At 45.5% G+C, this 72,089-nt stretch overlaps 1 protein-coding gene and 3 pseudogenes across 1 annotated transcript; all 4 read right to left on the reverse strand.

Annotated features, from left to right (window-relative positions):
* Window positions 1–3,151: 3,151 nt before the first annotated feature.
* LOC136552958 (protection of telomeres protein 1b-like) lies at window positions 3,152–25,964 on the reverse strand (annotated as a pseudogene).
* Window positions 25,965–38,435: 12,471 nt separating this feature from the next.
* Window positions 38,436–40,101, reverse strand: LOC136552959 (probable serine/threonine-protein kinase PBL18; annotated as a pseudogene).
* A 3,516-nt stretch (window positions 40,102–43,617) lies between these two features.
* LOC136552960 (RINT1-like protein MAG2L) lies at window positions 43,618–47,220 on the reverse strand (annotated as a pseudogene).
* An 18,517-nt stretch (window positions 47,221–65,737) lies between these two features.
* LOC136552962 (calmodulin-binding protein 25-like) lies at window positions 65,738–66,842 on the reverse strand. The gene has a single exon (XM_066544536.1). It carries the CDS (start codon window positions 66,547–66,549, stop codon window positions 65,896–65,898), a length of 654 nt encoding a protein of 217 aa, XP_066400633.1. The 5' UTR covers window positions 66,550–66,842; the 3' UTR covers window positions 65,738–65,895.
* Window positions 66,843–72,089: the final 5,247 nt, after the last annotated feature.

A 72,089-nucleotide genomic window follows, 5' to 3' on the forward strand; every position in this document is an offset into this window, starting at 1 on the left:
GATCAAGGGTGGTAAAGTTCGGGGTCAAAAGGAGAAGTTTTGTATTTACCAAACTCTGCCTTGGGCAGCGACCGAACTCTGACCCTACGTCCAGTCAGTGGTGCACAGTGAAGGCCACCCTCAGTTCCTTGACCAGACGCTGAAGTGAAAAAGGGACTGGGCACGTAGGGGGTGCTTTCGGTCACCTAGTGACGTACACTGACGCAAGCAATAGAGAGAGACTGTGTTGACCGAACGCTGGCCCAAGTCTGGTCATATGCCACCAGACACGTCCGGTCATGAAAAATTGTCTCTAGAACCTTACTGGAAACAACCGGACGCTAGTGATGGTGCGTCCGGTCACTTTGAATAGCGCGTCCGGTCGTGAATGAAACCTTACTAGAATCGACTAGACTCTAGTGTTGGAGCGTCTGGTCACAACTTAAGTGCACTAATGACTATTGAGATCGGATGATCAGCATTTGAAGTCAGAGACACATGGCAAATATCTAAGGACCGGACGCTGAGGTCCTATGCCCGGTCAAACCGATCGGTGCGTCCGGTCGCCCTGATTTTTTAGGGAACAGAGAGCCAACGGCTCTATTCGTGGGGGCTCTCTATTTAAGCCCCATGGCCAACTCAAGCTCACTCTCTTGGCCATTTGCATTGACATAGAAACCTTGTGAGCTTAGCCAAAGCCCTCCCACTCATCTCCATCATTGATTCAACATCTTTGTGAGATTGAGAGAGAATCTAAGTGCATTGCTTGAGTGATTGCATCTAGAAGCACTTGGTGTTCGTGTTTCGCTGTGGGATTCACTTGTTACTCTTGGTGGATGCTGCCACCTAGATGGCTTAGAGCAGCAAGGATCGTCGAGCGGAGGTCAGTGATTGTCTCTAGCTCCGATAGTGATGATTGTGAGGGGTCTTATGCCTTCCCCGGTGGAGCGCTGAAAGGTAACTCTAGTGGAGTGCTCGTGTCATTGAGTTACCTCACTTGTGGGTAGGTTCTTGCAGTGTCCAATTGTGTGGATGAGGTTCGTGCAACACCTCTTAGACGCAAAACCACCAAGTGTTGGTCGACACAACATGGACTACCGTGCCGGCAAGTACATGAACCTCGGGAGAAAAATTGGTTGTCTATTACCTATTGGTATTCTCCTAGTGATTGATTTAGTATTCATCTTATGATTGGTTCACTCCTCTACATGGCAGTATAATCACCTTACTTACTCATTTACATACCCGCAAACTAGTCATAGTAAGCTCTTTAGTGTAGCTAGAATTAAGAGCTTGCTTTGTAGCTTAAGTTTATTTAGTGGAGCTCTTTAGTGTAGCAAGTGTGAGAGCTCTTAGTGAGTAGTGACTTTGTAAATTGTGTGTCTAGTGATGATAGTAACTAGAATTATTGAATAGGTGACTTGCAACCCTTGTAGAGCTAGAGCAAGTTTGTATTTCGCTATTTGTCATACTAATCAAATTGCTCTAGTTGGTTTATATATTTTTAAATAGGCTATTCACCTTCCCTCTAGCCATATTAGGACCTTTCAATGAGGCTACAACGATGAAGCGAGATCAAGAAGAGGGTATACATGGTCGTGCCGTGTGCCAGTGCCAGCCAGCGGTGGCTCAAGAGGCCACCGGAGGGCAAGAAGAAGAGAGGAGGTCAGAGGCGAGAGAGGAGCAGAGAGTCGTCGTCGTTGCATCACAGTCGTAGAGGAGAGAGCCAGAGAGGAGCGCGACACAAGAGAGAGAGCGTCGGTGAAAATGAATTAGGGTTTGGGTGGATACAGGGCGATGGGGTGAGGCCGGTTATATACCCTCCCCTCCAACGGGTAGATCCAACGGTGGACAGGAGCGGGGGAGGGGCATCAACGGCTCGAAGGCAGCCGTGCCGTGCCTGGGCCGGCACTATGAGCCGACATTGTGGCCCAGGCATAGCACTACAACCGGGCCATGCCAGGCATGGACACGATTGGAGTGGGCTGAGCCATGCCTGGGCCATGCTTCTTAGTGTCGTGCCTGGGCCAGTCCGTAGTGCCCGTGCCAGATGACCATCTATAGCTTCTACTAGAGCAATTTTTTTACATTTTTAACCCTTTTGTAATACAATTTTTAAGAATAACACTATTGTGTTTTTTTTTCAAATCTAAGCTGTTTGGCCACGCCTAATGCCCATACACGGCCAAACTACGCTGACGCACCATGTATGGTGATGTGGCTAGCTTGCCACTATGGTAAGCACTAACCGGTGATGTGGCACCCTCTGCCGCACCATCAACACCGGTGCAGCATTGCGGCGCCAACTGGCTTGGCACGGCTGCGGCAACTTACAGAGCCACGGGCAGCTTCCCCTCTCTCTCTCTCTAAAGAGTCTCTCTCTCTCTCGGCTCACAGCGGCCGCACCAATGCCACCGGCCTCCTCCCAGCCAGATAGGCTTATTGGGTTCATATATTTCCTATAGAATTTGATAGATTTTAAGAACAGAATTGGATGGTCATGGGCCACTACACAGATGGTTGATGGTCACCTGGCCCAACAACAATAGGTCTCTTTTACTTGAGATCCACAAGTACTCATCTTTTTTTAGAAACCATAAGTACACATCTGTTATGCTAAAAACGAATGATACAGGCCAAGGGGGCATGACAATCGCGATAATCGAGATACTATGACTAGAGAAGTCCATCGCAAGCTTCTTCTAAAACTGAAAACAGCAACATAGCAATATCAAAGCGTAGAAAATTCACAAGAAATATATCCATATAGAAACACAAAGAACTATAAGACACCAAACAATAAAATAAGGGGTTCTTGAGATTAAGATAATCTAGAGTGCAGGTTTACAATTGGCACATATAGACTTGTATAGAATGCCACGTGTTCTGGATAGAATAATTTGCTGACTGTACAAAAGCATATAGCCACGGATCGACGGCAATGCAATGACATTATGTCAAGGCAATAACACTGGCAGTAGTAGGCTACAACTATAGCATGTTGTCCTGCATCCTTGCAAGATGTTGTATAGCTATAATGCCCTCCTCCAAGATACTACAAAATACTACTACATAAGCAGGCTGGCAGCACATACAAAATAACAAAATACTACACAACATCTGTTTGATTCATTTGCAAGGTTGTTCCTGCATATTCGAGCAGCATCCCTACTCAATCCCTAATCGTTGTGGCATAGATTTGGTACCTTCTGCTGCCCCAACGATCATTTTTGTCCAGATAGTATGATATCAAGCAACACCATATCCAAGGTGGATTCCTCATCAAGGGGGCAACTTCCTCGCTGTCCTCTGGTTCTAGGACGCCCAGTAGCTTGTTCATCTTTTTTATGACCACTTCTTCTGTCAGAAAACCATCGAAGAATTTGACCTACCAAGGATTTAGTTGAAGACATGATCACCTAATTCAGCAAGACTTTTAAGCATCCATAACTATTTTACCACCAACACTGATTTTTTTCACTAGTGATGAATGTGGACACCTGGGATGGTCTCTAGGCAAGGAAATCAAGCATAAGGGTTATTTAGTAACATATTACCACATTATCCTTATGGACATACGCATGAATTCTCGCTGTAGGATCCTCAAGAGTCAACCGAATACAATTTTTATGAGTCGAAAGCAAACGGAGTTCACTAGCTTGACAGGGATATGCTGCCACAACATGGACCAAGGTTTTCAATTTGTGTGTCACCTACCACAAAAAAGAGGAGATATTGAAGCTGGTTAGCTTTAGAGTCAGAGTTCAGAACACTCATGGTTCTGTGTTACTAACTAAAGAAGCAAAAATATATAGTTTTCTCATGAAAATGGAGAGATAAATCACTGGGATACAACTAAAAGTAAACATGCTCGCATGTTCTCAGGGATGTTGGATAATATTAGACCAAATCAAAAACAAAAATAAAACTAATAAATAACTGGAGAAAAATGGGAAAGAAGTAATACCTCATGATGAGTTAAAGACTCCATTAACGTTGAGTAACCTGCTTTCTCATATTCTACATCTGACAGAATTGATAACAAATTGTCATGAGGCAAGCCTTTGTGGGCAACAGATGGCAGCCAAAATGCATTACAACTATATGCAGCGGTTCATCAATACAACACATGTAAACAAGCACTTTAACAAGATCATCATGTGCTTCATTTAGATCTCTATATATACATAAAAATATTGAGGTTTGTTTTTATGCACAACAACCTTCATACGCAAATAGAATGGATGGATGCTATAGTATACACTTATTCAGGTAGCAATGAAGATAAGGCCTAATTAACTATTTTAATTAATCAGTTAAATGCTGAATCCGAAGCTAAATTCATGATCTGAACGATGAAACAGAATATGTTCATCAGTGATTCAGAGGAGCAATGCAAACTATCAGACTACTAGGCTCTATACTAGCAACATTAGAGGGGAAGCTTGCCATCGGCTGGAAGTGAACTTTGTTGGCGTTGCGGCTGTCATACATCCTAGAGGTGTTCATGTAATTGGTAAAGTTTACTTATATGATGTTCAAAGAACAGTAAAATTCATCAGAAAAGAAGATTACTTCATATGATCAACAATGCTACCATCTTTATGAGATAAAAGGCGAACTCTACTAGAGTACAAGAAAACACCTTTCCAAATGCCAAACTCTTGCTTGCAAGTAATATTGCAGAACCTGGCCCAATAAATACCCTTTTGCATGTGTAATACTTTATTGACAGACCTATCTGAAAAAAATCCTCAGAACAGTTCCGACACATGGCATTATGCATAAAACCTCCCTAAGTAGAGGTAGTCCTTCAAGTAGAAGGGGTGATTCAACTGCCTCAGCATCCGAACTATACGTTCATCAATCAATAGCATAGAGGCACACAAAAAATAGGTCAATTAAGTGAAAATAATGACGTGACTGATGTCAGCAAATGTTTTTTGAAGATAAAACTAATTTTCTTTTCATTGATGATGCTTAAGTTCAGTGCACCTTATAAGAACAACCAAATAAAGATTAAAGCTGCAACAATATTTCAAAAACACTAGAGCACCATCCTTATTGCATAGATTTTTTCTATGTTATTGCTGAAAAATTAGAAACAATAAATAAACATAGACAAACCTACATTGCCTGAAACTCAGCTACAGGGGTATCAGTTCCATCCCAAACATAAAATATCCATTTGCCGCTATTTTCACGGACATGCAAAACCTACAAGAAGGCAGAGAGAATTTTTGGAGCACTCCCTATACCAAAATAAGTCTTGAGTTTCAATATGATTGAATAAAGAACTAACCTTGCATACTAGATCAAAAGTAGAACCAGACTTTAAACTCCTTAACTGCAATTTGAGATCTTTTAGGCCTACGGTGCAAAGTAGTTAGATAGCAACAGAAGTTAGAAAATTTGCTTGTAAAGCATTGTTAAGGACGTACTAGTTAAGTATTTCATGAATCTCTGCAAGGAGACAAAGATAGACACAGAATACATGCTATAGTGAAAGGTATATATCCTAAAGAAACAGAATATCATATATCAACCACTTATCGAGAGAGCAGGTTGTTAAAAAGTAATATGAGATCACTGCAAGAAGCTGACAATCTAAAAAAATAGGAATAATTCTAGACAACAAAATTCAAACTATTGTTGTGTTTGATTGAAAGGCAGCAGAGACCGACCTTAACTAAGGGCTAAAATGAGATAATGCAAGTTCTGTTGCACTCATAATTTATAAAATATGTAACTCCTTTGGGTAAGAAGAGTTCATAAATAGAATGGCTACACTATACTATTTGATCCTACATATAATTATCGATTAGGAGTCACCTAGAGGATTATTGGGTAGCCACGTTCTCATCTGGGTTAATAGTTCTTTGTCATGTTTCCTGCCATGATATTTCATAGAAGTCTGATATGGGCTGCACTCAGCAGATACATTGCTTTCAAACAGCGTAAATGAAGAAAACTTTTTGTTAAATGTAACATAGAACTCCCCATGATGCTGTATCTGCAGATCAAAGTAGGCATGAACTAGGTGCTGCAGAATGTGTCACTAAAATTTCAAAAATGATGAGAAAAGAAAATAGGCTTAAATAACAACACATATAAAAAGGTATGTGGAAATTTTATAACTCCGAGAAATACCCAGTGACAAATGGCATAATTAAATAGAGTTTTATGTTGTACCTCAACATTATGGAGACTGGTCACATCTCCACTTGACTTAACATAGGGCAATAGGGCAGTTTCTTCAGTAAAAAATGTTGCAAATATTCCAGCCTTGCGTGATTCATCCACAATCCTCAATGTAACAGTGAAATCTGCAAAAACTATAGCCATGATCAAGGGTTCTAGCATTGATTTGAGGATCAAAAGCAAGACTTAGCAATGAACACGGCAACAGAAGGTCCCTCTCAAGTCTCAACGCATAATGCTTCATACAAAAAGTTGTGAAAGAGGCGATCCAAGGACAAGCGGACAAGCTAAAGCATGTGTCCCCCACAATAAGCAAGTAGCATTTGAGTAGAGAACTAATCCTAATCAACACTATTCAACAAATCTTTACAAATATATATACTTATCTAATTTCACAGCAAAAATCACAATGGAACCCCACAAATTTCCTGTCAGTAGCGCTAGCCAAGCACCTAAAGAAGCTGCTACTTCTAGCTTGCTTACCGGCCCACCACTGATTCAGCCCAAGAGAGTCATGAAGCCCAGCTCGTGGGTGATTGGTCCATCCTAGATCAACTAGGAGACATAGTATAAGTAGCAAAAAGGAATGGGGAGAGGGACATGAATAGGAAATTATAAAACCCTAAATTGAGTTTTAATCATTCATCGTAGCTCAATCGCTGTAATTGCTATTCTTCTTGCACTTCTTCTTTCCCAGGGTCGTCGGGTGCTAACACCTGGTATCGGATGTCTGGTCCCAATCCTAGCCATTCCGACACTGCCACCCCCTCCTCCACTGCCCCAACTCCGCACCACCACTACACCTGACTCGATCGCGCTCGCAGAGCCATGGAACCTTCCCTAAAGCAAATCCTCGACGCGCTCAACCCCTACTTCAACGAATTCGACCACCGTCTCGAAGACCGCAACCATGTCTTCACCGACCGCACTAGCTCCATCGACTCCTGCTTCGCCACGCTGGAAACCTCCATCTCTACCCAAGCTATCGGGGTCGAGCGGCGCTTGGTGGGGATCTATGGCAGAACCTCTCAAATTATAGGGCCCATATGCACCTGTCACTATCCAATGACCTCTGACAACTATGCATATGTTCCCGATAACTTAAGAAGATTGTCGGGTGTCCACGGGGAACCCCGAATCATCCACGATTTCTAAGCAGGATACCATTACAGAGTCAATGCAGTATTACAACAGTTTATTTAAATAGATACATCAGAGTAATATAGTGGAAATCTTACAATAACCTAGTTTATAAACTAGTTGTTTTAAACCTTACAAACTAAGTTTGATAAATATTACAAACCATAGTAGTGGAGTGGCATTAGTAACATAATACAAACACACAATATAAGTACCCTGCCCAAGGGTCACACATTTACTCGGCATCATCGATCGAAACAACAGTCATGCAGCATGGTCCAAGACAGACCTGCCCATGAGGCTCATCTACAACAAGGGTCAACGAACCCTGAGTACAAAAGACTCAACAAGACTTAACCAAAATAAAATTTATAGAACACAGGAATGCAGGCTCAGGGATTCAAGGTATGGCTTTAGCAATACTCAAAGTTCTTTTGCGAAAAAGCTCTTTAACAAAATTCTTTATTTCAACATTTAAAACTTTATAAGAAACATATATGAATCTGCCATGATCCGTAATGAGATCATGAACTTCATAACAAACTCTTCCTCAAATCCAGCTCAAGTTTCATTTATTAACTATGATGATGAACAGAGAGTTGAATCTCCATAATCGAGGAGCAACGACGATTCAAACCGATTAAATCTAGCTGGGGATTCCAGACCACATGACATATTAGGTCCCTAACCTACATATACCAACCTACCCTTAGGTCCTCTAAAACAAGAATAGGTCCGCGCCACCTGAGAATATAGTACTCCACCAATCCAGCCCATTGCCATGTGGGTACATGCTATTCCCGCCATCTCTCCACTCCCAGTACGCGAGTAGCCATTCTTATAATAGAATCGCCAAGTTAAGGCTTACCAGAGTATGTGGTTAGTACTATAAAGTCTCGTCTCACACAGTTTAATAACAGATGGTTCTTAATCGACACAGGCAGAAAGAACCCGCTCACAAGACCTCCATGTCTTGTGGCTCTCACACACCGAGTCCGCCTGGTCTTGATTTATTACTCCACATGCTCATATCTCATGATAACATAAGTAACTAAATGTAACCAAAGATCCATTTAAACCTCACAGGTGATAGGTCATCACCCGACTTTTATCGGTCTAAGCATGGCTAAGCATAAATAGACATTCTCGAATGTAAACGGTCAACAAGGTAGATATGGGAAAACAAGGTTGGTAATGCACCAATTAGGTTTTCACTTAACTCCTAATTACTTAATGTAGTACTAAAAAGCAAAAGCGATAAAAATTTGTAAAACACAAGGTAGTTTTAAATGCATTCGGGGCTTGCCTTAGTTGTCGGAAAAGTCTGGTTCCGGAGTCGTCCCACTGATATCAAAGCCAACCTCAATAGACGGATTAACCTCTTCAACCACTTGATTGACTACCACGTGCTCACTATCATTCACTACATGAAGTAACAATGCCATGTTTAAAATAATGCGAGATATTAAACATGATGCTTGATGATGGATACAAAAATTAATAACTTGAATACAACTTTCCTTCGCGGTACAGTTGCAAACCAACAACTAACTAAACCTTTTCATAAACTCAAACACTTACTTTAAGTACCAATAATTATTTTATACTAATGACCCAAGATCATCACTCAATCCAAAATTCAAACAAAACCTAAGTCATTAAGGTTTACTATTTGCTTTTATGAATTAATTATTTAATTCAAAATTATGAAATAAATCAACTTCTTCCAAATGAGCTCAAAATTTTTGTGAAGACTCATCATATGATAACTAAGTGTCAAAACAATTTTCATAATTTTTGGATAATTATTTAAGCATAGAAAAATCATGGAAACCCATTTATTAATTAATTTGAGCAATTTTTGTCATATTCAAAAAGTACTGAAAAGCAACATTTCATATTTTTCCTAAATATTATACATCACATAGAGGTCACATAAAAATTTTCATAATTTTTGGAGCTCTAAATAATTCTACACAAAAATAATAAAAACTCATACTATTCATTCATTTATGAAAAAGAAAAATTTCCATTTTCAAATCAAACCGCCACTGACAGAGTGACCCCACCTGTCAGCACCGATCCCCGTGTTGACCACGGCGACGATGCGTGCTGACCGGCGATTCCTTGCCGCCGGTGAGATCAACGGCGACGGCGAAGGCACCAACATGATCACCAAGACAAGGCGCACCTAGGGATAGCATTAATTGCATCGATTGCTGCACAAATAGAGCATGACGCCGACCATGGTGGACATGGCCGAGCGGCTACACTACGCCGGTGAAACAAGGCCGGTAGAGCTTAAACAAACAGTATGGGAAGGTTCAGCAGCTCACCCCGAACGCGATTGAGCAAAAAGCAAGACCGGAGGAGCAGCGGAGAGGTAGGTCGACGGTCACAGCAGCCACGACGACGTGAGCAACATCGACGGCGGTGTTCCGGTGACTGCGATGGACAAAAGGATCAATCAACCGGTCATAGAGCATCACAGGAATAAGGTGAAGCTAGAACAATACTTCGCAAGGACAAAGGCTCACCGTAGAGCGCTAGCCACGACGGCGCTCACTCGACGGTGGTGCTGCCGACCGTGAGGAAGAAAGGCGACGAGCGACGTTTCCCAGCGAAGTTAAGCGACTAGAGCTAGTTGGCTGGGTGCGCAAGGAACAAGTGGAGCTACGACGGCTTTACAGCAACTGGAAAGACACTACAGCGATGACACAGGCTCGACGGAGCAATGGCGATGGCGTCGAGAAAATAGAGAAGACGAACGGTGAAAAACAGCGACGGTGAAGGCCTTATAGCATGGCTCAGAAGCACAAGAAAGCCATGCAGGAGCCTTCTCTGCGCCAGCGCAAAGCCAAAGATGGCCACGAGCGCACCTGGAAACCAGAAGAAGGTCGTCGGCGGTGAGGTGTCTTCTGCGGTTACTGTTCACCAAAATTACAGAATTGCCACTCGATTTAAATTCCAAATTACTCCTAAATTTATGTGGCAACTCAAAAATCTCCAAAAATAAAAATTGTTCAAAATTCAAAGTTCTACAACTTTGCTTTTATAACCATACTCAAATTCGGTCTACATTTTGAAATGTAAGTTTGAATTCAAAAAGGGGACATTTCAAGAATTTACGCCTTTTCAAATTACTTCAAATTTTATAAAATAACTTAGAAAACTCCAAAAACCAACTTTGTACATCTGGACAAGCTCTACACTTTTGCTTTTAGGCTCAACCCTAAAATTTACTTAGATTTTGAAATGGGGTTTTCCAGGGTAAACTTAAACGCTGAAATTAGGGTTTTTAGAAATTCAAAATAAAACCAAGATTTCAAACTTGATTCAAACCATACAAATCAACACATACAACATAAATGTAAACTTGTTTTAGTGTATGCATATCAAAAATTTGTACTAAGACCAAATGATTTGCAATGCATATGATGATATGGTAGGTTTTAGTATTTAAAACACCAGGGGTGTTACAATCTTTCCCCCTAAAAAAATCTCATCCCGAGATTTAAAGTCCAAGGGTAAGTAATGGAAAAGGAAATATGTCGAGCGAACACATACAAAACCTATCCATAAAACAGCTAGGGTCCTTTTACAAAACACAATTTGTAACGACAGAGCACAACTAATATTATTCTATATTGACGCAAGAAACTCCGGAAACTTTTCTAGCAAGTAATCTTCGGATTCCCAAGTAGCTTCTTCTTTGGAATGTTGATTCCATTGTATCTTGTAGAACTTGATTGTTCTCCTTCATGTGACATGGTCTTTTTGATCCAAAACTCGGATAGGATATTCAGAATAGGTCAAATCAGGTTCAAGTTCCACTTCTTCAACCTCAACATTCTGCTCAGGCACTCGGAGACACTTCTTTAATTGAGAAACATGGAACACATCATACACAGCTGAGAGATGTTCTAGTAACTTCAAACGATATACCACCTTTCCATACCTCTCTAAAATTTGAAATGGTCCAATATAATGAGGTGCCAACTTGCCTTTAACACCGAAATGGTTAACCTCCTTCATTGGTGATACCTTCAGATATGCAAAATCTCCCTTGTAAAACACCGATGGTCTATGTCATTTATCTGCATAACTCTTTTGTTGGGACTGAGCTATCTTCAAATTACTTTGTATCTGCCTAACCTTTTCTTCTATTTCTTTCACCAGGTCAACTCCAAAGAACCATCTTTCCCCGGGTTTAGACCAATTTAGTGATGCTCTGCATCTACGACCATAGAGTGCTTCAAACGGAGCCATCCTAATACTCTCTTGATAACTATTGTTGTATGAGAACTCAGCCAAAGGTAAACATTCATTTCACTTATTGGAATAGTTAAGGACACAACATCTTAACATATCTTCAAGTACTTGATTGACCCTTTCAGTTTGACCATCAATCTATGGGTGATAGGTTGTACTATGCAGGAGTTTGGTACCCATCGAAGCATGCAATTGTTTCCAAAAGTTGGAGACAACCTATGTACCCCCATCTGACACTATAGTCTTTGGTACTCCATGTTGGCTCATGATTCGTGCTAAATACATCTTGGCATATCAGATAGTGGGATATGTACTCTGGACTAGAAGAAAATGTGCAGACTTGGTTAGTCGATCTACAATAACCCATATTGAGTCAAAGCCCTTTGATGTCTTGGGTAGACCAACAATAAAGTCCATACTAATATCCTCCCACTTCCAAGCTGGAATAGGTAATGGGTGTAATTCTCCAGCAGACCTCAAATGTATAGCCTTTATTTTTTGAAAAGTATCACACTTGGCTATATACCGGGCAATCTCTATCTTCATTTTGGGCCACCAAAATCTTTGTTTCAAGTCATGGTACATCTTATTACTTCCCGAATGAATAGATAACCTAGTAGCATGTGCCTCTTCAAGAATTGACTGTCGCAACTCAGGAACCATTGGTACCACAAGATGATTCTTGAACCAAAGCACACCTTCATCATCTATGCTGAAGCATTTCGCTTTTCCATTTCTGACTCTCTCCTTGATGTGGGCTATACCCTTGTTTTCTTTCTGAGCGGCAATAATCTGGTCTCGAATAGTTGATTCAACAGTTATATTAGTCAAACTACCTTGTTGAATTACCTCCACATTCAACTTCTCCATCTCTTGACATAAAGTCAGATCCATTGTTTTTATGGCCAGATAATTGCAATGACTCTTATGACTGAGAGCATCTGCAACCACATTTGCCTTACCAGGATGATAATGTACCTCCAAGTAATAATCTTTAATCAATTCCAACCATCTTCTTTGTCGCATATTCAATTCTGATTGAGTAAAGATATACTTTGAACTCTTGTAATCTGTATACATATGGCAAGTATTACCAAGCAGGTAATGCCGCCAAATCTTCAAAGCATGAACAACTGCTGCTAACTCTAGATCATGAGTTGGATAATGTTCTTCATGTTGCTTAAGTTGTTTGGAAGCATAGGCAATGACTCGGCCTTCTTGCATCAATACACATCCAATGCCAATACCAGAAGTATCACAATAAACGTCAAACGACTTCTTGATATCTGGTTATGCTAATACTGGTGTAGTGGTTAACAATCTCTTCAAAGTCTAGAAGGTTTCTTCGCAATCAGATGACTATACAAATGTGGCTTGGTTCTTCAGCAACCCAGTGATGGACTTGGATACTCTAGAGAAATCTAGAATAAAACAACGGTAATAACCTGCCATTCCAAGAAAACTCTGAACCTAATGAACAGTGGTTGGTGGTTTCCAATCTAGTACATCCTTAACTTTGCTCGGATCTACTGCAACTCCTTCAGCTGACAAGACATGTCCTAAAAACTGTACTTCCTTCAGCCAGAAGTCACACTTACTGAACTTAGCATACAACTGATGTTCTCTTAAATGTGTTAGGACTATTCTGAGATGTTCCTCATGTTCTTTCTTATTCTTGGAATATACTAAGATGTCATCAATAAAAACCACTATAAACTTGTCTAGCTCAGGTATGAATACCGAATTCATCAGATACATGAAATGAGCTAGGGCATTCGTCAAACCAAAAGACATTATTAGGTATTCATATAATCCATATCTTGTGGTAAATGCCGTTTTGGGAATATCTTCAGGCTTAATTTTGATTTGGTGGTAACCTGACCTCAAATCAATCTTGGAGAAAACTTTGGCTCTAGCCAGTTGATCAAAAAGTAAGTCGATCCAAGGTAAGGGATACTTATTCTTAATTGTCACTTCATTCAATGGACGATAGTCAACACACAACCTCAGGGTCTTATCTTTCATCTTCACAAAAATTGTAGGACATACCCAAGGTGAGGAACTAGGTTGGATAAACCCCTTATCAATCAACTCTTGCAACTGTGTCTTCAACTCGGCTAATTCCTTTGGAGGCATCCTATAAGCTCTCTGAGAGATCAGAGCTGTTCTAGGTTTAACTCTATGTTAAATGGAACATCCCTATCTGGTGGTAGACCAGGTAAATTTTCAGGAAAACATCAGGGAATTCACAAACTACCGGGATATCTATAACCTCCATGACAGAAATTGCACAAACCTTTTCCACTGATCTCCTTAAGGTTGAAAGTTGGATAAGAAGCTGAGAATTACTATCTGGTAAACTGAACCTTATTATTCTATTCAAAGCATCTATAATAGCCTTATGCTGATACATCCAATTCATTCCCAAGATCACATCTATATCCTGATCCTAGAGAATAATCATGGTAGAGGGAAAATATGCCTACCCAGGTTTATGGGTACCTGGTACACCATTTCCTTAGTACACAGACGTCCCCCGGGCGACTATATAAAGAAAAATTCCTTTGTTGCCTTAATTGGAATTTCATGCTTTATGACAAAGGTTCTATTGATGAATGTATGAGATGCACCAAAATCAAAAAGCATAACTGCAGGATGATCGGCGATAGGAAACATACCCAGCATCAGGGCTCCCCTTCTAGAATCTCCCTAGCCTGAATATAGAAAACCCACCCTATCTTATTTTCATCTTTGCCCTTCTGAGCATTTTGGTTGTTGTTCTTGTTCTGGGCTTGACCCTGTTGTTGATTTCCAGGAGCCTTCTAAAAATTTGGATTATACTGCTTAGGATACAGACACTCCCTGGAGAAATGACCTAACTTCCCACAATTGAAACATGGGTAATGGTGGCCTTAGGGTGTTGGAGCACGAACACTAGGACCATTTGACTATTGAGAGTTCTGGTTAGTTGTAGCAGGACTAACATTTTGTTGTTGATCGGCTTGGAACTACGGTGGATGATAAGGAGGATGATAGTGATTCACTGGATGATAGATTATTTTCTATCTCTTTTGATTACCACTGAAAGATCTAGATGGTACACTCTTTTTCTTCTTAATCTCCTTATGTTGCCGATATTTCTCCTCCGAAGCAATAGCAATGTTGAGTGACTCATGATAAGTGACATTGGTGCAGGTAGTCATCATTGTCTGAAGTTTGGTATTTAGACCCCGCATGAACCACTTCTTCTTCTTGGCATCTGTGTTAACATGCTTAGGTGCATACTATGAAAGGTGATTGAACTTGCCCACATACTGCATGACTGTTTGATCACCTTGCTTCAAAGCAAGAAACTCATCAAGCTTCATAGCCATAACTCCCTCTGGAATATAATGGGCACGGAAAGCAGTGCGGAACTTTGCCTAAGTTAACTGAACACCGGCTGGTTGCATAGCCACAAGATTTGCCCACCAAGCACCTGCTGCACCTCGAAGCTATTGAGCAGCAAAAACAGGCTTCTAGAACTCTGTGCATGGAATGAGGTCAAACTTCTGGTCCATGGTACAAAGCCAATCATCAGCTTCTAGTGGTTCATCAGCCTTAGTGAACATTGGTGGTCTTGTATCGGTGAAATCAACATACGTAACTTTTTGCCTGTGATGATTGCGACCACGGTTCCCTTGCATCATGTTCTGATTGCTTTAAGGTAACTCCCAAAGTAATTGGGCATTATCAACGGTCACATTGACTAGTGCTGCGATAGCATTAGGCAAATTTGGTGGAACTAGTGGCAAATTAGGAATACCATCCTCATCTTGTGAAGTACTAGGAATAGTCGAACCCCAAGTACGATGCATCTGTTCTTGACAAACCAAACTTTACTCACAAGCCTTTATTGAATTATTAAAAGAGCTGACTACAAACACATTACACTAGTTCCACTTATTTAAACACAAGTTCAAACTTAAGCAAGACTACCCAACTAAACTAGAACTCAATATTTTACAACTCTACTCTTCTCCTCGATCACCTCAAACCTCGTGATCGATATCCATTCTGGAAACAATTCTGCCTTCATTATCACTTTCATTGACCATCACTAATTCTTCTAGATCTTCTTCTTCCTCCTCTTCAAGTTCATCATCATCTACAATGATGACACCTGGGTCCATTGCATCTGCCTAAGGTTCATGATTTGGATCCAAAATATTGTTCAGCCTATGGACTTCTTCATGCAGATTGGGAGAATATTCTTCTCAGTCTTCTATATAGAACTCTAACTCATGAGCTTGGACTCTAGCTACATCTTCTCTATGCCAAGCTTCATTTCTTCCTTCCACCATACGAACTAACATACGCTTGTAGTTCTTATGAGTAGTGGTGAGACACCTTAATTTATCCCATAACTCACCCACATGGATGGCATCCACAACCCTATCTCTAGTAGCTTGTGCTAACTCTGCTAAAAGCCTCAGTATCTCTACCTGGGGATTAGGCCTAGAGCTGCTACTGCTAGCACCGTCACTCCTAGGGGCAAGCTGGTGACGAGGAACTCCTTTAGGTCCAACAGACTTATGGGGCGTTATCTTGGTACGAGCCATACTGTAGGAAGCAAGATTAATCCAAATAAGACAATCTGAAACAAGTCTCAATAGCAGCCAGGATGGATTACACTATTTAACCTAGACTCGCTACTTAACTCCAAACTAAGAGGGAAAGTAAGTAACAAGTGGATTAATCATGATGCATAAATCGTTCTTACAAACAAAAACATCAAAGCTTATAAAGTACAAAAACAACAGTTGTTATTATATAGGGCATAATAAGATTACTACTCCACCACATAAAGCCTTTTTAATCAAATAAGGAATGGTGAGAATGAAATAAGATAAGCTAGAAGCAATTTGGACCAAATTAACAAGTTATATTTATTTATCCCAAATCATTTTGAAGTTTTTGTAAAATAATACAACAAAGACTTTATAACGATCGCTCTGATACCACTCTATGGCAGAACCTCCTAAATTATAGAGCCCATATGTACCTGTCACTGTCCAATGACCTCTGAGACTATGCATATGTTCCCGGTAACTTAAGAAGACTATCGGGTGTCTATGGGGAACCCTGAATCATCCACAATTTTCGAGTAGGATCCCATTACAGAGTCAATGCAGTATTACAATAGTTTATTCAAATAGATACATTAGAGTAATATAGCAGAAATCTTACAATAACCTAGTTTACAAACCAGTTGTTTTAAACCTTACAAACTAAGTTCGATAAATATTACAAACCATAGTAGTGGAGTGGCATTAGTAACATAATACAAACACACAATATAAGTACCCTGCCCAAGGGTCACACATTTACTCGGCATCATCGATTGAAACAACAGTCATGCAGCATGATCCAAGATAGACCTGCCCATGAGGCTCACCTGCAACAAGGGTCAATGAACCCTAAGTACAAAAGTACTCAATAAGACTTAACCGAAATAAAATTTATAGAACACAGGAATGCATGCTCAAGGATTCAAGGTATGGCTTTAGCAATACTCAAAGTTCTTTTGCGAAAAAGCTCTTTAACAAAATTCTTTATTTCAACATTTAAAACTTTATAAGAACCATGTATGAATCTACCATGATCCGTAATGAGATCATGAACTTCATATCAAACTCTTCCTCAAATCTAGCTCAAGTTTCATTTATTAACTACGATGATGAACAGAGAGTTGAGTCTCCATAACCGAGGAGCAACGACGATTCGAACCGATTAAACCTAGCTGGGGATTCCAGACCACATGACATATGTAGGTCCCTGACCTACATATACCAACCTACCCTTAGGTCCTCTAAAACAAGAATGAGTCCGTGCCACCCGAGAATACAGTACTCCACCAATCCAGCCCATTGCCACGTGGGTACACGCTATTCTCGCTATCTCTCTACTCCTAGTGCATGAGTAGCCATTCTTATAATAGAATCACCAAGTTAAGGCTTACCGAAGTACGTGGTTAGTACTACAAAGTCTCATCTCACACAGTTCAACAACGGATGGTTCTTAATCGACATAGGCGGAAAGAACCCGCTCACAAGACCTCCATGTCTTGTGGCTCTCACACACTGAGTCCGCCCGGTCTAGATTTATTACTCCATATGCTCATATCTCATGATAACATAAGTAACCAAACGTAACCAAAGATCCATTTAAACCTCATAGGTGATAGGTCATCACCCGACTTTTATCGGTTTAAGCATGGCTAAGCATAAATAGGCATTCTCGAATGTAAACGGTCAACAAGGTAGATATGGGAAAACAAGGTTGGTAATACACCAATTAGGTTTTCACTTAACTCCTAATTACTTAATGTAGTACTAAAAAGCAAAAGCGATAAAAATTTGTAAAACACAAAGTAGGTTTAAATGCATCTGGGGCTTGCCTTGGTTGTCAGAAAAGTCTGGTTCTGGAGTCATCCCACTGAAATCAAAGTTGACCTCAACAGCCGGATTAACCTCTTCAACCACTTGATTGACTACCATGTGCTCACTATCGTTCACTACATGAAGTAACAATGCCATATTTAAAATGATGCGAGATACTAAACATGATGCTTGATGATGGATATAAAAATTAATAACTTGAATACAACTTTTCTTCGCGGTACAGTTGCAAACCAACAACTAACTAAACCTTTTTATAAACTCAAACGCTTACTTTAAGTACAAAGAATTATTTTATACTAATGACCCAAGGTCATCACTCAATCCAAAATTCAAACAAAACCTAAGTCATTAAGGTTTACTATTTGCTTTTATGAATTAATTATTTAATTCAAAATTATGAAATAAATCAACTTCTTCCAAATGAGCTCAAAATTTTTGTGAACACTCATCATATGATAACTAAGTGGCAAAACAATTTTCATAATTTTTGGATAATTATTTAAGCATAGAAAAATCATGGAAACCCATTTATTAATTAATTTGAGCAATTTATGTCACATGCAAAAAGTACTGAAAACAATATTTCATATTTTTCCTAAATATTATACATCACAGAGAGGTCACACAAAAAGTTTTATAATTTTTGGAGCTCTAAATAATTCTACACAAAAATAACAAAAACTCATACTATTCATTCATTTCTGAAAAAGAAAAATTTCCATTTTCAAATCAAACCGCCACTGACAGAGCGACCTCACCTGTCAGCACCAATCCCCGTGTTGACCACAGCGACGACACGCGCTAACTGGCGATTCCTCGCCGTCGATGAGATCAACGGCAACGGTGAAGGCACCAACATGATCACCAAGACAAGGCGCACCTAGGGGTAGCACTAATTGCATCGATCGCTGCACAAACAGAGCTTGACGCCGGCCATGGCGGACACGGCCGAGCGGCTGCACTATGCTGGTGAAACAAGGCCAATAGAGCTTAAACAAATAGCATGGGAAGGTTCAGCAGCTCACCCCGAACGCGATTGAGCAAAAAGCAGGACCGGAGGAGCAGCGGAGAGGTGGGTCGATGGTCACAGCAGCCACGACGGCACGAGCAACGTCGACGGCAGTGTTTCGGTGACTTCGGTGGACAAAAGGATCAATCAACCGGTCATAGAGCATCATAGGAACAAGGTGAAGCTGGAACAATACTTCGCAAGGACAAAGGCTCACCGCAAAGCGCTGGCCACGATGGCGCTCACTCGACGGTGGTGCTGCCGGCTGCGAGGAAGAAAGGCGACGAGCGGCGTTTCCTGGTGAAGTCAAGTGACCAGAGCTGGTTGGCTAGGTGTGCAAGGAACAAGCAGAGCTACGATGGCTTTGCAGTGACTAGAAAGACACTATGGCGACGACACAGGCTCGACGGAGCAATGGCGGTGGCGTCGGGAAAATAGAGAAGACGAACGGCGAAAAACGGCGACGGTGAAGGCCTTATAGCACGGCTCAGAAGCACAAGGAAGCCACGCAGGAGCCTTCTCCATGCCAGCGCGAAGCCATAGACGGCCACGAGCACACCTGGAAACCAGAAGAAGGTCGCCGGCGGTGAGGTGTCTTCCACGGTTACTGTTCACCAAAATTACAGAATTGCCACTCGATTTAAATTCCAAATTACTCCCAAATTTATGTGGCAACTCAAAAATCTCCAAAAATAAAAATTGTTCAAAATTCAAAGTTCTACAACTTTGCTTTTATAACCATACCCAAATTCAGTCTACATTTTGAAATGCAAGTTTGAATTCAAAAAGGGGACATTTCAAGAATTTATGCCTTTTCAAATTACTTCAAATTTTATAAAACAACTTAGAAAACTCCAAAAACCAACTTTGTACATCTAGACAAGCTCTACACTTTTGCTTTTAGGCTCAACCCCAAAATTTACTTAGATTTTGAAATGGGGTTTTCCAGGGTAAACTTAAACGCTGAAATTAGGGTTTTCGAAAATTCAAAATAAAACCAAGAGTTCAAACTTGATTCCAACCATACAAATCAACACATACAACATAAAGGTAAACTTGTTTTAGTATATGCATATCAAAATTTTTTACTAAGATGAAATGATTTGCAATGCATATGATGACATGGCATGTTTTAGTATTTAAAACACCAGGGGTGTTACAGGATCGAGTCGTGGCTTCCGGATCCAGTGTCTGCGTCCATCGAACAGCACCTCGCCTCCCTCAAAGCAACCTTCACCAATGGCCACGCCCACCGCCTCACCGATCTTGAGACCAGCAACGACATTACCGTCAAGCAGGAGTTCGATCCGTGGGTGGCCACGCTTAAGAAGGTCTCGGTGGATCTCGAAGCATGGCGCCCAGGCGTGGACGGCATCCTGGATGACATCCAAAAGGATGTCCAGAAGCTAGTGAAGAACCTCGACCACCAAGCGTTTGATGAATCGTCTCATCGCCCGATCACGCTTCATTCACCACCGGCGGCGACTACGTTGGTTTGGCGACCAGTCTACACGCCACATCACCCACTAGGCACCGCATCGACATAAGTACATGGGATGCTGGGTCCGGAGTCATCACGACTTGGACCCATGTCCTGGCCAATGATATGTCCCCTGACCATCACTCTCATCTTCTTGCATCTAAATTTTGTCTACCGCCCATCATCATTCCTCCATGCCCGACGCCTAAGCTAGTTCACGATCCACCCCCACATCTATTTCACCCCCCTCCACCACCCTAGCCCAATTTTCATTCCAGACCCCTTCATCTCCAAAATCACCCTCCTCTACCACTAGTTCACCCTCCCTACCCTGATCCCAACTATCCCAATCAACTGACTATCCGCAGGGGCGGATCCAACGGTGGGGCAGGGGGGGCTCGAGCCCTCCCTACCCAAACCAGAGTAGTGGAACCCCTATGAATTTTTAGGCAAAGTCGTATAGCATAGGTGGAGCTGAGACTTAAGATCGAGCAGCAGTCAGAGGTATGTGTTGTTCAGCCCCCCTAAAATTTTTCCTAGATCCACCACTGACTGGTCGGCTTCCTAAATTTCCCTTTCCAACGTTCGATGGGGTCAACCCAAAACGTTGGCGTTCCCTATGTGAGAAATATTTCAACACGTATGTTGTTGATCCTTCTATTTGGATTGGTTTAGTCGAACACTATGTGGAGGGTCCAACAGCGATTTGGTACCAATCTATTGCCCCCCAGCTGCCCTCAGCAACTTGGGATTACTTCCATCGTTTGCTTCACAAATGATTCGATTGTGATCAGCATGAGCATCTCCTCCGTCAAATGTTCAGTATCCATCAACAGACGTCTGTCTCAGCTTATGTCACTGCATTTTCACAGTTAGTCGATCAGCTCATTTCCTATTCTCCTAATGTCGACCCACTATTCTTCACTCAGCGTTTCATTGATGGACTTTGTTATGACATTAAAGCAATAGTTCTTGTTCAGCGTCCCCAAAATTTCGATGATGTTGTTTGTCTCGCTTTACTATAGAAAGAGGTGGGCACAACTCCTAATCCGCGAGCCCTGCGTGGAGGTGATTGGTAGGCTGCATTTCGCCCTCGACTGCCAGCGGCCGCAGCAGCACCCCTGCTGCTGCCCCCGCCTCCACCACATGCTGACAAGGTGGTGGCTCTAGCTGCTGCGGCTCTGACTGGGGCGGCTGCTCAGCCAACCCACCAAACCATGGCGGCTGTCAAGGCATATAGGTGGGCTCTTGGTCTGTGTTTCAAATGCAACACCAGGTGGAGTAAGGACCCTATCTGTGCTCCCGAGGTTCTTCATGCAGTTGATGCTCTATGGGATTCATTTTCTTCTGAGGATTAATTGGCTGATTCTATTGAGTTTCCGCCTACTGAACAATGTTGCTTAGCACTCTCCAAATCTACACTTTCTGGTGTGCCATCTTCTCGCTCTATTTGCTTCACAGGCTTGTTTGTAGATTTTGGTCGACTCAGGCAGCTCATCTTCCTTTGTGCATGAAGCCTTGGTCCCTCGCTTGACAAGTGTTGTTTCAGTCCTAGTGTCTAGCTCTATCTTGGTTGCTGGCGGAACTCAGCTCACCAGCTCGGCTATGCTGCTTCAAGTTCCTTGGTCAGTTGGTGATTGTTCTTTTTAGTCTGACTTTAGGGTGCTACCACTGGGCTCCTTTGATGTGGTGATTGGCATGGATTGGTTGGCAACATACAGTTCCATGCAGATCCATTGGCAGGAAAAGTGGATGGTGATTCCATACAATGGTCAGTTAACTATGTTGCAGGGGCTTCCAACTTCCTTCCCTCAGTAGTTGTTGCTTCACATTGATTCAGTGGATGCCGATGAGGCAGCTGAACCGGATTTGCTGCCATTGCCAGTTGAGCTATAGTCCCTGTTGGATGCTTATTCTAACTTGTTTGAGCCTCCTACTTCCTTACCGCCATCAAGGGCCTCTGATCATGAGATACCCCTGATACCAGGAGCGGCACCTGTCCTCATGAGACCTTATCGGTACCCACTGAAGCTCAAGGACGAGATTGACAAACAAGTGCAAGAGATGTTATCCCAGGGGTTGATTAGGCACAGCCATAGCTCCTTCTCTTCCCTGGTACTCCTGGTACACAAAAAGGATGGTGGCTACTGATTTTGTGTGGATTTCCATCACCTCAACGCCTTGACACTGAAGTCTAAGTTTCTTGTCCCGGTCTTTGACCAACTCATGGATGAGATAGCACATGCCTGCTGGTTTTCTACTCTAGATCTACGGGCTGGCTTTCATCAGATTTTGTTGCGCGAAGGTGAGGAATTCAAAACGGCATTCTAGACCCACTTAGGCTAATATGAGTTTCATGTGATGGCCTTTGGTCTCACAGGAGCACCAGGTACATTCTAGGGTGCGATGAACGTTACCCTAGCTCCCAGACTATGCAAATTTGTCATTGTCTTTTTTAACAACATACTGGTGTTTAGTCCTTCATTTGAGTCTCATGTCATGCATCTTCAACAAGTCTTTGCTTGGCTCCGGCGCGATCAGTGGATGTTGAAGAAATCCAAATGCAGTTTTGCTCGGTAGTCCATATCCTACCTAGGCCACATGATTAGTGCAGATGGCTTTGTCTACTGATCCTACGAAGGCATGCAGTTGCCGACTGGCCGATCCCATCTAATATCAGAGAACTCTATGGGTTTCTCAGTCTGGTAGGTTAGTATCGGAAATTCATCAGACATTTTGATATTCTTGCTAAGCCCCTATCTGAGTTGCTCAAGAAGGATCAAGTCTTTATGTGGACCCCTACTCATGCTGAAGCCTTTTCACTGCTCAAAGCTTCTCTCTGTTCGGCCCCAGTACTTGCTCTTCCCAATTTCAATCGGTCATTCTACATCGAGACAGATGCTTCTGGTTTAGGGATTGGAGCTGTTCTCCAGCAAGACAATCATCCTATTGCTTTTTTAGCAAGCCGCTTAGCAAAAGAAATTAGGGCCTAACTGTCTACAAGAAGGAATACTTGGCGATATTGTTGGCAGTGGATCATTGGCGACATTACCTTCTCCAAGCAGAGTTCTATATCCACAAGGATCATCAAAGTTTAACACACCTCAATGACCAACGCCTTCATATCGCATGGTAGAAAAAGGTGTTTGCTCGTCTAATGGGTCTCTAGTACAAGATTCTATACAAGAAGGGGAACGAGAATGGAGCCGCGGATGCCTTGTCTCGGCGTCGCCATCCTGAGCAAATTCTGGCTATCTCCTCTATCACACATCAGTGGTTGGATGTTGTGGTGCTTAGCTATCAGGCTGATTTAGAGGCTATAAAGCTGCTATCACAGTTGGCCACAAACCCAGAGTCTATTCCTCAGTATTCTCTGGTCTAGGGTGTGATTCGCTATCGGGGGAGCATTTGGTTGGGATCTAGTAAAGCCATCCAACAATAGGTCTTGGCAGCCTTTAATGCTAGGCCAATGGGGGGTCACTCAGGAGCACCAGCAACATACTCTAGACTGAAACATCTATTCTTCTAGACCGGCATGAAAGCCAATGTCTGGCACATGGTGCAATCCTATTTAGTGTGCTTACAGGCTAAACCTGACCACGCCCGTTACCTAGGTCTTCTACAACCTCTGTCGGTTCCTACAAGCTCCTGGGAGATCATTTCAATGGATTTTGTCGAAGGACTTCCAACATCAGGGTTTGCTAATGCCATTTTGGTTGTTGTCGATAAGTTCTCTAAATTTGCTCATTTCATCGTGTTGAAGCACCCATTCACGGCCAAGACTGTGGCTCAGCTGTTCCTAGACAATGTCTACCGCCTTCATGGTCTGCCCACATTCATCATCTCTGATCGCGACAAGATCTTCACAAGTCTATTTTGGCAAGCTCTATTTAAAGCAGCCAGTACTTCTCTCTGCCTCAGCTCTTTGTACCACCCGTAGACTGATGGACAAACTGAATGGGTAAATCAATGCCTTGAGACCTTTCTCCACTATTTTACTCACTCCTGCCTCTCCCAGTGGCATCACTGGTTGTCACTTGTGGAGTATTGGTACAATACATCCTTCCATTCTGCATTAGAAGTCGCCTTTTGAGGTCCTATATGGCTTTCCTCCTCGACACATGGGTCTAGATGTGGAATCGATTGCTCCTATCCTAGATCTGTAGTCCTGGCTTGCTGGTCGCGCACACATGTAGGAGCTTATCCATCAACACTTGTTGCGTGCTCAAGACCGCATGAAGCGTTAAGCAGACAAAGGTCGCTTAGAGCGAGTGTTTTCAGTGGGTGACAAGGTGTTCTTGAAGCTCCAACCATATGTGCAGTCTTCTTTGATGCGCCATGCAAATCACAAGCTGTCATTTTGCTTCTTTGGCCCTTACAAGATTCTTGAGAAGCTTGGGCCAGTGGCTTACAAATTGGAGTTGCCACCATCTTCATCTATTCACCTGGTTTTTCATGTTTTCCCAGCTGAAGCTATCTCCAGGTGCTCAACAGGTATCATCTGCATTGCCATCTGACTTACATGTTTTCCAAGTTCCACTTCGTATTCTACAGCGTCGCTGGACTTCGAGAGATCACCCCATGGAGCAGGGTCTCATCCAGTGGTCGCATACTCCACCTGAGTTGGCTACCTAGGAGCCGCTCGTCACTCTACGTCAGCAATTCCCGCGTGCGCCGGCCTGGGGACATGCCGGCTCTGAAGACCCAGGGAATGTCAGCAACGCTAGCCAAGCACCTGAAGAAGAAGCTGCTACTTCTAGCTTGCCTACCGGCCCACCACCAATTCGGCCCAAGAGAGTCACAAAGCCCAGCTCGCGGGCGATTGGTCCATCCTGGATCAACTAGGAGACATAGTATAAGTAGCAAAGAGGAATGGGGAGAGGGACATGAACAGAAAATTGTAAAACCCTAAATCGAGTTTTAATCATTCATCATAGCTCAATCGCTGTAATTCCTATTCTTCCCGCACTTATTCTTCCCCAGCGCCGTCGGGTGCTAACATTTCCCTGCCTCCGCAGCATTTGCAACCGATAACAAACACTAGGTGAATCAGACTGAAGAATAACTGAAGAAGGAAGCATACAGCCTGCAACAGCTTACGCACAAACCGCCAACTCTTATCCTGCTAAAATCTGGACTAAACCCTATGATGTGGCCGACGGTGGGTGCGCAGCGCGAAAGGAGAGGAGGGGAGGGGTTGAGAGTGAGGCTCACCCGTGCCACGGCTGTGGACGACGGCACTGATCTCAGCGACGACGACGAATAGGCAGACCCGGACGCCGGGAACCTTGAGGGTGTCGGTGATAGGCAGGTATGTGTACTGAGGCTTCCCAGCCACCGCCTCGAGCAGCCTCTTCCATACCTCGTGCATCCTCGCGTCACCCTTGCTCGCATCGCCCTCGCGCTGCCTCTTCCGCTCCCTCGCTGATGCCACCTCCATAGCCTAGGTGTGAGTGACTATAGCGTGCGGCAATCAACCCTGGCCCAGGCAGTTCAAATCGGCCTGTTTATTTAGGTGTCGTTTGGATCCTAATGCGTATAAGGCTTTCTTCAACAGCAACGTCCAGAATATAAGATCCATTTGTTCTTTATAGGCAAAAGGTTCAATACATATTCAGCATATTCTCCAACAACAAGACCCAAAAGAGAATATTTTCTGCAAATGGATTTTCAGGAGAGATGATGCCCATATTTAGGTTGTGCCTCTCAGGTAACCCAAAATAGATTTTCCGTATAGGTACTCTGTTGGAGGCTGATTTTAGATCTCTTGCTACCTATTTTGGGTTTAGATGCCTATATGGGTTTCTTGTTGGAGACAGTCTAATTGCGGATAAAAGGAATCCAACAGTTGTATTTGATTGCAAGTGGTTTTGAGTTAGGTGCTGTCTGAATTGCAAGTGGTTTTGTGAACCCAGATAAAAACTCCTAACAATTTTATTAGATTTCGAGATTCTAAAATTATGAGAGAATCTCTATAAAATATAGGGCTAATTGGATCTGTGCTATTATAACTTTACCATTTCTGAAACACACCATTGTTGTTCAAGAAACTATACCACTGACATTACAATTCTCGTCAAAGCTAAAATATGCCATTATATACGTATACAACGTCTTTGAGCCCATGTGCAAGTGTACGGATAATTTTGTATTTTCGTATAGACCCAAAAGCCCCTCTCAGTCTATCTCATTTACTGGCAGGCCCAATGTGTCATCCCCTTTCTCTGTCCTCTTCCTAGTTGAACACAGCACACGGACAGGCCTTCGTCGAGCAGCCGACTAGTTGCGCGGGGGCTGTTGTGCCGCCACCGCCGGGCCGGCAGCCAGTCGCTGCCTCCATGGCCTCCGTTGCTTTCCTGGGCAGCCCGTGTGGGGCCCGCCGCCGCCGCCGCTCGGTCCTACGCCACCCACGTGCTGCCCTACCCTAGCGCCACGCGCGGCCACACCGCCGCCTGCACCTCACCTCGTCGCCCTACCGCACGTCGCTAGCCGTCTCCGCCTACGCGCTGTAGAGCCAGCCGCCGCCACATCACCTGCCGACAGCGCCCCGCCGCCCCGTGCGCGCACCAACCCTTTGTCGTGGCTGCCTTGGGTGCCCATCGCGCAGCTGCGACTGGCTACCCTGGCTAGCCCCTGCACTGGAAGCCTTCACGGCAGCCATGGCCGATCCAAGGAAGAAGAAAGCCATTTTGCGGAAATCCCCTTCTAGTTCGTCCTTTTCGTTTTACTGGTCAATAGAGTGGGAGGGGTGTCCATACGCCTGCACTGTGGGCCCAAAGACGCCTGCAGATGTATATAATGGCATATTTTAGCTTTCATAAGAACTATCATGGCACTCGCACAGTTCCGTGAATAGTAATGGCATGCTTCTAAAAACAACAGAATTGTTATGACGTATATCTAACTAACCCTAAAATATAAATCGTTTGGATGAGAATCTAGGATGTGGGATTTTTTTCTATCCAGATTCTTAAAATCCGGAGGATCCAAACAGAATAGGGAGCAAAGGCCGTCACGTACAATTTGATACGGAGGAAAGAGGGAGGGCAGAACAAAAAGGTCGTTGTTTTGCGAAACAACCGTCTCATGAGCTAAAATTTAAGACAATGTGAAACAACGGTTGTACCATTATATTAGTTGTTGTCATGCAACTCATAACTTTATTTTAACTCTATGCATAAATTAAAAAATTATGAGTTACTACAAGATAACTTTAAAAACAATCATTGTACATATGTCAATTAAGTCGTCTTAAATTATGTGGCACTATGAAGGCAGCGTCAATATACTTGCCCTCGTGGTCGGATCGAGTCACGGCTTTCGGATCCGATGTCTATGTCCGTCGAACAGCGCCTCGCCTCCCTCAAAGCAACCTTCACCAATGGCCACGCCCACTGCCTCACCGATCTAGAGACTAGCAACAACGTTACCATCAAGCAGGAGTTCGATCCGTGAGTGGCCGCGCTTGAGAAGGTCTTAGCGGATCTCGAAGCGTGGCACCCAGACATGGATGACATCCTGGATGACATCCAAAAGGACGTCCAGAAGCTGGTGAAGAACCTTGACCGCCAAGCGTTCGATGAATCATCTCACCGCCCGGTCACGCTTCATTCACCACCGACAGCGACTGCGTTGGTTCGGCGACCAGTCTGCATGCCACATCACCCAATGGGCACCGCATCGACATAAGTACATGGGATGCTGGGTCCGGAGTCATCACGACTTGGACCCATGTCCTGGCCAATGATATGTCCCCTGACCATCACTCTCATCTTCTTGCATCTAAATTTTGTCTACCGCCCATCATCATTCCTCCATGCCCGACGCCTAAGCTAGTTCACGATCCACCCCCACATCTATTTCACCCCCCTCCACCACCCTAGCCCAATTTTCATTCCAGACCCCTTCATCTCCAAAATCACCCTCCTCTACCACTAGTTCACCCTCCCTACCCTGATCCCAACTATCCCAATCAACTGACTATCCGCAGGGGCGGATCCAACGGTGGGGCAGGGGGGGCTCGAGCCCTCCCTACCCAAACCAGAGTAGTGGAACCCCTATGAATTTTTAGGCAAAGTCGTATAGCATAGGTGGAGCTGAGACTTAAGATCGAGCAGCAGTCAGAGGTATGTGTTGTTCAGCCCCCCTAAAATTTTTCCTAGATCCACCACTGACTGGTCGGCTTCCTAAATTTCCCTTTCCAACGTTCGATGGGGTCAACCCAAAACGTTGGCGTTCCCTATGTGAGAAATATTTCAACACGTATGTTGTTGATCCTTCTATTTGGATTGGTTTAGTCGAACACTATGTGGAGGGTCCAACAGCGATTTGGTACCAATCTATTGCCCCCCAGCTGCCCTCAGCAACTTGGGATTACTTCCATCGTTTGCTTCACAAATGATTCGATTGTGATCAGCATGAGCATCTCCTCCGTCAAATGTTCAGTATCCATCAACAGACGTCTGTCTCAGCTTATGTCACTGCATTTTCACAGTTAGTCGATCAGCTCATTTCCTATTCTCCTAATGTCGACCCACTATTCTTCACTCAGCGTTTCATTGATGGACTTTGTTATGACATTAAAGCAATAGTTCTTGTTCAGCGTCCCCAAAATTTCGATGATGTTGTTTGTCTCGCTTTACTATAGAAAGAGGTGGGCACAACTCCTAATCCGCGAGCCCTGCGTGGAGGTGATTGGTAGGCTGCATTTCGCCCTCGACTGCCAGCGGCCGCAGCAGCACCCCTGCTGCTGCCCCCGCCTCCACCACATGCTGACAAGGTGGTGGCTCTAGCTGCTGCGGCTCTGACTGGGGCGGCTGCTCAGCCAACCCACCAAACCATGGCGGCTGTCAAGGCATATAGGTGGGCTCTTGGTCTGTGTTTCAAATGCAACACCAGGTGGAGTAAGGACCCTATCTGTGCTCCCGAGGTTCTTCATGCAGTTGATGCTCTATGGGATTCATTTTCTTCTGAGGATTAATTGGCTGATTCTATTGAGTTTCCGCCTACTGAACAATGTTGCTTAGCACTCTCCAAATCTACACTTTCTGGTGTGCCATCTTCTCGCTCTATTTGCTTCACAGGCTTGTTTGTAGATTTTGGTCGACTCAGGCAGCTCATCTTCCTTTGTGCATGAAGCCTTGGTCCCTCGCTTGACAAGTGTTGTTTCAGTCCTAGTGTCTAGCTCTATCTTGGTTGCTGGCGGAACTCAGCTCACCAGCTCGGCTATGCTGCTTCAAGTTCCTTGGTCAGTTGGTGATTGTTCTTTTTAGTCTGACTTTAGGGTGCTACCACTGGGCTCCTTTGATGTGGTGATTGGCATGGATTGGTTGGCAACATACAGTTCCATGCAGATCCATTGGCAGGAAAAGTGGATGGTGATTCCATACAATGGTCAGTTAACTATGTTGCAGGGGCTTCCAACTTCCTTCCCTCAGTAGTTGTTGCTTCACATTGATTCAGTGGATGCCGATGAGGCAGCTGAACCGGATTTGCTGCCATTGCCAGTTGAGCTATAGTCCCTGTTGGATGCTTATTCTAACTTGTTTGAGCCTCCTACTTCCTTACCGCCATCAAGGGCCTCTGATCATGAGATACCCCTGATACCAGGAGCGGCACCTGTCCTCATGAGACCTTATCGGTACCCACTGAAGCTCAAGGACGAGATTGACAAACAAGTGCAAGAGATGTTATCCCAGGGGTTGATTAGGCACAGCCATAGCTCCTTCTCTTCCCTGGTACTCCTGGTACACAAAAAGGATGGTGGCTACTGATTTTGTGTGGATTTCCATCACCTCAACGCCTTGACACTGAAGTCTAAGTTTCTTGTCCCGGTCTTTGACCAACTCATGGATGAGATAGCACATGCCTGCTGGTTTTCTACTCTAGATCTACGGGCTGGCTTTCATCAGATTTTGTTGCGCGAAGGTGAGGAATTCAAAACGGCATTCTAGACCCACTTAGGCTAATATGAGTTTCATGTGATGGCCTTTGGTCTCACAGGAGCACCAGGTACATTCTAGGGTGCGATGAACGTTACCCTAGCTCCCAGACTATGCAAATTTGTCATTGTCTTTTTTAACAACATACTGGTGTTTAGTCCTTCATTTGAGTCTCATGTCATGCATCTTCAACAAGTCTTTGCTTGGCTCCGGCGCGATCAGTGGATGTTGAAGAAATCCAAATGCAGTTTTGCTCGGTAGTCCATATCCTACCTAGGCCACATGATTAGTGCAGATGGCTTTGTCTACTGATCCTACGAAGGTGCATGCAGTTGCCGACTGGCCGATCCCATCTAATATCAGAGAACTCTATGGGTTTCTCAGTCTGGTAGGTTAGTATCGGAAATTCATCAGACATTTTGATATTCTTGCTAAGCCCCTATCTGAGTTGCTCAAGAAGGATCAAGTCTTTATGTGGACCCCTACTCATGCTGAAGCCTTTTCACTGCTCAAAGCTTCTCTCTGTTCGGCCCCAGTACTTGCTCTTCCCAATTTCAATCGGTCATTCTACATCGAGACAGATGCTTCTGGTTTAGGGATTGGAGCTGTTCTCCAGCAAGACAATCATCCTATTGCTTTTTTAGCAAGCCGCTTAGCAAAAGAAATTAGGGCCTAACTGTCTACAAGAAGGAATACTTGGCGATATTGTTGGCAGTGGATCATTGGCGACATTACCTTCTCCAAGCAGAGTTCTATATCCACAAGGATCATCAAAGTTTAACACACCTCAATGACCAACGCCTTCATATCGCATGGTAGAAAAAGGTGTTTGCTCGTCTAATGGGTCTCTAGTACAAGATTCTATACAAGAAGGGGAACGAGAATGGAGCCGCGGATGCCTTGTCTCGGCGTCGCCATCCTGAGCAAATTCTGGCTATCTCCTCTATCACACATCAGTGGTTGGATGTTGTGGTGCTTAGCTATCAGGCTGATTTAGAGGCTATAAAGCTGCTATCACAGTTGGCCACAAACCCAGAGTCTATTCCTCAGTATTCTCTGGTCTAGGGTGTGATTCGCTATCGGGGGAGCATTTGGTTGGGATCTAGTAAAGCCATCCAACAATAGGTCTTGGCAGCCTTTAATGCTAGGCCAATGGGGGGTCACTCAGGAGCACCAGCAACATACTCTAGACTGAAACATCTATTCTTCTAGACCGGCATGAAAGCCAATGTCTGGCACATGGTGCAATCCTATTTAGTGTGCTTACAGGCTAAACCTGACCACGCCCGTTACCTAGGTCTTCTACAACCTCTGTCGGTTCCTACAAGCTCCTGGGAGATCATTTCAATGGATTTTGTCGAAGGACTTCCAACATCAGGGTTTGCTAATGCCATTTTGGTTGTTGTCGATAAGTTCTCTAAATTTGCTCATTTCATCGTGTTGAAGCACCCATTCACGGCCAAGACTGTGGCTCAGCTGTTCCTAGACAATGTCTACCGCCTTCATGGTCTGCCCACATTCATCATCTCTGATCGCGACAAGATCTTCACAAGTCTATTTTGGCAAGCTCTATTTAAAGCAGCCAGTACTTCTCTCTGCCTCAGCTCTTTGTACCACCCGTAGACTGATGGACAAACTGAATGGGTAAATCAATGCCTTGAGACCTTTCTCCACTATTTTACTCACTCCTGCCTCTCCCAGTGGCATCACTGGTTGTCACTTGTGGAGTATTGGTACAATACATCCTTCCATTCTGCATTAGAAGTCGCCTTTTGAGGTCCTATATGGCTTTCCTCCTCGACACATGGGTCTAGATGTGGAATCGATTGCTCCTATCCTAGATCTGTAGTCCTGGCTTGCTGGTCGCGCACACATGTAGGAGCTTATCCATCAACACTTGTTGCGTGCTCAAGACCGCATGAAGCGTTAAGCAGACAAAGGTCGCTTAGAGCGAGTGTTTTCAGTGGGTGACAAGGTGTTCTTGAAGCTCCAACCATATGTGCAGTCTTCTTTGATGCGCCATGCAAATCACAAGCTGTCATTTTGCTTCTTTGGCCCTTACAAGATTCTTGAGAAGCTTGGGCCAGTGGCTTACAAATTGGAGTTGCCACCATCTTCATCTATTCACCTGGTTTTTCATGTTTTCCCAGCTGAAGCTATCTCCAGGTGCTCAACAGGTATCATCTGCATTGCCATCTGACTTACATGTTTTCCAAGTTCCACTTCGTATTCTACAGCGTCGCTGGACTTCGAGAGATCACCCCATGGAGCAGGGTCTCATCCAGTGGTCGCATACTCCACCTGAGTTGGCTACCTAGGAGCCGCTCGTCACTCTACGTCAGCAATTCCCGCGTGCGCCGGCCTGGGGACATGCCGGCTCTGAAGACCCAGGGAATGTCAGCAACGCTAGCCAAGCACCTGAAGAAGAAGCTGCTACTTCTAGCTTGCCTACCGGCCCACCACCAATTCGGCCCAAGAGAGTCACAAAGCCCAGCTCGCGGGCGATTGGTCCATCCTGGATCAACTAGGAGACATAGTATAAGTAGCAAAGAGGAATGGGGAGAGGGACATGAACAGAAAATTGTAAAACCCTAAATCGAGTTTTAATCATTCATCATAGCTCAATCGCTGTAATTCCTATTCTTCCCGCACTTATTCTTCCCCAGCGCCGTCGGGTGCTAACATTTCCCTGCCTCCGCAGCATTTGCAACCGATAACAAACACTAGGTGAATCAGACTGAAGAATAACTGAAGAAGGAAGCATACAGCCTGCAACAGCTTACGCACAAACCGCCAACTCTTATCCTGCTAAAATCTGGACTAAACCCTATGATGTGGCCGACGGTGGGTGCGCAGCGCGAAAGGAGAGGAGGGGAGGGGTTGAGAGTGAGGCTCACCCGTGCCACGGCTGTGGACGACGGCACTGATCTCAGCGACGACGACGAATAGGCAGACCCGGACGCCGGGAACCTTGAGGGTGTCGGTGATAGGCAGGTATGTGTACTGAGGCTTCCCAGCCACCGCCTCGAGCAGCCTCTTCCATACCTCGTGCATCCTCGCGTCACCCTTGCTCGCATCGCCCTCGCGCTGCCTCTTCCGCTCCCTCGCTGATGCCACCTCCATAGCCTAGGTGTGAGTGACTATAGCGTGCGGCAATCAACCCTGGCCCAGGCAGTTCAAATCGGCCTGTTTATTTAGGTGTCGTTTGGATCCTAATGCGTATAAGGCTTTCTTCAACAGCAACGTCCAGAATATAAGATCCATTTGTTCTTTATAGGCAAAAGGTTCAATACATATTCAGCATATTCTCCAACAACAAGACCCAAAAGAGAATATTTTCTGCAAATGGATTTTCAGGAGAGATGATGCCCATATTTAGGTTGTGCCTCTCAGGTAACCCAAAATAGATTTTCCGTATAGGTACTCTGTTGGAGGCTGATTTTAGATCTCTTGCTACCTATTTTGGGTTTAGATGCCTATATGGGTTTCTTGTTGGAGACAGTCTAATTGCGGATAAAAGGAATCCAACAGTTGTATTTGATTGCAAGTGGTTTTGAGTTAGGTGCTGTCTGAATTGCAAGTGGTTTTGTGAACCCAGATAAAAACTCCTAACAATTTTATTAGATTTCGAGATTCTAAAATTATGAGAGAATCTCTATAAAATATAGGGCTAATTGGATCTGTGCTATTATAACTTTACCATTTCTGAAACACACCATTGTTGTTCAAGAAACTATACCACTGACATTACAATTCTCGTCAAAGCTAAAATATGCCATTATATACGTATACAACGTCTTTGAGCCCATGTGCAAGTGTACGGATAATTTTGTATTTTCGTATAGACCCAAAAGCCCCTCTCAGTCTATCTCATTTACTGGCAGGCCCAATGTGTCATCCCCTTTCTCTGTCCTCTTCCTAGTTGAACACAGCACACGGACAGGCCTTCGTCGAGCAGCCGACTAGTTGCGCGGGGGCTGTTGTGCCGCCACCGCCGGGCCGGCAGCCAGTCGCGCCTCCATGGCCTCCGTTGCTTTCCTGGGCAGCCCGTGTGGGGCCCGCCGCCGCCGCCGCTCGGTCCTACGCCACCCACGTGCTGCCCTACCCTAGCGCCACGCGCGGCCACACCGCCGCCTGCACCTCACCTCGTCGCCCTACCGCACGTCGCTAGCCGTCTCCGCCTACGCGCTGTAGAGCCGCCGCCGCCACATCACCTGCCGACAGCGCCCCGCCGCCCCGTGCGCGCACCAACCCTTTGTCGTGGCTGCCTTGGGTGCCCATCGCGCAGCTGCGACTGGCTACCCGGCTAGCCCCTGCACTGGAAGCTTCACGGCAGCCATGGCCGATCCAAGGAAGAAGAAAGCCATTTTGCGGAAATCCCCTTCTAGTTCGTCCTTTTCGTTTTACTGGTCAATAGAGTGGGAGGGGTGTCCATACGCCTGCACGTGGGCCCAAAGACGCCGCAGATGTATATAATGGCATATTTTAGCTTTCATAAGAACTATCATGGCACTCGCACAGTTCGTGAATAGTAATGGCATGCTTCTAAAACAACAGAATTGTTATGACGTATATCTAACTAACCCTAAAATATAAATCGTTTGGATGAGAATCTAGGATGTGGGATTTTTTCTATCCAGATTCTTAAAATCCGGAGGATCCAAACAGAATAGGGAGCAAAGGCCGTCACGTACAATTTGATACGGAGGAAAGAGGGAGGGCAGAACAAAAAGGTCGTTGTTTTGCGAAACAACCGTCTCATGAGCTAAAATTTAAGACAATGTGAAACAACGGTTGTACCATTATATTAGTTGTTGTCATGCAACTCATAACTTTATTTTAACTCTATGCATAAATTAAAAAATTATGAGTTACTACAAGATAACTTTAAAAACAATCATTGTACATATGTCAATTAAGTCGTCTTAAATTATGTGGCACTATGAAGGCAGCGTCAATATACTTGCCCTCGTGGTCCTAGGTAGTTGAAATTAACATGTTTGATTTAAGCTCGGGTAGGGCAGAGCTGTCTGGCTGACCTAGGCATAAATCCCAGGCAGTCAAAAGCATGTTTTGATGACGTCCTAACATGGGGGCTCTCGCCCAGACAGGTGCATTCATCCCATAGTCGCTCGAAATCGAACATCTTGGAGCCATGTTTGGCCTAGGCAAGGTTCCTAAATCAGAGACCAAATAGCCCCTTAGGGCGTGTTTGGTTGGAGCATGCGTTGAATTTTGGAGGCTTGAAGTTGGGATAGATGACTGGCCAAGTTGTCTCGCAATAGGGCTACAACCAAACCACCCCTTGATTTTAGAGGTCTGAAGTAAAAATTGTTGCATGGACTAAAAGTTGTCTGGGAGGTCTCCAAACAAACATGTGGGTTGTAGCTCCTGATAGACAAGGTTGCCTAGAGGCCAGCCAAACAACCCCTCGCATAAATAGGATGTGTGACTATTTAGTTCTAAGGACAAACAAGGATAGGATAGGATAGGATAGGGAGACCCTCCATCCACCCAGTGCTTGGCCATGGATGGAGTAGAACGCGGCGATACCATTAGTTGGAATATTCAATGAAGATTCAAAGCGAGTATGTTCCAGCAAAAATGAGAGAATGGACTCATCCCCAATTGACATGACGTCTTTTGTCTTTGGGTAGCCGTGGGCGGAGCATCGGTGTGGTTGCGCAGGGTGACATGGGGAGGCCTCATCAGCGAACTCAAGGGTGGTGGAGATAGGGCTATAGCTCGGAGCGATGACAATAACCCAAGTCACCCGATCTAGGGTGTGTGGCCGATTCTTTGGCGGATGGCACCAGTTGTGTGGCATGGACAGTTTCGGGAGCGAGGAGTGAAAGTGGGTGATAGAGTGGCCATTTGGGTAGGCAACACATGATTGGTGGAAGGGCGAAGGCCGGGAGTACGGGGGCTCAATCCCCCCTCACTCCTCCCTGCCAAATCGGCCTCCCGGCCATATCAGCGCCACCGGTCTCTTTGTCACACCTCCAAAAGTTTGATATAGTTTACTTACTAAACTAATAGATCTAGCAAATTAATAGAAAAAAATAACAACTTTAAGTTATGTTCTTGCTCAACAGTATGCTATAATAATGTTCTAAAAGATTTTGTGTTAGGAACCCAAAACTATTTCTAACTAACTACACTCTTTTTTATTTTTTTATCTCTTACTACTTTCTCATCTAGAACCATTTATTTTATTAATTTACTCATACGTCTACTTACGAGTTGAAGTGTTTGACAACTTTTTATTTTTAATTAAGGAGCCTTTTTACTGAACTGTTGGGGGTACCTTTTTATTCTAAAAAATCAAAATACGGATTTTTTTAATAAAACTTCTGGAGATGCTCCTGTTTAGATTAGATGCAAAATATTATTTGAGTATTAGAGAAATACTTTGATTTTTATTAAAATCTGCCGGATCTCTGATTCAATAATTTTTATAGTTTCTAAAACCATAATTTTGCCAAAAGTGCAATCTTTTTTAAGTTCTAACAACTCTCCTCAGAACTATTTTTTCTAAATTATTTTTAATCTCTTTAATTTATAACACTACAGTTATAGTTCTCGAAAACTATCACCCCAAACAGATAATTTAGTAAAGCAGCCAGTGTTGTTCATTACCGCGACAAATTGATCAACTGGTCATAGCTAAAACGTGTATAGTATAAACGCGGTTCTTTTTTTCTAAAAGGAAAAGGAAAAGAAAATCAGTCCTGATGCAATGAAAATTTAAATCTCGTTTCTCCTTCCAATTCCAACCATTTTTAATTACATGCTTTGATGCAACAACAACAAAAATATATAAAATCATGTTCAGGTAAAGTAGTCTCGTCAACAAGGAATAGAAAAAATAGAAGAGTTTGCGTGCACGTCCGGGTGCTGGAACGCTGACTGAACAAAAGCTGCTCTGTATTGTTTATTTCGGTCAGTTGAGTTCTATCCAATCGAGTCATCAGACAGACCAAAGTTAAAACCTCCTAATTCACCCACGTGTATCCATAGTGTCTTCTGCCCTCCTGTTTAGGCTGCATACAATGCGATTAAAAACAGTAAGGGCATGTACACGGCTTGCTGTCTGTAAGTTTTTTTTTTCCAGAGGACTCAAGAGACAGCTTGTACAATGGTTATATATTTCACTGTCTATAAATTATTTAATGCTTATATAGCTTAAGTTCAAGCATGAATATGATTCATGCATCATATTGTGTTGCTTGTCGATATAAAATAACCTATTCAAGCGCTAGTTAATTGTTACAAATAAGAGAAACTAATTATTATTATCTGGAAATAATATCAAATTAACCATGACAATGAGCAGGGAGTACATGTTAGGGGTGAATCGCAAGATCTAGCCATGGAGCCACTGTTGGTTCCTCGCTCGTGCTAGACATATGAAGGGTGCCGGAGACCGGCGCACTCCATCTGGAGGAGAAGTTGCAGGGCGGACCTGCTGCTGCTTGCGCGGGACGGTCAAGCCCGGCAGCGCCCGCGGCTGGAGGGTGGAGGCCCGGCGACTGGCCGCGCGTGAAGGTCCGACAGTGGCTGCTGCCCACCGAATATGCCTGCGAGCAGGAGAAGAGGCACGATTTTGGCGCAATCTTTCTCTCGCCCGCGTGTATAGCTGATCCGCGCGTCGGCCACTGCGCCTCATAGCACGAGCGCTTGCCTGTCGTCTCGCGAAGAGACGGCTCCATTCTCTTCCTTCATTTACTGCTGCGAACTGGGGGTGTTTTTTTTTTTTTTTTTTTTGCAATTTTCACATCAGGGCATCCGAAGGCCCGTTGTACGTGCCCTAAGAGCAGCAATTCCAACAATGACCTCTAAATCATGACAGTCGTATAGAAGCGATGGTCGCTGCTACAATGTGAATAGTCGTATAGCAAAAGGTCGTCGCTGCTGACAGTGCTACCTGTGTGTACGGAAAACAACAGATGATCAATTCACGGCAATCTCAATCTTTTTGAACGCAATACAGCAATCTCAATCTGCACAGAAAAGAGAAAACAAACCACTATCTACGATCCTTAGCTACATACAATCTGTATCATCTACATTGAACACATGAAACAAAGGCAAGCATAAAGTGCAACAAAATCTAGCTCCAGCTAGCTCTTAGACTTGGAGTGGGGGCGTCCTGGTCGTCCGTGCACCGGCGGCGGCGGCGTGGACGAGGTGTAGGAGGAGGACTTGGGGCTGTTGTGCTGCTGCAGCTGCTCGAGCTCCGGCAGGACGGCGTCGACCATGGCGGGGCGTTTCTTGGGGTCGTTCTGGAGGCAGCGCAGCGCGAGCGCGGCCATCTCCTGCGCCTGCTTTCTTGGGGTACTGCCCGCCTAGCCTGGTGTCCATGATCCGGATCACCTTCCGGCGATCCCCGAGCTGCGGGTACACCCAGTCCACCAGCGTCGCCGCCGACCCGCCGCGGGCGTCGTCCACGGCGTGCCGCCCCGTCATGAGCTCCAGCATCACCACGCCGAAGCTGTACACGTCGCTCTTCGTCGACAGGTGGCCCGTCGCGATGTACTCCGGCGCGGCGTATCCGCGGGTGCCCACGACGCGCGTGGTGACGTGGCTCTTGTCCCCCGTGGGCCCGTTCCTGGCCAGCCCGAAGTCCGACAGCTTGGCCCGGTAGTCGGAGTCGAGGAGGACGTTGGAGGACTTGAGGTCGCGGAAGATGACGGGGCTGTCGTCGCGGGAGTGCAGGAACGCCAGGCCGCGCGCGACGTCGATGGCGATGGAGACGCGCATGGGCCATGACAGCGGCTGCGTGGCGCGGCGGAAGAGGTGGTTCTCCAGGCTGCCGCGCAGCATGTACTCGTACACCAGCAGCTTGTTGGCGCCGGAGTCGGAGCAGTAGCCGACGAGGGTGACGAGGTTGGCGTGGTGGAGCTGGCCCAGGTAGGTGACCTCGGCCAGCCACTCCCGGTGGCCCTGGAAGCTCTCCTCCTTGAGCTTCTTGATGGCCACCATCCGGCCGACGCCGGGTCTCGTCGGCGCCAGCGTCGCCTCGTCGATCCACCCCTTGTACACGCACCCGAACCCGCCCTCGCCCAGGTACGACGTGGACCCGAAGTTCTTGGTCGCCGCCCGCAGCTCGCTCATGCTGAACGACTTGAGCCCAACCCCGGCCCCGGCCCCGGCCCCGGTCCCGGCGCTCGCCGCCTGCACCTGCACGTCGGAGCCCGCTAGCTGCCCGGACAAGGCCGACGAGCTGCCGATGCTGCGGCGCGACGCTAGCTTATTGGCGGTCGTCGTCGAGTTACTGTTATTGGACGCGGTGCTCCTGCTTGTGACCTCTGAAAGAAATCGATGATCAAGATTGCAATCAGGACAGTTGCTTGCATCATCTTTCACGACTCCACCCCGATCGACTCAGAGGATGAAAAATATGAGAAATTAGAGAAAGCGGCAAAGAAATTGCCTGCGTCTTACTTGATTCAAATGGAGTGGAGGCATTGGCGCACTTTGCAGAGCCTGTGCAGCAGTTCCCCATTCACGCTGGCTGGCTGGGCTGGTGCTGGCAAAGAAATTGTCTGCGTCATACTTGATTCAAATTGTCTGCATAGCGCCTGTTCGGCTGGCTGGCTGGCTGGGTTGGTGCTGGCTAGCCCACTCACGCGGACATTGTTCACATGAACAGTGTCCTTTCAGTTAGAACAATATTTTTCTCTCACAATAATTCAGCTGGAACAGTATTTTGGCTTATTTTTCATGTCACCCGAACAGCCTGATGATACTAGTAGCTGCTACAATTTCCTCCGGTCCTGTCTGTACTTGTCAGTGCTCTAAATAGATCAACGAAACGCAGCCGGTTCGGCAGGCCGTAAACGATCGTGGATTATTTACTGCTGGTTGGTTTGGTGTGAGAGAAAAATACTTATTCTAGCTTATAATCTATGATCGTGTATATGAGCAAGCGAACTGACGACCAGCAGCTGATGTAAAGAACTCCAAATGGAGCAATTTAAGTTCTAGGATGTGAAAGGGAGTGGAAGAATATAAGGCAGTCAGGCAGGCGAGGTGCAAGGAATTCCAGTCAAGGGAGGGAGGGAGATGCTGACGGTGCGTCCGTTGACTGACCTGATTTGCATCTGCATTTGCATTGCATGGAGATGGAGGCTTCCCATCCGGCTTGTCAGTCAAGCAAACCAAGCACACAAAGGCTAATTCCCTGCCACTACTTACTTACTTACAGCTTCCAAGATACTTCTCCCAGAGCCAGAAGTTAAACGACACACCATATATTACTTCGTTATTATCTCATCAATAAACCACCATAAACACGCCCATGGAAAGGAAGCATTTGACAGCTAGCTTCAACTTTTGCAGTAGTAAACTAGTGGTCTGTTCGTTTCGGCTTATACTGATCGTGGATTATAAGCTACAACAGTGTTTTTTCTCTCACACCAAACCAGTCAACAGTACTTCTGACTTATAATCCACGATCGTTTCAGCCGAAACGAACAGGCTGTATGGAGGGAGGGGCAGGTTGTTTCTATGATGGAAACACCTTTGGAAGGACAAATAGAACTTTATCCCAACACGTCTGAGTCAGTCTTCAGCTAGTACTTTTTGAGACGTTCGGCTGATGGTTTCTGTGGTTTATAAGTCGGCTGAAGCTATTTTATTGTGAGATAAATGACGTAAATAAAAAGGAATAAAAATTGCATACAGTGAGCCGCAAGAGTGGGCGTGGTCAGATTGGAGTAGCATGGAAACTTTCATAAAGTGCTGTTGGCGCTTTCAAGCTGATGGAAGATGAGAAACTTACGGCGATTGTATCCTTTCTATCACGAGTAATTTAGAACATGGAAGATAAGAAATTTGCCAAATTTAGTGCATATGTGGTGAATACACTCTGTTTGCTTGAACTACTTTTCAGCAAATAAATAGTATTTTTCTCTCACAACAAATCAGCACAGCATCAGCATAAGTCAAATTTCAGCATAAGCGAAGAGGATGATAAGATGTTGCAACACCGCCTGTTCAGTAATGCACAGCACGGAGAACATTTGACTGATGCTTACGAATCCGCATTCATTTAAATATTACGTACTATATTAAGGGAGTGTTTGGTTCTTTAGTCGCTCCTAAAATTCATGTTACATCGAATGTTTAGATACTAATAAAGAGCATTAAATATAGATTAATTATAAAACCAATTATATAGATGGAGGCTAATTGGCGAGACGATTTTTTAAGCCTAATTAATCTGTCATTAGCACATGTTTACTGTAGCACAACGCTGTCCAATCATAGACTAGTTAGGCTTAAAAGATTCGTCTCGCAAATTAGTCGCAAGTTGTGTAATTAGTTTCGTAATTAGTCTATATTTAATACTTTATATATGTGTCTAAACATTCGATGTGACAGGAATTTTAGGAGGGCATGTAGAAACAAAACAGGGCCTAGCTCCGTTGACAGTGTTCATATCATGAGGTGAGGTCCGTCAAATAATTGATATTTGGAGTTGGAGATTATATTGGGGCTCTCGTGCGGCTCACACGTGCATTGGTCGACCAAGTAAAAGTCAAGACCAAGTAAAAGTCAAGGGCTAAGAATTCCAAACAAGATCATAGGCTAGATTGGAATTTGCAACCAGTTTTTTATCAATTCCAAACAAGCAAGTTAGACATTACTGTGGAGCACCTTATCCATGTCGGTCCATGGGTGCCAATTCTTATGCACACTTGGTCCTCTGTTTGTTTTTTTTACATGTCGTATATGTTTTGTTTAAGTCGGACATTTGTGTCTTTGATCATCAATTTTTTCTTTAAAAAATATAAGTTTATGATATAAGATGTTTTTAACGAGAAATATTTTCATAATATATAATTCATACGTAGTGAAACTATATTCTTTTTAATGGGTAATCAAAGATAATAATGTTTGCTGTTAATTTTTTTTTATTTTTTTTGCGCTAATGTGACATGTAAAAGAACAGAGAGAGAAACTGGCCTGGCGCCAATCTAACACGATGAGAAAGAAGCCTTCATCCCTTTATGTTTTGTTTCTTCTAATTTCTGCTATATTAATTAATCCTTTAGTCCCGCTGTGTGCACTTATACACTCTTGACCTTCCACCTGGATTCAGTGGTGAAAGACAGGGATGGGTTGGAGGAGCTAGGCATGGTCACCTCTAACTTTTTTTTTCCATTGCGTCTTTTAGTGACCTAGCTAATCTATCATGTAATAGCTAGCCCACATGGACCACCCGGATCCATTGGACTAGGGAAAGTGGCCGGGCATGGAGTTAGGCCAGGATGCAGAAGAGAACTAAGAGCAAATACAACAATTGGCTTATAACCAAATTAATCAATATTTTGATAATATGGAAGAGAGAAGAGAGCTTGGCTCTCACGCAAGCAATAAGTTGGGCACAGAAACATATGCGTTGGTGAGCCTAGATAGAAGGTATGTGAGGATTTATAAGAAAAGAATATAAGACATGGTACTACGTAATAATAAAAAATTATAGACCAATAGAAGATAACTATGATACAACTTGACTTATAGTCAAGCAATTGGCTTTATTATTGACCTTGCTCTAATGAGTTAGGTTTCACTATTGCATGCAACTTCGGCCTAGCAAATTAGAATCTTCCTTTCCATCTCTAAATATGGCCCTGTTCGCTGGGAGGAATTTAGATGAATCTGGAGGAATTTGTGAGAGCATGAACAGTGAAAAACCGGCCATGAACAGCAAATTCCGGCTGGTTTTCTTACCAGCCAAACGGCACCTATATCAAAATAGCTGTCATACAATATCCCAAGGGTATAAATGGTTATTCCCCTAAAACCTATAAATACCAGAGCTTGAGCAAAGTTACATGACAAATATATGCATCTGCTCCATAGAGGAAGACTAACTCTATAGTGAAGCTTTTTTTTTAAGGGAACTCTATAGTGAAGCTGCTTCGTGGTAGAATTGGTAGAACGGGGTTGGTTTTATTGGAGGTGAGATAAGAGCGAAAAGAAACAAGCACTTCTCCCCCCAAAAAGTCACGTGGCATCTCGATAGACTAAACAGCTTGAGTAAGCTATGAAATGCGACCATGCGGGGAAATCTTTCTCTACGAGATCCAGCTCTGAAATAGGTCGTGTGGATTAATTAGAAAGCACGAGGCAGCTGAATGATTCTGCACAAGGGCGACTAGACTAAGTTAATCAAACAATTTAAACTGATTACATGGCAGCTTCGTGCTTGCAGATGAAGTAAAACTCGGTGAACTGTCCTCTCCTAGTTATCGCCTGAAGGATTACAGGAAGTAGCCAAGTAGGCAGCAGTGGTCAAATCCTGTCAACCTTGGAAAGCACTGTTGCGTGCCATATATGCCAATACCGACGGCTCCTTGGACCTTGGTTAGTGCACCTGTCTTTGTTGTGGCCTGGAATTGTTAATCTCCAAGTGTAAAGTTTTCACATCAAGCTTCGCTCAAGGTCATTCTCAGCTACACTTTGTACAAACAAGATTACCCACAAAACTTCCTGCTGCTTAAGATCTTTGCAGCCTGGCTAGCATTTACATGGTGCAATCCTTGATACTTTAGGCAATTGTCACTCTTCGTGTCATCCATTAGCATTTCCAACAAGCACTGTGCATCTGACTTTTTCATGGTCACCAACTTCAGGGATTCACTTAGAAAAGGGAGAGAAGCTTCAGGTCTTGAACAGAAGGGCCTAACGATGTGGAGAAGGGCTTTTGTATCAACTCTTAGCTGGATGGCTCCAGGATCAGAGAAACTTACTTCACCCCATCGTATGCTGCTGCAGATGAAGTAGTCGAGGCCTTCCGCTATACTCCTCCAAAGATCAAGGAAATCCTTGGAATTAAGATATCGCTTAAACTTAGTGGTCCTGTCTGTCAGAACATCTAGACTGGCAACAAAACCAGGAGATACTCCTGCATTTTCTTCATCCAGGGTCTGATCATCTAAGATGGTCTGTCCACTCCATGATCCAATGTTCTGGACATATTCCCAGGACAGATCTTCAAACTCAAGCAGAATCGAAGACAGTATCTGTTCCAGGTAATTGGTCCCTAATTTAACTAAAAAGCTAATTTCATCTGTAAACAGAGATCCTTGAGGACCCATATCCAAAAAGGTAGTATCTTCATCCCATTCCCGAAGCACATTCTCGCAGTAACGAGCGGCGTTGATTGCATACGAAGTTTTTGACAAAGACTGATCTTCTAATGCCGTATTCGACAATTGCAATGCTTCGCATCGTTCACGCAAGACAAGAAAAAAGTCATTCAGGAACCTAACTGAAGAGGATCTGTTAAACTGGATCTGCATTCCCCTGTTTGGCAGAGCACGGCCTCTTTCAACCATTGACAAAGCAGTTTTGATAACAAATTCACACACCGGAGGAGCTTTGTAGTCTTCTCTTGTAGAGAGAAGAAACTTCATTGAATTTTCCATGTGACCAAGCTGGTCAAGCTGACCACTACATGACCAATTTGTCTCATCTTCCATTTCAGATTTCAGCTTATCCTGTGCTGAACTAAGCTCAACATCAGCCCATATCTGAAGCCAATCAGGGTGCTCAGTATATATTGAAAAGACAGATAAGGACCTAGACAGACCTTCAGAAAGAGATGCAATTTTCTGGATTCCTGAATCCGCTAGAAGCTACATTCTTTTATCAAAAGAAATCATTACATCATTTAAGTGCATCCAAGAGGAATCTACTTCAGGTTTGCCAACAGTAGCATGATCCTGATAAGAGCAGACAAGTGCTGGGAAAATCTGCCGCTCAAGGTATCCTACAAGCATTTTCACCATTCCAGTTACCCAAGATTCCTTGGCACTTAATCCCACTAGTCTTGCTTGATCAATCAAAGGCTGCAGTACATCATCCACCCCATCCATGAAATCCTTTGTTATCTTGTAAACAAGGGTAAAAATGAACTCTGGCTGTTCAGACCATTTAGCAAAATGATATTCCATCCTTGAAGCAATAGGGTGAACTAAATCATCGATCGCCCAAAGCCCATTGTCGAAGCAAGCAGTTCTATTGAAGTACTTCAAATCTGCCAGGGCAGGAGTCACTTCTGCTCTTTGACACAGGCGTAATTCACGGTTTCCCTGCACATGTTGGAGAGCACACAGTGCTTGGAAGCTTTGAGAGTATCTCTCTTTATTTTCCTTGTTCATCAAGACTAGAGGATTCGGAATTTGGGAGTACTTATCCTTCTCTGTGTCTTGTGAAGACAATGAAGGTGGCCAGCCCAATGATGCTAGTAGAGCCCGAAAATCCGTGAGGGCTTGAGGCCTCAAAATGGAAAGAGTTTTGTCCACTCTAGAATCAACAGCCATGACAAGGTTGGTCCACTGTGGCCTACTAGTGCTGATCTGTACTAATTCTCGCTCAATATCCCTCACAGCATCGACAGCATGGAGCAGCTTCCCTTGCTTCCATTTTGTTTCCTACATTTGACAGAGAATAAGGATATCATCCTTAGTTTGCAAACTAATTGCTGAATGACATTTTATCAGCTGCATCTGCAGCAACAGATGAAGTGAAAGAAAGACAAAGGACCTCACATTTGATTTTCGAAGTATTGATGATAGGTTGAACTTCGGGGCCTGCCTAACGATGGAAAATGCCACATCTTCCAGGTTGCCAACCAAAGCTTCCAACTGTAGAGTAGCTTCTGGAATGTCAGCATAGCAAAGTTACAGAAAGCACTATACATTCCTACACCATACAGAGCTAGAAGTCTCAAAGAAGATATAGTAACAAACAATAGCAGCCAACAGAACTCATCTCGTGGCAAATAGCAAAGGTGAGCAGATTTTGATGCAGAGGGGGAATGAAATCAAAATTGAACTATGAACTGGTACAGCAAGTTTGAAGCTGTGCAGAAGACATTTATTATTCAGATAATGTCAATGGACTCCGTTACAAACTTATGATACTTGTTTATGTGGCCCGATGAGTATCTTAGTTCATAGACTGGTACTGAAACCAACACAGAAGCTTCTACATTCAACGCAATCATGAGGACTACATTTCCCAGCGCTGTAGAAGGTCAGTGATATGGATATTTTCAGCGCTGACAAACCACTGACACAAAAAAGGATCCCCAGATTATACTGTTGCAGAAAATAAATCACGTATTAAGTTACCAAAAGCCACATCGCGCAGCAACAATGTAACTATAACGCAGGCTCCAGAACACACTCATATGGCGTAGCTCCGTAACCATCAGGTAGCAAACCAATTTCGTATGTAATCTACAACCAGTCACATTGTATTTGCCCGTGCCACCATGTAAACGTCCACATCAATAGGAGGAAGAGATGCTGACCCGCGTAGAACCGGATGGTGTCGATCCGTTGGATCTCCCGCACGAGCGCCGGCAGCCCCACCGTCCTCACCACCTCGGCGCCCTCGTCCTCCGCGCCGACACGCACCCCTAGGAAACAAAGAAGAAACCGAGCCGGATCAGTAGTGGAGTCTAGAGTGTGGAGGGGGGACGGGCAGCCAGCCTCAGCGCCCCCGCGGCACCGGGACTAAAACCCCAACCAGCACCTAGGGTTCACTACTGTTGACGGGAGCGAGCGAGCGTGCGAACCTCGTGACCGGACGCGGCAGAGGTCGGCGCGGGCCTCGGCCGAGCGCGCGAGCCAGGACGCGGCCGCGGCCGCGAGGTTGTCGGGGGAGGCGAAGTGCGCGTCCAGGAAGCCCCGCACACGCCGGCGGCGGCCGCAGCCGCGGGGTCGACAGCATGGGAGGAGCGTTGGGTTGGGAGGCGAGAGAGACAGAGGAGGGGGGAACCAACCAGCCAGGTGAGTGGGAGTGCCGAATTTTTTATTTTTTTTAGCGCCCCCCCCCCCCCCCCCCCCCCCCCCCACCCACCCACCCACCCACACACACACACACACACCCACCACCACCACCACCACCTTTTTTTTTTTGAAAGTTTTTCACAAATACGTCCCTGGAAGAAAGATTTTAGAATCCGGACCCTTAGCTCGGCGTCATCGATGCTGCTAACACGTCTCGGCGCCAGCGTCTCTGGCGCCGAGATCTTAGGCTCGACGCTGACGTGGCGCTGATTTGGCGGGCAGCTCGGCACCGTAGACGCTGGCGCCGAGCTTGACGCCCTATACGAGAGGCCTTGATGGGACAACGCTATGGCCGTACAAGAGGCCCAATGCACCACGCATTTCACTGTTTTCATCATCTACTTACTGCCGAGGCCATAGCGTTATCCCATCGTAGCCCTGTCGTTGCAGATCTTTGCATCAGACTACTAGTAGCAACGCGTAGGGTTGGTATGGCACGATGTGCTTCCATTGTTTGCTACGATCTGACGATTAAGCCTGTGTTTAGGGAGCTCCGTCCAAACAAACTTGATTGTAGTTTTAAATTAGGTTTCGTTTCAAAAAAAAGTTTTACTTTAGAGGTTTATACTCCATTTTTAAAGGAGCAGTACTCTTCCGCTAGAGTACCAGGCTACCAACATTGACAAGTAAAAAGCCCGTGTAACTCTAGGCAACAGACAACAAAAGGCCTGCCATGTTTGTTTCGCGGAAATTTGGCTTATGTTGATGCTGATGCTTATACTGATCTATTGTGAGAGAAAAATACTGTTCAGTTTCTGAAAAATACCACTGAACTAACAGGCGAACAGGGCCGACGTGGATACGATAGTAGTACTTGTATGATAAAGATGTTGAACAAATGGGCCAGGAAGCCACGATAAAAGATGTACCGTAGCCTAGTCGGTCAACTTACTCGTGGGTAGGCGGACAAACCTTACTAAGGATGGCAACGAGGATGTACCCGTCGGTAAGTCTGGGCAAAAATAACCGAAAACCGAGAACCGAACCGAAATAACCAGAACCAAAACCAAAATATTCGGTCCTAGGTTCAGTTCCAGGTTCTGAAGAACCGAACTTACTACGGTTATTTCGGTTCTGGTGCTCGGTTAACCGAAATAACCGAACTAATCCCCTCCTCGCTGGTCGCTGGCTCGCTGCCCCGCCTGCCCCACGCCCACACGGGCCACGCCCCTCACATCCCACCCCGCCTGCCCCTCACATCCCACCCCTAAACCTAATCCTTCCCCAGTCCCCACTCCTAATCCCGCTGCCGCCGCTCCCCACTCCCCTCCTCGGCTCCTCGCTACCCCGTCGGCCGCCGCTCCCCACTCCCTTCCTCGGCTCCCTCGCTACCCCGTCGCTCCCCACTTCCCTCCTCAGCTCCTCGCTACCTCGCTGCCCCCAATCCCCCCGCTCCCCACTCCCCTCCCCTGCCCGTGAAGGCGCGAAGGCTAGCCGCGGCGGCGGCGCATCACGCGGAGGCGGTGCTCCTCGGCTGCGCGTCACGCGGACGCGGAGGCGAAGCGCTCGGGCGGCTTGGCCATGGCGCAACCAATCTCCCTTCCCCTCCTCTCAACTCTCAGATCCGGTGGCTCCGCTGCTCCGGCATGGCCCCGTGCCTCCCTCTCTTTCGTCCTACATACGACGGCAGCACGTGAGATAGGGAGCCACGCGGCGGCGAGCAGGGTGAGGCAAGCCATGCGACGGTGAGCTAGGCAAGCGGCGCAGCGGCGAGCAGGGCAAGGCGCGGGCCGCAGGCGAGGTGGTGCGCACCACGCAGGGCCGCAGGCGCGGGCGAGCAAGGAGACGTGTTTTTCGATCTGTAACCTAGAAATCAAATCGATGCTTTGTTCTTCATTGCTGCTGGAATTAGTGATTTGTGTTGCTCGATGTGCGATTCTATGATTTTTTTTCTCTGTTCCTAGCATCTCGGTTAGTTCGGTCATAACCGAAACCGAACTGAATTAACCGAAACCGAATTTGGTCGGTTCCCAGATTTCAAAAGAACCAATCGGTTACTATTTCTTAAGGAACCGAATTTGTAAGAAACCGAAGAACCGAACTGATCGGTTTCGGTTAACCGAATGCCCACGGCGACCCGTCGGGTATCGCTGGAACGTTCTCTTCCCTGCTACGGAGAATTCATCCCGTCCCCGTCCCCGTTAACTATCTCGGATATAGATTCTTGCACATCCCCGTACCCGTCGGGCATCGGTCGGATAACAGATACCCGACGGGCACTGCATATCCGATAAACAAGGACACTTGGGGTCGCAGCTTTGCAATCGGAGATGTTTCTTCTTCACCCGGGTATAAGTGTCGGAGTCTTGGAGATGCCGAGGAAAAGGAGCGAGGTTGCGTGGAGGACGAGCAAAGGTGGCAGAGAGATCGAACTGAGAAAGCGAGGGGCACGAGCGCTCGTGAGGCAGGCGTGCTTGTGCTGCTGGCGGAGATGGTGAGGAAAAATTAAACTAGGGTTTCTAGAACACACAAACTATATATATGATTGTTTAGATTTTGGTCAAAATACCTATGTTGAGCTTCTTTGGGACTAATACTCGCATGACAGCTCAAATAGGGTAACGGGGACGGGTAAACAGGGAACGTTCCCGTACCCGCTATACCCGTCGGGATGGATTCTTGCCTATTTAGATGCTCGCGGGTAAAGATATGATTCCATCCTCGTTCCATAATAGATCAAATACCCATCGGGTATCAGGTATCGGGGCCCGTTGCCATCTTTAGACCTTACACTGCCTCCTCCGCCCACCGCAAGCAACGCCAAAAAAACGGACCTGCAACACGGCACTTAGCTAGTGTGGGCCTGTGTGGGGGAGTACTTCGCATTTATCGCTAGGCAGATGAAGCAGCTTGTTCGTTTGGCTGTGGCTTGTCGTAAACGATCGTAAATTTCCAGCCGGAACAGTATTTTTCTCTCACACAAACCAGCCAGCAGTACTTCTTCATGAACCAGCAACGATACGAACCAGCCAACCGAACAGGCTGATCTGTGAAAAGGAGAAAAGCGACTTTTAGTTAAATTAATTAAATTCTTTGCTTCCACGCGAAGATTTAGGATTCAAAAAGCCGGCCGGCGTCATTAGCGCGTAGTATCAGTGCATCACTCACTGTGCAAAAATTAGTCAAGGTTATTTCTTCTCCGTATATCGATCTCTATCTAATGTGCACCTAATATCAATGAAGTATGAAAAATTCTTTCTTACTCGCTCAACCATGATACCTCGTTTACATGCACCTAAGACTAATGGCCATAAACTATAACATCATAAACACGTTATTGTTGAAACTATATCTAAAAGTTGTCTTCGTAGCAAATGACTGATAATATTAAGATTAACACTACTAGTAGTATATAAATATTTTATTTTGATAATTTTAATATAGCTAAACAACATTAAGTTCAGTATGGATAATTATTTTACCTTTAATTAATATGACCAATGATGTATTATATGGTTTATAAGGAGCTGTTAGTCAACTTCTTAAGACATGTCTATGATTAATTCATAATCATTTTTGCCGCGCCCTTCCTCGATCGAGCCCGTATAAGTAACAGCCATAGATGTAGTACAATATATATATATATATATATATATATATATATATATATATATATATATATATATATATATATATATATATATATATATATATATATATATATATAAAAGATAATTCATGTACAAAGTTTTAAGTACAACACTGTATGCCTACTATTTGAGTCCATCTCAATTTATTTTGCATAGTTACGTTTGAAACTTTATGTAGTTATCGCACTCTCACTTGAGGGAACAAGGCCATGAATTTAAGTCGTTTAATGTGCTGTTGATGTTTAGGCACCTTCAGAAATGATTCTAATGACTTCAAAGCTGGCCTATTTGTGGATAAGGCTTAAAAACTATTGTTGAAACTATATCTAAAAGTTGTCTCCGTAGCAAATGACTGATAATATTAAGATTAACACTACTAGTAATATAAAGATTTTATTTTGATAATTTTAATATAGCTAAACAACATTAAGTTCAGTATGGATAATTATTTTACCTTTAATTAATATGACCAATGATGTATTATATGGTTTATAAGAAGCTGTTAGTCAACTTCTTAAGACATGTCTATGATTAATTCATAATCATTTTTGTGAATATACTAATTAGCATTTTAAAGGCATTTATAAGAAGTTTGTTTCTATGGCTATTGACTGGTACTTTTTTCTAGTACCCCAAGAGCAGCCCACCCCAGCACCATCGGTACTACTGTAGAAGCAATGTCGTCCCATCTATGTTTTCGATTGCAGAGTTGACTCACAGAGTCTGCAGGGAGTTTTTTTTATAATGGAATTATTGCAGCCCCATAGTTGACGCGATGACAGGTGTCTTTCTAGTTTGTAACGACACAACAGCACATAAACGACGCGACACACAGAAAACTCCGGTGGCTCCTCGCCCGACGAGGAAACAGTGGCGTGGTGGGGGCCACGACACGACCGCGACCGTCCCGTTTCCGCAGTGATGCAGTAGCGCAGTGCGGGGTAGACTGTAGTGCTACCTCCAGCTACATGTGGCTCCACAGTCATCACCGGAATAAAAGTCCATTCGTGGCTCCCTGAACCTACTCATAGTAACACTGTTGTGTCTTGCTTACTGTTGCTCGTCACTTCTCCATCCCGATTTATTCCTCGACGGTTGGGGCCGTACCTCGGCGCCAGCGTTTACGGCGCCGAGCTCGGCACCGGTGTCTATGACACCGAGCTGCCTGCCAAATCAGCGCCACGTTAGCGTCGAGGCTAAGATCTCGGCGTCAGCAACGATGGCGCCGAGACGTGTTAGCTCGGCATCAGCATCGATGACACCGAGCTAAGGGTCCAAATTCTAAAATATTTCCTCCAGGAACGTATCTGTGAAAAACTTAAAAAAAAAAGACTAAAAAATAAAAAATTCGGGTGTGAGTGCGTGCCCGCGTGGGTGGGAGTGGGACCGGACGAGAAAGGCGACAACGTGCGTGCGTGGCCTTCCTGGGTACTGTCTCTGTCTGTTTATCGCGTGGGACCCGTCGGCGCGGGCCCGATCTGAAGAGGAGTTGATCTGATTCTGAACTGATCGCAGGGATGGGAGTTGAACGGCTGCAAAACAAAACAAAAGAAACCATGGTTTTCTGTGGTGACTAGAAAGACACGGGCGCGGCGTTGCCGTGCCACCTTTTTATTGGCTTGTTTGACACTGAAATCTGTATATTATGTTTTGCTCTAAGTTTTTTTTTTCCAAATGCACTTGTATATCTTTTTTTATAACAACACCTGTATATCTTTGTTCTTATGCTCTTAGTTAATGTACTTTTAAAGTGTCTAATTTAGATCCTAATTGTAATTAAGTAACATTGTTATGTAGGCAATAGATTGATAAAGGAGAAATAGTCTTCTCTAGTTTCGATTACTTCTTTTGTTGCAGTTGCCTGGTTGTGAGTTTTCTAGAGGCTCAACATAGATGATTTTAAAACATGGGTTCTTTATCTTCACATACTTTCTGATACATCTTGTATACATGTTGATCCTGAGATGTTCTAGATCTTATATCATGTTAGATTACACACATGCAAGTTCATAATTTGAGATTATGGCATGGCAAAGTTGAAACAGAAGCTCAGAGTTTGACTGATATATCTGACATAAAAGAATGCCAAATTGGCCTTGACACTGAACGAAAGCTATAGAGTATTGCAGCTTATGAATTTCCAAAGGAAATGCATTGCAACTCTTCAATGTATATAGTTAAAGCAACAGCAGATAGAAGAGTTCAGTGGTTTAGATGGAAGAAATGTTTGACAGCACAAGTGCATACCAGATAACCAAGGTTCCCAACGAACTACATTACCAAAATCAAATTCAGTTGGAATCTAAGGAATGGGAAAGTAGCATTGCTACTTATTGGAGAATGAGAGATAAATTAGAGCAGCTTATGGATGAATATCTTTGTATCCATCGAATCGAATGAATAAGACAGATATGATTTTGAATAAAATAGGGAAAGATCACTCACGATGACTCATTGAAATTGCAAGTGAACCAGAGATGGTATTGCTTATTTTTATGAGTCATAGCTTGTCATAACCATTACATGGATTTCCTCAGAAACAGTTACAATGATGTAATGAATAGCTCGAGTTAAAAAAATATGGAATGAACTCGCTCAATGTATTCCTGGATAAGTTCCTGAAAAAGAAAAAAAAAGATCAAGAAATAGTCATTAAGCTCTATACTATTCTGTGGGCAAGGACAGAAGATGTAAAATTGAAAACTTATTTCCAAGTTGGCCTTTTAGGTTTAGTCTGTTTGTATAGTGAAATGTGAAGAATTATCTGACAGCTTCAATTAATCTAATTGGAGAGATCTAATCAGATCTATCTCATAGGGAGTGGGGTTGAAACCAACAATGATATAAAAGTCTATAACTAATCAAATGAAATTTAGAAATGCCCTTCTGAACTTACAATGTCACTTCCACCAAATCGCAAAATTCTAAAAGGATGTATCCACTTAAATAATGTCATCACACATCAGAAGAACAAGTCACTTAAATGATCTCATTTGGAACTGATTGAACCTTCCAATTTCTGGTGGTATGGGCCCAACTAATCTCGATATGCAAGAATCCTAAATGAAGGTATAGTAGGATATTTTTGCTAATTTGATAGAAGATATTCAAATGTCATGCTCTAATAATATTTAAGAAATGCTATTCTATATTAAAAAAACTAAATTACTAATGCAAAAAAACTCTGGATGGCTATAAAATATTAAGCAATTCACAAAGAACTAATATAACTTGAAGGGGAAATCTCATTTCAGAATATGCATTTGATATTTAAAAAAAATAGTAGCAGACGAAATATCTATTAGAAGTTTAGAACATAGGCTATGAGAAGGTTTATGTTGCCTGTAGTGTTGCTAAAGGAGCAGAAGGTCAAATTTGTATTGCAAAATAGATCACCTGGACAGTGATGGTAGAATCTCAGTCCAAGGTGACTTTTGAGTATACAAAAGCTAGTAATGTTTGTCCGTGAAGCTTAGCCCACAGAGATCAAACACATTAGGCATGACAATATCTCTAATTAAGACTAAAGACTCAGAAAGAGTTTTCCTATTATCTAGTATCCTTCCAGCATTGATGAGTTTCACATAATTGTTGTAAACAAGGGTTCACTGCACAGAATCAATAGTATTTGCTTGTGGAATTGCCAAATAGATATGATATATAGAAAATGCTCATGCTTCTAAATAGCATGTTCCACTGGTTGGCGAGGAAGCATCATGGTCCGCATTTCCACAACTCCGTCAAACTGGGAGAATGGCGCGAAACGCGTCATATCAGCAATGTTTTCTCTAAAAATAGGTTGCCAAGTATCATAAAATCCTAGAGTTTAGGTTGCTGCATCAAATGACAAAGTAATGCCTAGTGAGTCTACATGCCTAACATGTGCGTATTCCATCTAAGGACAAATCTTAACTTCTGATTTCAGACTACTAGGAGTACAATGCTATGGCATCACAGCCCTGTTGATCTTATAATCTCTAAAGATTGAGGAATTTATCTTCCATTAAATCTGATAATCTGATATGAATTATGCATACTCTGAATGAATAACTCGTTAAGATGTGTTGCAAAATAGAAATTACTTGATGTCATAGATTTTGTAATATATAAGCAACAGTATCAATTCTAAATATAAGCCTATACCTTATGAGTCTTGAGAGATAATTATCATATAATATTTGTTTTTGCAATTGTGCAGTTAGAGATGTAGTATTCAAAGTGATAATACAGGTTAACAATATACATAGGAGGAAAAGATAGTGGCGAGCTCATGTTAAGAAATTACAATTAAATACACCATTTTATCTATGTGTAGAATCTCAGTTTTTTTTCAAAAGGAGTTTGGATTTGATGAGTTCTTACATGGATAATTAAATTATCTAACTTCTACCATTTACCTGTTTCATAAAAAAGCACGCAGAGAGGCTTGGCTGGTCGCTTTAGCTCTGCTTCCCGGACAGTGCCTGGCGCCATGGCTGCTTGCTTAGAGAATGCCTGCCTCCTGCATGGATCTGCAAGCTGGCACCTAACATCCCCTTCCAAGGCAGCCACGAGCAGCCACAACTGCTGCCAGAGATGCAGTTTGCCGGAGGGCTGATTGAGGTAGTGGTTGCAGCTGGAGCAAAGGGGTGACGCGGAGTCTTGTCAGGCGCATGGGGCTGCAAGAGACCACGCGTGGAGACGGTGTTTCATTTTCGTGGAGGGACATGCCAGTCGCGGAGGCCATGGAGGCGCCCGCGCCAAGCTCGAGCATGAAGCGATGGGAGGGGGCGAGGGGCTATGTCGAGTTGGGGAGAGGATGGAGAGGAGCAGCCGATGCCCGAGGGTCAAGCTCGGTGCGCCCTCGGCGGGCGACCATGGCGCGGGCGGCGCATGCGCGGCCGTCCCCCAAGCACACGTGACTCCGGCGACGCAAGCTCGATGGGATCTCGGCGGAGCGCTGCTCCACGAGCAGCTGCTCCCCCGGCGCGGCGCCCATTAGCCATCATCTCGTGGGGCTACGCCGCTTGCGGCAAGGGATCACGGAGCGGGCGGTGCCTCTAGAGAGAGAGAGAGAGAAGGAAGGCGAGATGGAGGTGAGAGGCAGGAAAGGGAGAGCAGCGCTGGAGGAGGAGGCGCAGGAGGAGGAGGGCGGCCGATGCCGCAGCACCCCGATCGCGCCTGTCGCCATGGTCGCGTCAGGGATAGAGAGGGGCCGGCGACATACGGGCCTAATTTTTGTAAAGTTCGAGGGCTTTTCTGAAGAAAAAAAAATGTGAGAGGAGGCCTGGACTGCGGGTTGATTCGGCTAAATTTGAGGGGTTTTTTGTAAAAAGATCGCGGCTCGCCCGATCTGGGCTGTCCGCGCGCCTAGTCGAACGGCCGGGAAAACAGATGACGTGTGGCACGCTCGCCAGCCAACTTTTAGGTGCAGGTTTCATATGTAAAGATGGGAATGGGACCCGTCCGTCCGAGACCAAACTTGAGGAAGCTGGAGGCGATGCATGCAAATGCAGCTGCTGGCATGACAAGCACGATTCTGCTCTTGCTGCCTTCAATTTTTGGCGAACATCAGAAGACTGTCAGAATACATTTTCCTTTTTCTTTTTTTATGGGGAGAATACCTTTTTTGAGAGAGAGAAAATGCCAGCTGACTGCTCGATACGATCCATCTCAGTCATATGGAGATTTTTTTATTTTTAACACTTTTTAAACTATTTTTAAAACTGACACTGTTTATTTTTTTTTAAATCTAACACTTTTAGTCGCACCAATTCGCACGGCGTGACAAATTCAAGCTATCGTGCCATGCATGGCGGTGCGGCGGGGGTGCTTATGTGGCAGCGACCAGGGCCGCTGACCAGTAACGTGGCCTAGATCTGCCGCGTCAGCGATTAGGGTGCGGCTGTGATGCGCCAACCGTCAGGGCGCGGCAGAGCCAACTAGAGGCCCGTGGCTCAGTCCCTTTCCTGTCTATCTGTTTCACTCTGCGCTACACGACAGCCTCTTCTGTGCCGCCTAGCCCCCGCCGCTGTGCCTCCTAGCCCGCACCGCTGTGCCATTGCTTCCCAGCTCCCCCACGGCCGGCCACCGAATTTCTCTCCCTTGTCATTCCCCTCCCTACCTTCCTCGAAGCTCCTCCTTGGCCTTGTTAAGATAATGAAGCTCCTCCTCAGACTCCACGGTGGATCGAATGATTTGAATGGGTGGTTAGGGTATGGAGAAAAATATGAGTTCGTTAGAACATTGGATTGAAGGATTATGATTAGGATTACCAATGTTAAGGTTAATTGGTTAGTTAGAATTATGATTACCATGTATTTTGTTTGTTTGAGTTTGCATCTCAACTTTTATATGTGAATAAATATATGGACACACTGATGATGTACCAAATTTTATTTTTTATTGATCAAAGTATAGTTTTTATATAGTTTTCATGTTTGCGTCTAAGATAGAGTTTGCACCAAAGTGAAGGTTATATTTTATTTATTGTAATGCAAATGGTTCTCATTGACATTAATTTACGATGTTTTGATTTTTGTTTGTTAAATTACGACCGTTTTGTTAGATGCAAGAAATATATCGGGAGGAGTTTTGGCAAAAACGGGGCTGTCCTCGAGAATTATACCCCGACGCGTCTAACAAAGATACACCCGTCCCTCCTAACCTCCCTGTCCCTAACTGTGACTGTGGTTTTTTGGCCGACGTGTTTCAATCGAGACATCTAGATACAGCGGCGCGTTGCTTCTACACATGCAGTCATTTTAATGTAAGTAATTGTTTCCACTATCTTTTTTTTCTTCATTTGTGTAAGTAGGCTACTAATATTTTGTTGGAATCTTGTTGTGTGTGACCATAAGAGGTGCTTTTTTCTTTTAGTGGATCAACGGTGCAGACAAGTTTGACCCTAGGTTCCTCCTTTTTGATGATTGGTGTAGAGGGAGACATCCACGTGAGCACTTTCAGCGGTGGGTTCCACCCCCCTTAACCCCCTGCTAATGACGGCTAAGAAGAATCACCTAGCTGTAGTTAGATGACTCAAGGAACCTCCTCTAGTGTGAATGAGGAGATCGAGCTATGATAAATCCTGAGAATACGTTGGAGTTTGTATGTCCTGAAACAAACACAAAGTAAGTGAAAAGTGTATATGTTTAAATATTTAGCTCTATATATGTGTGTACTAATGTATTCTCTTGTAGCATTATGGATTTGCAAAGTATCGTTTCAATGAGTGGCTCTACGGTCCTAAGAATCAATGGCCGGAGCCACCAAAGGTAAAGGAAAAGAAGAAAGAAAGGTTAATTTACAAAGCACCTCTAGTCAAGTAGCGAATGTGGTGTTAAATCCAACTATGGTCTAGTCTCTTCAGAGCTTGGAATAGACCATTATTATGGGCATATGGTTGACTATGATGAGATTGGTTATTTTTATGGTAAACATGAAATCGTATTTTGTTTCTTTTGCTAAGACATATATGATATAATTTTTTATTTGAATAGAGCATTAGGAAAATGCAGGTGGGAATATTATGATGGTCATACATGAAGGGATTAGATGTAGCAAGGACCATGCCGCAGAGGTGGCCTATGCAAGATTTGAGGAAAAGAAGTTACATGAGCACAGAACGCGAGCTGGTCGCACCGTTCAATCTTCGATTGTGTTGTCTGATGAGGGGGACGAGGATGAAGACGACACTACCAGGTTGAGTGATCTCATAGCTCTTGCTGAGGTGGGCTTGCAGATGGAGGAGGCTAAGGATGACACTTGTAGATTGAGCGAGCTCATCGCTCTAGCAGAGGCGGGCTTGCAGGTAGAGGAAGGCTGAGGACGACACTAGCAGACTGAGCGAGCTCATCGCTCTAGTAGAGATGGGATTGCAGGCGGAGGAGGATGACGATATGTTCTTCACTCAGGCCACAGAGGCCATAGATAACGCGGAGGCAGCTTACTACAGGCGACAGACAGATCAAGGCAATACAGGTGAGCCTAGCCATATGAGCCAGACGGAGGAGGACGTGTTCTTGACTCAGGCCGCAGAGGCCACAGGTGAAGCGAAGATAGCTTACTATAGGCGATAGGCAGATCAGGGCAATGCAGATGAGCCTAGCCACAGCAATGAGGTTATGGTAGAGGACTAGTACTCGGATGACGAGTTGCTTACTCATTATGTTTTAGACTGAGGATTGGTACAGGTGTGCTAGTTCAATGTTTTAGATTTGGTATTTGTATTGTAGAACTTTTTCGATGCTGCATTATGTTTCATTTGAACTATTTATGTATTGTACCAATGTAACAAACACTGTTTATTTTTTGTAATGAATATTGTGTTATCTCATAAAACTTTCACCACGAAAAATGGTATTACAATGCTGCTAGCTGATGCCCCAGCCATGGCACGGCGGTCAAAGCGACAGCAAAAGGAACAAGGCACTTCTGTTATGTCGTCATGTCGGTTTAACGAATAGGTCAACAGAAAGGATAAGTGCATGAGACAATCAATACACAACTTCAGCAATACTAACTTGTACACGTCCCAAGTTCATCGCAAGTTTGACAATACCACTGTTTGACATAAGTTCAGCAAGTCATAACTACGACACAAGTTCATCAATACATAAGTTCGACATTACTTGACATACTACATGTTCCATCAGTATATGGGTGTCCGAGTATAAGAGCATCATGTCATTCTAAAGAACCCCAATGACCTAGGAGTATATGGGTACCACGAACATCGCTGCCTCTTCAGACGTGAAGGCAGCACGTTAGGGGTGAACCCAACATCGGTACGGTCTCACCTGGCGGTATTGCTGAGTGTAACTAGGACCCTATAATTACAATATAGGCATCATTACTTACAATGTTTAAGTAATTGTGACGTATATGGCGAAGGGTTGTTTCAAGTACCTGTGCATCGAACTAGTGTAGAAAATGGTGCATCACCAAGCTGAGACATATATGTCAGATCCTTATAGTTATACCCCCCGAACCCTATAGGCCGTGATCATATGAGAGCAAAGGGCATGCATGATCTGACAGGACGTTGCAACTGCACTCTACTTTTTCAAGATCAACTCGGTAGTTTCATCCACCATAACGTTCGCCGTCCAAGCTTGTGCCACCCTTACGCCATACACTAAAGATATGGCGGCGGGGTCCATACAGCTCGGCGGTGTGCTGCTTGGCCAATTCCTTGGCCTCCTTCAAATGTTCTGCTCTGGCCTTTCCAAAACATCCCTGCTCAGCTATATTCCTTTGCACAAGTTACCACCACTTGACAAAATATTCATTGCACTTATAAAAGGAGAACTCAATAATTCCAGACACAGGTAACGATCAAACTCTAGTGAATACATGGTTGAAAGACTCCGAGGAGTTAGTGGTCATGATGCCATACCTAAAACACCCCTCGTCATATGCTAACGCCCACTAAGCCTTCTGTTCCATTTGCGCCTGTAACCAAGCCTTTCCCACTTCATTTAGCATCTTGTCTAGTTGTCGTGTTCATAAACCCGAGGTCCCTTATGGACCTACTTCCTAGTAAAAGCTTGGCCAGCAGACGATGTTGCGAATGACACGTAACTCCTGGGTTGGCCTAAAAACCTAACGATAGGCCAGAGGTGATCCAGTCTCCGACTAAAAGGCCTGGCCAAGGAGGACCAACGCTCGCCTCTGACTCTGACCCACCTCTTTGATTGGAAGGCCTGGCCAGCTCACCTCCAACTCCAGCGCTCGCTTCTGACTCTGGCCCGCCTCTCCGTCTAGAAGGCCTAGCTAAGGAGGAACGGCACTCGCTCCCATCGCCTCTGACTTCGGCCCACCTCTCCGACCGGAAGGCCTGGCCAAGAAGAGACGACGCTCATCTCTGACTTCAGTGCTCACTTCTGACTCTAGCCTGCCTTTTCAACTGGAAGGCCTGGCCAAGGAGGAACGACACTCGCTCCCGTCGCCTCTGACTCCAGCCTATGTCTCTGACTAGAAGGCCTAGCCAAAAAGGGACGATGCTCGCTTCCGACTCTAGCCTGCCTGTCCAACCAGAAGGCCTGGCCAAGGAGTAATGGCGCTCACTCCCGTTGCCTCTGACTCTGGCCCACCTCTCCGACTGAAAGGCCTAGCCGAAAAGGGACGACGCTCGCTTCTGACTCCGATCCGCCTCTACGACCGGAGGCCTAGCCAAGAAGGGACGATGCTTGCCTTTGACTTTGACTTGCTTCTCTGACTAGGAGTATACCGAGTCTTTGCTTATAGCTCTTCTCTGACAGGGAGGCCGAAGCTGACTAGGGAACGACCGATTAGGGACACCCGCTCGGTAAAGACCCAGGAAAAGAACAGTGCAAGTAAGGCAGGGCGCTCTAATCAACCACAATATCAAGGACCGTACCCTACACACCTGTAGGATAGTACTATCAGGCTGTGTTAGAAGGATGCACCATAATCTTCTAGACATGTCAGAACACCAACAGTGTTGTGGGCGCCGACATTTATCCTACAATATGGTAAGCGCCGACATTGCCCATCCCGAAAGATCATGATGGAGCCTACCACATGCATCCAGACATCAACAGTGTTGTGGGCGCCGACAAACCACCTTGTACCCGACGGCGTGGGCAACAAGACTAGGAAACACACACACTCTCTTTCTCTTACACTCACTCTATCTTGTAAAGCTATCCTCTTTATCTATAAAAGGGGATGCACTCTCCCCAAAAGGAGGACGCATGATTTGACCACCAGGATCGATTAACGAACGATTCGAATAACCTATGATTCGAACAATTCCATTAGAGCACACGCTCAAATACTTAGCGTATGTAGGAGCTCCCATCTCTCTTAGCCCTTCGGTCCAGAGTCTGACCGGACCTCTTGCACCCCCATCTTACTCTCTCTCGTTTGTAACCCCACAGCAAACTTTGAGCACCTAGCCTCAGGAATAAAGTCATCGACCGACTTAAACTGGACGTAGGGCATGTTGCATGAACTAATATAAACCATGTGTCATTGAGTGCTAGGCCTCATCCGATCACAGCGTATGGCAAAACTACAAATATTTACGTGTTGGTCAATTTCTGCACTAACACTAGTTCTCTCTTTATCTCCTTCAACTGGTGCTCTATACGTACACAACATAGAGCATTTACCTTGTCACATATCTCCTTCCTCTAACATGGCCAGAAATTAGCGGCAAAGTGACTCATGCACCATCTATGAACTAGAGGCAGGAGCCTATCTATATACTCAGCTGCAGCATTAAGAAGCCTTGGGTAACGGTCCGAGATCAAACATATAGTGCGTGATGGGCCAAGCACTTGTACATGTAGAAGCCACATGAACTATGACCACGATTCATTGTTCTCTCCCTCTACCAAAGCAAAAGCCATGGGTACTATCTAGTCATCAGGATCAACAACAGCAGCCATCATTAAGGTGCCCCTATACTTTCCTATCAGGAAAGTGCCATCAACAAGTATGACTGGCCGATAAAATTGGAATGCATGTTTCGTTTGCATGAACGACCAGAACACACGATAGAGGACATGCCTCAACGGGTCCTAAAAATACATCCCTCCGGTGTCCACAAACCATTTCAAGCCAGGGTTATAGTAATGCATTACACATAAGATGCGGGGCACCCTGTTGTATGCTTCCCCCCAACTACCCTAAAAGGTGTGTTCATCGACCTTAGTTGCTCAAGCTTAGTTGCTATGTAAGGTGGTGGTGGAACATACTGTTGCGCTTCGCTAATTTTCCCCATGAATCATAGGGGGTATCATCTGTTGGCAAATCTTGGACTAGTCTACCCTGAGCCTGGATAGCATGCAAAATCTTAGTTGGTACTGGTAATGGCATACCATGAACAGGTACTAGCATGGTATCAACCGGTGTGGGCATAGCATATCTATCTCCCTGGTCATCATCTGAATCATCCAAATCACTTCTAACTACATCACCGATCCTGTCCTCCTCCTCCTGCTCCTCCTCTTCTAGTTCGAACACGTTCATATCGAAGTCATTGCTTATACATCCTACTTGACTTGAATGAAACTGCTCCTTGCGTCAACTGACCATCCAAATCCATGTTACCCTGAGTTGTTTCCCCTTCGACCCCCAATTCTTACTCATTGCCTCCAGCACCGTCAATGGACGGCCCATCCAGGACACCCTGCATCCTATACCCATTCTCCACCACCACCTCCGCCATGGGCACATTGAAATCATGGAGCACCCTAGTGTAGCGGGACCAGTGAGTAGGATCGCGCAAGGGCATCAGGACATAATGTGCCCTAGTCTTCCTGGTATCAAACCTTCCCTTCAGTGTGAAATCACCGCCAAATTTTACATTCAAACGGACACAAAGGTCGTTGATGCTAGGAGGTTTATCAAACCATTCTAATTCTTCTTACATATCCTCAAACATACCATCTTCTCTCCTAACACTTCCTCTGTAAAAAACTCTAACACAACAATCCATCTACAAAAGCATTTCAAGAAACTTCATCAAGTCATCGAAATCGTCGTACGTACTGTCCATAGTAATATTAATACATATTTTAACTATAACTATACTAACTAATCTAATATTAACACCTACACAAGACTAACTACAACAACTAATTATACTAAATACAATAACTAACTAGACTTACTACCTATACTAACTAAACTAACTAACTTTACTAACTATACTAACTATACTAACTTTACTTATTGTACTAACTTACTATACTAACAATGTCGATTCAATCAACAAATACACAAGGGGAGTACCTCATGGCAGCAGCGTGCTCTCGTCCTTGTGGTGGCGGCGTGCCCTCGTCCTCGCGGCGGCGGCGCGCTAGACCGGGCTAGGAGGCTGGTGGTCGCAGGGGGGAGGTGCGGGTGCTGGCCTCGGCGGCGGCGGCGGGTGGACACGGGATAGAGAGAGGGGCGTGCGACAGTTGGGAGCGGTGTATAGTGGCGGTGCAGCAGTGAGGGCGGGCGGCGGCAGTGGCGGGTGCATTTGAGCGCGGTGGGTTCATGCGGGCGCAGCGGGCGGCCGACGTGCAGGCTCGGCTGGCGGGCGACGGGCAGGGCGGTGGCGTGGCGTGGTGGCGGCTCTGCTTCAAACGGGTCGTGTGAGAGAGAGAGGGAAGCGAGGCCGGGCCGCAGGCCTGTACAAGGGGCTGTCGCGCCGTGATACGTGGCACGGCAGTCCCGACGCGCGGCGCGGTAGAGCTGGGCCACGTCATCGGTCAGCGGCCCTGGTCGCTGCCACGTAAGCACCCCTGGCGCGCCGCCATGCATGGCGCGGCAGCTTGAATTCGCCGCGCCGTGCGAATAGGCGCGGCCAAAAAGTGTTAGATTTGAAAAAAAAAATCAGTGTCTGTTTTAAAAATAATTTAAAAAATGTTAAAAATAAAAAAATCTCATATGGATGGCTCTGGGCCGGAAGGCCTCCCCATGATATGGCTATATAGCCCGTTGGGCCGGAAATCTGTTCATCAAGGGTCGGTAGAAACAGATTACAACGGGCGGGGATGGACTTCACTGGACCACGTAGTACTGACTGTACACTGTACACAGGTTGACAGGTGGAGCAGCTCAATCCCCGCCGGCGCCGCCCCACGATCGTTGTCTCCTCCGGCAGAACGCGATTTTTTGGGAATCAACGTTGTATATTTTGTTCAGAAATTTATTCAAATTTGGAAGAAGAATAAACTGTGCAAACTATACGAACTTAAGGGTTCTAGGTAGCCGTCCTCACGCTCTCCCACTGTCTCCGCCTCTGTGCTCTTACTATCAGCCCACCCAACCCAAGGATCGTTTAGCTGCACTCTAATTCACCACAATCTATATAGATCGGAGGAGATTAAGGACTTGTTTGACTACATTTTAATCTGCCTTGATCACTTCCAAACCATGTGGATATGGGTGAATCAGGGTGCTGCCAAATTAAACAAGTCCTAAAGTATATGTAGTAGAAAATAGTTTTCATCTCAATCCCTACTAATAACCTACGAGGATTATTGGGCCAAACAGATCCTTAGATGCTGTTGGAACTGTGTTCAAAATCAGAAGGAATATGGTGCAACAGCTCCCACAACATTCCTGGCATGCTGTCCCGCCCCGCCGGCCGACGACGACCACAACGATGCCGGAAGCTCCTCCGCGGCGCCGCCTGCCGTCCGTCCGTCCATCATTGCCATGAATGTCGATGCCGCTCCGGCCTGGCCAGCTGCTTCCCTTGCTGCGCCGGCCGGCCGGCCGGCCAGCCAGCTCCGGCACTATGCTTTTCCGTTTCAAGCACGCAACCGCAACGCTAGTCGTGCTCTCTTTCTCAAGTCCAGATCATATATCACAAATTTTCGACTAGGCTACCTACTCCGACTCTGCTCTTGCGTGTGTTATTGGTGGTGTCGTGCTATCAATGTGTACTTTGTTGCATCTACTTGAGAAGTAATTAAATTACCACTTCAATGCCATATATTGGTCGATAATTCTTTTCGAACATCGAATCGCTCCATGGATCGGGATCTAGTCTGCATTCAGCACTCGATCTTACTATTGTACAATGTGTATATGGAACTGCATATATGCATCATGCAGATCGAAATGAAACTGGTATAAAATTAGCTTAGCTGCTTTGATTAGCTTATCCTGATGAACCATACCAATTGAAGCTGCTGATTAATTGCTGGTAAATTAAAGCTACTACTACGGCACCGGCACCGGCACCAGCACCAGCACGTACGTACGGTAATCTGGAGCTAGTTAGTATTGTACGTATCGACACCGCGCAGACAGATGCATGCATGCTGACGCTGTACAGTACAACAGATACGCTATACTACGCTTGTTCCTTCCTCCTCGATCCATCATATCGTCCTGGCTGCGGCCATACATCTACGCTGCTTGCGGCCGGCGGCCGGCAATGCATGCACGCATGAGAGTAATAAATCGGCCGGTCGATCGACGCCAGCCGCCGTTTTGATCCGCCAGCTCCCTGACGCTCACAGCATCTCGACGCTGTTGGTCTCGTACATGACGACGTTCCACGAGTCCAGCGTGGGGAAGCACGGCTGCTGCTGCTGGAGCTGGTGTTGACGAAGCGCTGACGCCTCGTCGCCGGCCGGCAGCAGCTGCGGGTTCCCGGCGGCGGCGGCGCCGAGCAGCGCGGCCGCGTCGAGCGCCGCGGACGCCTGGACCTGGAGCATCATCACCTCCACCCCGGCCGACGCCGCGTCCGCCTGCACGCCGGTGATCTGCTGCACCATGAGGCGGAAGTTGGCGGGGTCGGTGCTGATGTAGGTGGTGGGCGCGCGCTTGGACGCCCGCGACCGGCGCTTCCCCGCGCGCGCTCCCGCCGTCGGCGAGGACCGGCGGCGCGGCGAGTCGGCCACCAGCACGGAGTCGCAGCAGGTGGCGGCCACGGCGTGCGGCGGCGGCACCGGTGGCGGCGCGTAGTAGGGCGACGGGAGGTCGGCGAGGGCGCTGAGAAGGGGCGAGTGCTGGTGGTGGTTGAGGGAGGAGGAAGAGGCGGAGGCGGAGTAGTCGGGCGACATGGTAGTGGAGGAGAAGTGGAGCGCCCGCGCGATGGCGGCGTCCGTGTAGGAGGTCGCCAGCAGCGCGGCCGGCGGCGGCGCCAGGCAGGAGATGGCGTCCATGTTGGTTGTTAGTGTTTTCTGACGTACGGTTGGACCTTGGTTTGATTGGTGGAGCAGAGCTGAGCTGAAAACGAAAGCTAGTTGCTAGTGTGAGTGCAGTGCAGCGACGGGACGGGAGGGAGGGAATGGCGCCGGGGTGTATGAGGGGGAGGCGAGTGGTGGAGCGGAGCGGAGCGGAGCGGAGTGGAGTTTATAGGAGGACGAGCCGAGGAGGCGAGGAGCAAGGGATGACGGTGGGGAAACCGCGTGGGGTGGTCGTCGTGGGGGGCCGTCGGCGTGCGTGAGGCCCCGCCGGGTGTCGGAGGCCACCGCCAGAGCCAGCGCCAGCGCCAGGCCGCCCCGCCCCATCCCGCGCTGGATCCCCTAGCCTTGCCTCGGGTCAACGGCTGCTACGCTCGGCGCGGCCGCGTGCGTCCGGCGGTGTGCGGTGTGTGTACCCTACCGTGGCGTGGTGTGGCACCCCGCGCAAAGGCCAAGCATGTGCATGCCGTGCGATGCTTTTCGGCGGGGAGGTTGACTGGCCTGCCAACTGTGGTCGACCCGACCGACCGACGGCAAAGTTGCCATGTGCACGTGCACCCGTGGTGCCACTCTCGTACGGGCACGGGCGGAGAAATGCTGGGTGTATTTTCACGTACGACTCCCCCCGGAAATTCTGACCGGGGTGTCGGCTGATGACGCGTCTGATGACGCTTCGCATGCATTGCACACGCTGTGCGGTCATTCGCGCAGGTGAATCCAATCCAATCCTATCCAATGCAACCGGCCAGCGGTCGCCGGGAATATCGGGAGGTGGGCTGGGCGTCGCTCTCGCCGGGGATCGGATTTCTTCTAGAAACTAGAACAATTCCCATTCCGTTCACAATCAGAGAGAGTAGACATCAATCTTTTTCTTTTTTAATAACAAGGCCGATCGGATCCGTGGCCTTTGTTCACGGGACCCAGAATCTGGGCGCGGCCGTCGTCATCGTCGCCATCCTCTTTTCTGGTTGCGCTGCGGTGCGCAGGCAACTTTTCAAAGGAAACCAGGGAGCCACGCAGGCCCCGCCCGGGTCTCCCCTCTCCTCTCTCCTCTCTGTAGTCTGTTCCCGTCGCTCCCGCCCTCGCCGACGGCGACGGAGGAGGAGATGCTGCGTCCACTGAAATTAAAGCGAGCCTAGCCTTTTCCACCGCCAGTGAATCAACGGGGTTATACTCTACCAAAAACAATGCGAGATTTTCACTTTAATCTTGCGAAAACGACGGCCCAGCTATCTGGATTCGCTCCTTCACTTTCGGGGCCTGCGCCCTATTCATTTGGCTTATAAGCTGTATTTTTCAGTCAACGAATAGTATATTTTTTTTTCTCATAACAGATCAGTCAACGGTATTTTCAGTCATAGCTTATCAGAAAAAAAAAAACAGAACGCTGGTTACTCTCAATGTCGCCGGAGTCTACTTTTACCGTGACCGTGGTGATTCCATCACGCCTTTGGTATTGTAGGGTACAAAAAAAAGATGAGGTTAATGTTTTTTTCTCGAATACACAAAAGATTTATGTGTCATTTCATTAAGATCAAGAAAAGTTTAGAGTTACAACGACGCAACACGGCTGCGGTGCACTAGGGATGGGGTGTTGTTTTACAATGAGCACTGGCCTCCCTAGCAAAAGATGGGACTAAAGCGATTACTCACGAATTAAGCTACCTAGCCTAGAGCCCCCCGGCGTCAATCCATTGGTCCGCCTCTTGCTTGATCAAGGCAAGAATTTGCTGGACGGGGAAGGTTAATGTGAATCCACACCTACCCTTCTTGGCAAACGGAGAAGCAAACTTTCTTTCCTTTACATAGACTACCAGCTTACTCCCCCTTTGTCCTTAAATAAGTGTCGCTATAGTATTCGTGTCGGTTAAACTTTCTTATGTTTGACTACATTTATATAAAATATTAACAACATTTGTATCTCCAAATAAATTTATTACAAAAATAGATTCTACGATCTATCTAACAATACTAATTATGTACTACAAATATTAATATTTTCTTGTACATATATTTGGCCAAAGTTAAAAGAGTCTGACTCCTTGATAAAGGAGAACGACACTTATTGAAGGACAGAGGGAGTATTTGGTTATACCATCAACCAAGGTAGTTAACTGCCTGGCAGCGGATTTAGGTCGTCGATTTTGGTCATTCGGCGGATCAATATCTGGTAGATCACCAACCAAACACATTTTATAGGAGATGCTCGGTTCCTCCACTTGACACCATATATCACTTACCAAGGGAGGATGCAGAGCAGTTTTTTCTTCTTCTCGATAACGCAAAAGGTTTGTGTGTCTTTGTATTAAGATAGAGAAAAATTTTAATACAACATGCCTTAACTGCACCCTAGTAGGTCAAAAGAGATGAACATGGACGATCAGACCCTCCCTAGTGTACAACACGCCTTAACAGCACTCTAGGGGAGGATGCAGAGCAAATTTGCTTGTTTGGTGGGATTCTCCGACCATTTCGGAACACTTGCGGACGAGTTTTTCTTAACCCGTACTCCCTCCATGTCCCTAAAGAATGTTGTTTTGGGCATCGACACGGTCTCAAAAAATAACTTTGACCACTACTTTTTGTTATAAAATATTTATAGGATATAGTCAATATCTACTTCTATAAAACTACATTTTTTAGATGAACCTACTTATATCACTTTTATATTTTCAAACTCAACCAAAAGAATTTATTTGTAGTTAAAGTTTAAAATATTTGACTTAAGACAACCTCAAAACGACTTTCTTTAGAACATGAAGGGAGTAAGTAGGAGAGAGCTGGATCGGATCACCCGGGCCGGCCTTGTTGCTGTGAAATGAATGTGATGGGCGAGGTCAAAGTCATGCATCGCCGATGACGGGACCAATTTTTTTTATATTTTAGCCCTTTTTTTGAAAGTTTCTCACAAATAGACCCCTGCCGGAAAGAATTCAGAAAATAGACCCTTAGCTCGGCGCCATTGATGCTGGCGCCGAGCTAACACGTCTCGGCGCCAACATCTCTGGTGCCGAGCTCCTGGGCATGGTAAATGACATGGTAGTGAGCTCGACGCCAGTCACTCTGGCGCCGAGCTCGGCGCCGTAGATCTTGGAGCCGAGCTCGGCGCCAGAGTGACTGGCGTCGAGCCTTTTAATACCTATGGGCCCCACGCCTCTCTTCCTCTCTTCCTCTCCCTCTCTCGCCCTAGCAGAGCCGAGCTCCGCCGCCACCGCCGCCGCCCGCGTCCTTGCCTCCACCGGCCGCCCTCGCCCACGTCGTGCCGCGCCGCGCCCCCGAGCCCGCTCACGCGCCCCGAGCCCCGCGGCCACCCTGAGGCCGCCCCATGCCATGCCCTAGTGGACAGCCCGCGCCCCGCGGCCACCCCCCCCCCGCGCCGCGGCCAGCGGCCCTCCTCCGCCCTCCACCATCGTCCTCGCCTTAGCCTCGCCTTGGCCTCCATCGCCGGCCTCGGTCGCGGCCCGCCTTGCCGCCCCCACCGCCGCCCTCGGCCGCGGCCGCCGTGCCTCCCGCGCCCATCGAGCCGGACTCACCGCGAGGAGCCCCGGGCATCCTGCGCCCGCTGCGCGCCACCGCTGTCATCGGTCGTGCCACCACCGACCCCGCCACCTACAATGGCCGGCCGTGCCACCGCTGGCCCGGATCGTCGGCCTGACCCACGCCCATCGTCCGCTGCGACTCCGTCGACGTCCGCAGATCAGTCGTTGGAAAGGTAAAAATTATGAATATGCAATGTACCTACTTAGTTGGCATTTGTTATTTACTAGTTAATGTGATGACTCAGGTAGTTGATTTAGTTAGTGATCTAGTGAGATATATATGTCGATAGATAGAAACATAGATACATAGGTGCATAGATATAGTTAGATAGCTACTTAGATGTGTAGTTACATATTTAGTTAACTACATATGATCTAGCTATTTAGTTAGTACACTGTATATATATATAGTTATTATCTTATTTACTTAGTTTGTAGTTAGAAAGTACTTGTTAGGTACTATCTATCATCTAATTTAGACTAAATAACATGTGTTTCGTTACGTGTTTGAACTAGATGGACAACCTAGTCACCATATATCATGGAGGCACCGTTGAAAGTGATCGCTATGGATATGTTGAGTTTGTTGACATGCAAAGCGTGCCTATGCTATTCAATGATAGGCCTTTATTTAGAGAGATGGTTGCAAGGGCTCGGGAGGAGCTGCATTGCCTTGGAGATGATGGCATTGCAGTTGATGGTGTGCTGCACCTAGGTTCTCCTCCCAACATATTTAGGCGAATGATCTCAATTGGTTGTGCGGATCAGTGGGAGAACTATGTGAGATTGGCTATGAAGAGCCAGCTGCAATGTTTGGACGTGGTTGTGCGTTGAGTGTTAGTTGATCCCATCCCTCATGGGTTTACCCTAGTAATGGATCATCAGGCACACATTGACCCTCCCATTTTGGAACCATATGTGCATGTGCAGATTGCACCTACGGTTTTCGATGCTCAATCTGCCCCCAATGCGCAGCTGTGTCTAGATGTTTCGATTGAAAAAACATGGGCCGGGAAACCACAGTCACAGTTAGGGACAGGGAGGTCAGAAGGGACGAGTGTATCTTTGTTAGACGCGTCAGGGTATAATTCTCGAGGATGACCCTGTTTTCGCCAAAACTCCTCCCGAAACATTTCTTGCATCTAACAAAATGGATGTAATTTAACAAACATAAATCAAAACATCACAAATAAATGCCAATGAGAACCATAACTACAATACAACCAATTTCGTTCGAAGAACCCAAAGCAGTTAACATTAAACCATAAACCTAGGGTTTCCTATTTGATGCACAACAATGAACCCATAACATAACTACACATGCCTAGGTTTGCTAGCTTTTCCATGCCTTGGCATCATCCTATGGTTGTATAATATATATATTGATGGATACAATAAAACCCTAAGTGATGAAGATTATTACGTTCAAAAAATCTGACTAATACATACCGAATCAATGCGAAAAAACTAGGAGGGGAGCGAGGATACCTTGCTCTCGAAGATCTACGGATCAAATCAAAGTTTCCAAGGTCCAATATGCTGATTCGTGAGGTAGGGTGAAGTCGGGAGAGAAAAAACCCGAGAGGACGGAGAAAGAAGAGGAAGAACGCTTGGGCAGGAAGGTTGGCCGGGGTTAAATGGCAGGGAGCTCAATGCTAGTTACTCTGACGCCGAGCTCACTGCCATGTCATCTACCATGCCTAGAAGCTCGGCGCCAGAGACGCTGGCACCAAGACATGTTAGCTCGGCGCTAGCAACAATGGCACCGAGCTAAGGGTCCATTTTCTGAATTCTTTTCGCCAGAGATCTATTTGTGAGAAACTTTTAAAAAAAGAGCTAAAATGTAAAAAATTCGAACGACGGGAGGTGACGCTGCTCAAACTTAGGAGTGTAACACATTGCGTAATAACCCGGCCCAGAGTTGACGTTGTACGGTTGCACGCTTGACCTGACCCTAGAGCACATAAGTCCAAACCTGCG

Source organism: Miscanthus floridulus, chromosome 4 (genome assembly GCF_019320115.1).
Source record: "Miscanthus floridulus cultivar M001 chromosome 4, ASM1932011v1, whole genome shotgun sequence".
In the NCBI taxonomy this organism is placed as follows: domain Eukaryota; kingdom Viridiplantae; phylum Streptophyta; class Magnoliopsida; order Poales; family Poaceae; genus Miscanthus; species Miscanthus floridulus.

Bases quoted from the DNA above. Each gene is read 5' to 3' on its own strand.
- LOC136552962 (XM_066544536.1), bottom strand. From the start codon at position 66,549: ATGGACGCCATCTCCTGCCTGGCGCCGCCGCCGGCCGCGCTGCTGGCG.